Genomic DNA, 72,089 nt, shown 5'->3' on the forward strand with positions numbered 1-72,089 from the left:
TGGATACAGTACTGTACCCAGTATGCAATGTACAACAGAAAATTGCTGAATAGGAGACGTGTAGATAGAAAGCGAACGTTGATGTACCGAGTCGGGCTGAGGTGAACAGCAGTTCATGACATAAATTGACTAAGAGGAGAAGGGATCGGTTAACTGGAGACATCTTCAGGCATCAAGGATACGTCATTCGTCAGTTTGGTAATTGAGAGAAGTGGCAAATTGAGGGGGGGGGGGGGAGGAGAAGAGTGAAAATTTTGGAGGTAGACCAAGGATTGACTATAGTGTGTTGGTTGCACATTCTCTTGGTTAAGCGACTATAGTTTTCATGCGACGTTTTGGTAATACATGACGTGCGGTAGTGGCTTGTAGGCTAAATTTAAAGGTTAGAGAGTCGATTCTAACTGTCCTTCGTAATTATCATGAATGTCACCTTATGCTAAGTATGTATGAAAAATAAATTTAAAAAGAAAACCTAGCTTGTTTGGGATTTCACATTAAGCTCTAGGCCCATTTGTAGCTGACTCTATCACAAAATTTTTCTGGTTAGGGGATGGCATTATCGTACCACCCCGTCTGGGGTGATATCATAGACCTACTACTGCGGTGTTCACAGAGAAGTTCATGTTCAATATTTCTTTCCCTAGATGAGCCGTTTCTCGCAAAGGTTTTCTCACCCATGCTATTTGTCTCAGAGAACAGCCAATACAATTGTTGCTGCTTAATTCGAAAGTTTATAAAACGAAATTGAACCCCCCCCCCCCCCCCCACACACACACACACCCCTCGCTCACTCACTCACTCACTCACTCACTCACTCTCTTTTCATACTCTGCTCCCAGGGTTAGAACTTACTGTTTTCGATCCAGTCCCTTATAGACTCGCGGTTCTTTTCGGCTAATTACGGCAGAGGGGTTCTCTGTTGCCGACAATTGGCAATCGACTATAAGTTCCGGCATTTCCCTTACAATCGAGGAAAATCTGCCAATAACGTTGGCTAGGACTGGGTGATAGGAGTTATTGTGAATTTATTTTTGTAACAGTGCTGCACATCTGGGCGGGGGGGGGGGGGGGAGGGAGGAGAGTGGGGAGTGGCGAATCTGAGACAGCCTGCTCTGCTGCTTGGGACAGAGAGTGAAAAGCGACAAACGACTGTCATACACCATTGAATCTGCTATTTTCAAATTTGTGTATTTCTATTATTTTTCGTCTAGGTTTACTTTCGATTTGTGTCACCGATGGAAAACTGAATTCACCTATGTACGTCAGACGTAAATTCTCCCGTCCATGGTGTACAAATGGACGGAAACAAAGTGGTCTCGAAATGGAATAATTTTCTCCGGCTGACGTAATGGCGGAGATTCTGACGTTGTTGAAACTTCCCTACTCACATAAATGCTTTGTCATCCAAGAAATCTAAACGAGATCTCCTACGTACGAAGCCAGTACCGTAACAGATTGAACAATACAGGGACTTCTCATGTTGTTTGTTTTTAGGGGTTCTGGATTCTTGCTGTGCATGAAGGCTCCTGGGCTTGGGTGAAAATTAATTAAAGTTTCACCTCTCGTCTCGCTGTCGTTGATCTCTTGTTGACGGGAAACATCCGGTCGGGCTCTGCTCTTTGCTGACTCCAAAACTTTAGTAGTGCAGAATTTATTTTGGGTCGTGCTCCGTCGTATTTATACTTAATAAATAAAACCTTTTGTGTCTGTCCACAGGACTTCGTTTATTTGAAGGACGGTATGTGTGTCCTGCTGGTTTTAACGTACGGGTATGAAACTTGGACTTCAAATGAATTTTTCAAAAGGAAACTTAGAACTACCCAGAGAGCTATGGAAGGTCAATTTTAGGTCCCACTAAGAAAAATCGCCAGAAAAGTGAAGACATACGAGCAATAACAGGAGTAAAAGGTAGAATGGGTTAAGACTCTAAAATGGCAGTGGGCAGCACATATTGCAAGTACGAAGGATGGAAGATGGACAAAATCAGTTTTAGAGTGGGGTCTCAGAGAAAAACGGAGAACACCAGGGAGACCACCTGATCGCTGGTATAGGGAACTCAGGAAAGTTGCGGGCTTCAACTGGCAGAAGACAGCAGCGGACGGAGATGCATGGAAACACTTCTCAAAAATGTATTTAATAACTTAAAGAGGCTGCATCTTGTATAGATTGAATTAGCTGAGCAATAAAATAAAATAAAAAAAAATAAAGTGCGTCTTCACAGTAACAACGTGTCCCCTACCGTTAGAACGTACGGGGTCGGAAAAAGAGGCTACCCATTGTAACCTGACACCTTTACAAGAGGTTAAAATAAACAACGAATTGTGTCAGAGATGTCTGATTTAATAGCAGTACACTCTGGTGTCGGTAGCCATGATTATCACAAACAAGATTGGCCCAATGTTTTTAATGGACTACTATTCGCAGTGACTTTTGGCCCACACCTACTACCACAAACGGAATGCCAGAGAGCGATAAGCCTATATTAAGCTATGCTGATAAGCCGAAACATTGACACTGAAGCCTCACGGCGACGTTGCGGCCACGTTACGCTGTAAGAATGGAATGTAAGCCGATCTGCGACGGATGGGGCATCACCCTAGCGCCAGACTGCAAGTGAGGAAATCCATTCAGAAACGCGACTCTGACGAAGGTCAAATTGTTATTACGCAAAGTCTGTGAACGAGTATCTCGAAAACGGGAAAGTTGGTCGAATGTTCACGCGCTACTGCCGTGAGCATCTACGAAAAGAAGCAGAACAACCGTGAAACTACCACTAGGCGCTAAACTGTTGGACGTCCACGGCTCTTCACAGAGGTTTGTCTGCTCTGTAAAGTAAGACAGATGGCGACCTGTGGAAAAGGCGAAAGAACCCAATGCTGATGCACACACAAGCGTTACGAAGCACACCGTTCATAGTGCAGTGTTAGACACAGAGCTCTGCAGGAGATCACACCCGACGTTTTCACATGTTGACCAACGGCACTGTCAGTTACTATAGCAGTGGTCACAGGATCGTCGAGATTGGACAGTGGATCACTGGAAATGTGCCGGATCGTCGGATGAATCACATTTTTACTACACTAGATCGATGGTCCTCTTCACAAACATCGTCGTCGGGATGAAAGGCGGCTCGAAACGTGCAGCGCACCATGGATGCGGGCTGGTGGGAGCAGTATTAAGCTGTGGGAGACATTCTCCTGCGTTTGCACGGGACCTATGGTAGCAATCACAGACAAGGTGACAGCTGCGAACTATCTACATCACTTCATGCTTCATGTCTTTCTGATGACTATGTCATATTTCAGCGTTATAACTGTCCAGGTCTCGAAACCAGAACCGTGCTACAGTGATTTGAGGAGCACTCACGTTGATGTTTCGGCGACCTATAGAGCCCATCTAGGTAGATACAGAGCGCCATAACCACGGACGCAAATCAACGACCCGTTATTTTATGAAATAACACGACCTGTGCGTAGCCATCCAATGCTGCATAGCTGTCCGCCCCATTAGCTGAATGATCAGCGCGTTGGATTTCCACGCACGGGGACCCGGGTATAGATCCCGGCTGGGGAGCGAGATTTTCTCCCCTCAGAGATTGGGTGTTGTGCTGTCCTCATCATCATTTCATTCCCAGTGTCAACGCGGAAGTCACCCAATGCGGCGTCGCACTCAATAAACCTGCACCTGGCGGCCGAACTTGCCGACTGGGAACTCCCGGCCACTGACGCTATACGATCATTTCCATTTTGCTGCACAGCTCCACAAGCATACCAAACTAACTTTCGTATCCCTAATACACAGAATCAGTGACGTATTTCGTTCTAAAGACGGAAAACAAGCTGCTAAGCAGGTGGTCGTAATGTTTTTTCTCGTCTGCGTTAATATTCATTTGTATGTTAAACAAAGAGACGTGGAGAGAAATTTCTAAACACAACGGGTGAAACCTAGGTACATTTCAATGCAAAATTTGTATTACACTTCTTCATGTCGTAATTCAGTACTATAATTTGTTAAATTATTAATTAATAAATTTCGTTAAAGATGCTTCATGTCTTTAGCTGCGAGGTATTTGGGTTTTCATGTAATGGTTATAAAGTTTCCAGACACACAGGAAGCGAGGCTCCGCGTTCACACGGTCACATCGGTACCGACCGTCCACCATGTCATCCTCTGCGAATGGCGTCATTCGGATGCCGGTATGGATGATCGTGTGGTCAGTGCACCGCTCTCCCGTCAGTTGTTGGTTTTCATGACCCCGGAACAGCTACTGATCCGTCAAGTAGCTCCTCATTTGACATTACGAGGATAAGTGCACCATGTCCCAGTCCTCCTAACAAGGAAAATTCCCTGGCAGTACCGGGAATCGAACCAGATAAGCGTCGTTGCAACAAGTCACTGTAGCCCAACGTAAGATTCGTCTTTACGACGTGTATGATTTCGTTAAACTCCTGCTGATGTTATAGACCCACAGCTTATACCTTTCGTCTTGTGTCACTTACGGGTGACTTGATAGGTGGCAAGGAAGGAAGCAGTGTCGGGATTTAACGTCCTGTCACAACGTTATCGCTAGTCGGAAAAAAAATTGCTGTGATGAAAGCATGGAGGAATAAAATCAAGCATAAAACTTTTTCCAACTCGTGGTAGGAATGGTACAGCTACCTGTTATATAGGACGAAGAAACAATCTCGGTTGCAGGAATGTAATTATTATTTGCGAATGACGCGTTTCGCGTGACTCAACCATCTTCAGTTTGGCCACGCAAAAAATAAATATCTCGTCAGAAGTTGCGTGATCCCATTTTGCAAAATTGGAGTTAACAACAACTAATTGTAACAGGCCTTAGTGAATATTATATGGTGTGAGGTACGTGGTATATCAAGCATACAGAATGTCCCAGCAAGTAATTGCCCTCGTCAAATTTTCAGAAACGTTGCGCAGTGTCCTATAAATAAAAAGAACGGAATGTAGCCGAAAAGGGTACACCCGGTGACCGGCTTTGTCACAAAAATGTATATTACACAATATGAAATATCTGTGTAGACCTGATCCTGTTTGCATGCCTCAACGAGGTAATCTGCGGTTTTCCTTTTTTCTTCTTCTCCCATTTCACATTCTGTGTTGTATATTTTTATGACAAAGCCAGGCATTGGGTGTGACTTCATAGGCTATATTCCGTTCTTTTTACGTATGAGATACGGTACAGTGTTTCCGAATGTTTGGCGAGTGCAATTATTTGCTGGGACGTTCTGTACTCGGTATCCCCCGCATCGAACACCACTTAATATTAAGTACGTCACGTTACTGTTATTTGCTAGTCATTCCAAGTTCTAAATAATGGGTCATACCACCTCTAACCAAATGTATAGTTTCTGTGTACGCACGCTTGACTAGTAAATAAATAATGAATACATAGCTGCAGCTAAGATGTTCGTTTCTTCAAAGTCAAACGTCTCCATTTTGAACGAACCACGACTACTTCTGTTTTAATGTTGTTAGGGAACTCAAGATAAACAGAAATTTCCGTCGCTATACTGATATTTAAATACCGACCACCGAGCGAGGTGGCGCAGTGGTTAGACACTGGACTCGCATTCGGAAGGACGACGGTTCAATCCAGCGTCCGGCCATCCTGATTTAGGCTTTCCGTGATTTCCCTAAATCACTCCAGGCAAATGCCGGGATGGTTCCTCTGAAAGGGCACGGCCGACTTCCTTCCCCATCCTTCCCTAATCCGATGAGACCGATGACCACGCTGTCTGGTCTCCTTCCCCAAACCAACCAACCAACCAAATACCGACCCAGTTAAATGGACGCTGCCTACATAGATGAGTGGTCAGCGCGTCTGACTGCCGTTTGGAAGATCAGGGTTCGATGCTCGGTACTGGCGGAGATATCACCTTGGTTGGAGTACTGTTAAGAGGTGCTCGCAGCCTCGTGATGTCAATTTAGGAGCTGCTCAACCGAGTAGTAGCTGATACTGGGTCGAAAAGCCCGACAAGGTCAGGGAGAGTGCTGTGATCAGCACGTGTCCCTCCATACCGCATCCAGTGGCGAGATTTGCAGATCATCACACGGCGGGGGATCGAGGAAGGTTGTCGCGTCCAGGGTCAGAAAGCAGAAGTTATTTCTTTCACCTGTGCGATGTAAGTCCAGTCTCCCACGATTGCTGATTTGTCATACAAATGTGTGTACCAGCACACCAAACGCGTAGAACATGCTGCTACTGAAATGGCTTTTCGCGCCGTAGTACATTTGACTGTATGTGAATTTTCAGTTGTTGAAATAAAAACGGATGTTCTTCACAATCCAGTAAACCCTTCGTACAAGAAACGACTAAATCCTCAGACCCATCTAATCTCAGCACACGACCCTGTTCCACAATCTATAGCGTTAAACGTCTTGTTGCGTACTACAGTAGAAGATTTGAATGAGTAATAAGGTCTGTATCACTGAAAACTACATATTTTAATGAAGAATATAATCTTCATAGCAGTACCAATTTTTTACACGAACCAGTACACTAATTTCGGCCCTAGAACGTGGTGTGTCAAACCTCAGCTCACGTTTAATGCCTCTGCATCTGTCTGGTACTTCGAACGCAAGCCAGCACTGACTGCTAAGTATTGTACGAGTCTGAGACTGAAGTGAGTGTAGTGTGTGCCTGGATTCCAAGAGAAGGGAAACCAATCGCGTCTTACCACGGCACCCTAAAAGTATTACTCAGCTGTGCCCAAAACAAATGCTATAAGTTATGTGTGAAGACAATTAAATGAGTATAAAAGTTCAAAACTCTAAACGAGTATTAACGTTTCAATAAAATAATTTGCACTTGATTATAGAGTCGATTTGTCTACTTCCATGTGTCTTAAATATCCTTTGTACTATTCTACAAATTTAATAGAATCGTTGTATGTATATATGCACACGTTTATGTGACATACCCTGTAAACCAATCGGTCTATTTCAACCAAACTCGGGCGGGCGGGTGCGTGGGCGAACATGTGTGGCATATGCTTTTCTTGGCGAAGTGGGGGGAAAAAAGCTGGTATCCCATAAAATACGCCAATGATCAAACAGTGTGCTTCGCGACCTAAGTTCCTATTTCATTTTCTAAGAACGTTTCTTACGTGAACAGCGTAATGTGAGGCCTGAAACAGCAAGTATAGTAGAGAGACAAGTTAAATGAATATAGGAAAGAGCTCTTAGGAGCTACCAAAACTCAGCTCCAGTAGACATAGCAATCTTACCTCTATTCAGTGAGACACGGTGGGTACCGCCCGACTGACGTTTTACCTGAGGTAAATAGTAAGATGATAAACAATGGCTTCCGGTATCACTCGTAAGATAATAACCATCGGTTTTTGGTGTTACTGCAGCAGTTGGTAAACAGAGATTTCACTATGTTCCGTCTGGGAAATACTCACTTCTCCGAGAGATTGCCAAACTATTTCACTTACCTGTTATCTGCTCTTCGCATCTGCTAACCTCAAACAATTAACTGTAAATGGAAAAATTTTGGTGTGCCAGGGTGAAGCAGGGTAGCCGTCGCGCGTGATTAGCCGAGCGGTCTGAGGCTCTGCAGTCATGGACTGCGCGGCTGGTCCCGGCGGAGGTTCGAGTCCTCCTTCGGGCATGGGTGTTTGTCCTTTGGATAATTTAGGTTAAGTAGTGTGTAAGCTTAGGGACTGATAACCTTAGCAGTTAAGTCCCATAAGATTTCACACACATTCGAACATATGAAGCATGGTCGTGTCTTAAAGGTGTGGATTCGGACGTCAGAGACACACTCCGTTTCCGTGTGTCATTCTATACAAACAAATATGTCTCTGCGTGTGCGCATGTAACTCTTCTATTATGGGTTCTGTCTGAATACAAGCTCTGTACATCTAAATGCGTATTTTTGCTATTGTTTGATTGATAGTTTGTTAGGGTGATTGCTGGTAAAACTGCGTAGAGGATCCCCCACTACAGGTTTGTCAATCTGTCCGTAAAATGAGGATGAAGTATTTCAAAATTTGTGATCAGCGGCGTATCACAGGAAACGTTTTTCACCCACAGCAGCTGTGTTGCTTCTTAATTATGTTTGCCTCCTGTCTTGTTGCTGCAGCAGGGCTGAGACGCTGATGAGTAGAGAGGCAAGCGAAAACGGATGAAACTGCAGACCTTCTGAAGAGGAAGAGGTAGTAGGCACTGCCATCAAGAAAATTTACCTTAAAGTAAACCTTAAACGTGCGCTACATTTCTAAATTACGTGAAGATTTGGTTAACTTTCTCAGCTCTTCGTTTAAGTTTTCGCTGATTTTAATGCATGCGTGTAAAACATGGTACGTGGTGTGCTTTGTTCATAAACCGAGATTTTCAGATTCTCAATAATGGAAACATTGTTAGGATGTGAGCATCTAAACAGTGGTAAGTGCCAAAAACGTGGCTTCTAGTAGTAGTAGTAGTAGTAGTAGTAGTAGTAGTAAAGTGTACGGTGTTCGTACCATAAAATGCTTTTCAGGAACGATTTGCAAATATCCCAGGATGCAGTGGTTAACTATGACTCACCCAAGTATAAAGATCCCGAATACGTTAATCAACGCAAATGCACTTAAAAAGTTGTTGATCTCAGATAAATATGAATAACTGTTTAAGCGGATAAACAATGTCGTATCTCTTAGCGTAGTTTACGTGAATTTACGTGACAGTGTGATGGCAGAAATGTTACGGGCCATCCTTCATTTTCTTTACGTGTTTTAGTAAGGTTACAACAACACTAATTTCACGTTGTGCTGAATGATCCTTAATTTTTGAGTTTTTTGTACCTTATTTCTCAAAAAATAGGTAATGCAGATCTTCGGGTCAAAGACTTTTACATTTGCATGCTGAAGAGGTTTCACTGTAATGTTTAGTTAATTCGCCCTGTGGTAAGGCAGTGCTGAGTTGTGGTAAGTGCTCTCAGTTTGCAAGTAAACAGTGTTATGCACCCACAAACGACGTTTTCAAGGACCAAATTTTGGATAGCATTCATGGTTTTAAAAACATGTTGTTACTTTCGAAATATTGGAAAACAGTAACTTACCTGAGTGAATAAATCACGATCGACGTACTTGAAATACGTAATTTATGAGATTTTATTGAAACTTTACTGCACAGTTATTCAAAACAACGAACTTGTACCATTGTTTACAGCTGAAGTCTTCAGTTCCGTTACTCAAGTTACTATTATTTGCTGGCATGTAATGAGTCTATGTTCCTTCTAGCTCTGTCGCTTTGAAAGCCTGCCACTGCTCTTTTCATTTACCTGTGAGTCCATAGCAGACTATGCTCCCAGTTTCTATGCCCTGAAACATTGCTCATTAACGCAGTATGACTAACATTATTTTAGATTTACTAATGACACTAACTTTAGCAAAACCTTAGCGCAGCGGAATAGTTACAGGGTGAGAGGTAGGGTTAACAAGAGTTAACGGAAACAAAACTGAAACTATAATCCATGTCACAGACCTCATGCAGCTATTAGGTGTGCTTGTGTAAGTATTGTATCTAAGAGAGACAGTGTGCGCAGAGCAAATGCTTTTGCTCCCTCTCTGTCTTGCAGAAGGCAATAAAGCTAGTATCATGGAAGGAGTCATCTCGATGTCTCCTACACCTTCGCTGGCTCGTTTCTCGAAGCTCAAAAGAGTTATAAACTTACCTGTACAGCTGAAAACGTTATTTAGTAAATGTCTTAAGACAGATTTTCCCCCACTGTTCTCAATTGTAGCTGAAATGAGTGTAGTACGCTTCGAGAACGTAGTTCTTGAGTGAATCTTTCTCGAGGTATAGAACACTTGCAAGGTTAGCTTCATTATGGGTGACTAAAATAAAATTCCATATTGATCAAATGTGTACTGAAAATCTGAATGTGTGAACAACAAGCTTACATTTCCCCTCGCTAAACTATGCTCCAAAGTGTATCATGGAAAGAAATGTAATCCTCTACAGTGCAGAAAACCACGTGACGAATAGTCACGAAAATGCAGCTTAAACGTGCAAACCAATAACCATTTCGCCACTATCCAGAATGAAGTCAGATAAATGTCCACAGTTCACTATCACAAGACAACGCGTCTATACAACGAGGTAGATTCGGCACATCGACATCACGGTGGCACGTGGCAGGCGAGTGTGTTTGTCTGCCGGCTTACGAACGAATTCTGCCACCAGTCTTTGTTATTGGTTGGTTAGTTAGTTAGTTACATGTTCCACTGGCAGAGTTCCAGCAAAGATAGCACGATATGCTAAGACGTAACTTCCAGCTTCCACAGAACTGTACTATCCCAGCAGACGGATAAGACAAATGCATATCGACGCACACGCCAATACCCGGCGCGAATGGCACTTAACAGCAGATGCTTTTCAACTTGTTGCTGAATATCTTCTCTGATGTTCTTAAAACATGGAAGGTGAAGTGTAAGGGTGTCTCGTATGATGCAAGCAGCGTCTTGCCTCGTTGCGCGGGAAATAAATTCCACCGCAGGCAAGCTGCGATAATCGCATGGCGCCATGCTCCGTCGCTGAGGCATTGTGGCAGGTGGAACTACCCTACTTATTAATACTGACATAAACACAGTGGAGTTGTTTATTCTCGTACTGTACAGCTTAAAAGAACGTAGTACTTTCGTTAGTTGCGTTAGTTGTTAATTATCTGAAGACGGCTGCTGTGTATTTATTTATACACTATCTGTTGATATACGCTATGCAAACACAGCCATGTAATGCGCAATTGACCATCTGCTATCACGAGAGGAGGACCCACGGACATAAAATCAGGCTGGGAGTATTGTGTTGTCGGTACAGAAACAGTAACAGCAGAATGGTTTGGCCTGGGAAGCTCATAACATTGAAAGTGGACTAATTACTGTACGTCACCTGAGAAACTGATCCATCAGGAATACTTCAACCTTTATAGACCTAATCATGCAGACTGATGATGTGATTGCGAAGTGGAAACGCGAAAGAATCATTACCATTAAACCAAGACCAGGCAGTACTCATGTACTGACGGATTCGGAGCGTCGATCATTGCGGAGGGATGTTAAAAAAAATCGCGTGAAATCAGTGAAAACGATTTCTGTGGTCAATGCTAACTGATGCTTGAGGTGTTACAAAGAGCGATGTCACTGATGAATGCATGAATACGAAGGAGTGATTTGGAACGATGAATCACGCCTTACCCTATGGAAATCCGATGGAAGGTTTGGGTTTGGTGAGTACCTCGAGAACGTTGCCTGCCAACAGTCAAATACGGAGGAGATTTAGTTACAGTATTGCTGTGATTTTCATTGTTAGTGTGGTCCCGTTATAGTTCTCATGAAAATGATGAATGCGGAACGATATGAACACAGCGTTGCGAACTGCGTACGTGGGAGTAGTAGTTCCGAGAAGATGATTTATCAGAAAGGCAATGCACCTTTTCATAATGCAGAATCTGTGAGGGACAGGTTAGTGGACAGTAACGTTTCTGCCCAGAGTCCCTACCCGAACCCAATGGCACTGCTTTGGGATGAGTCAGATGGTCGACATCGCTCCAGGCTCTAGCATCCAGAATCGGTACCTACGCTGATTTCGGCTTCTGATGAAGATTGGGCTGGCATTCCGCCACAGACATTTAGACACGTCATTGAACGTGTCTTCATCAGAGTTCAAGACGTATTAATGTTCACTAATAAGGGTGAGCTTCTTTTGATGAGGTAATATACCTATCAGAACTTGCGGTTTTATGAAGGAATATCGGTCTAATAAACCATTTCGTACTAATCGCACACCAAATGCCTATTTTCGTGTGCCCTAAGAAAGAGCTAAAGATCTTCATCATATTAATCAACGATGTACCAGATAAAATGGACTTCACTAAAAGGTTTCTCGCTGACAATACTGTCTGCATGCAGCGGAGTATCGTCACTGGTCGTTGGTAAGGATATGCGGAATTGTTTGGATAATCTTTAACTGCCGCAATGAGCAGTAACTGTGTTTAAATGTGCGTAAGTGCTAGAAAATGTGCATAACAAAGAGAAAAAAATCCATAGTACCCAGCTATGATATCAGCATTCAACATCTTGAGCACATCACATGGTATACTTTAATACTAAGAAAGGATCTGGAATGAGACAGTCACACTACTAGGGCTTAGTAAATGGGAGATGTAAACTTGCTGGAATGGTTCTGGGAAAATGCTGAGCGTTTCTGAAGGAGCTGTCACGGTCCTAGCGGCGTCTCTGTCTACTAGATCGATGCCTGCCGTCACGATCATCTGATGAGGACTCTCGACTGCGAAACTACATTTTCTTTGTAAACTAATCCGCCACGGTTGTAAAATAGTTTTATTGACCGATGTCTTACAGGACAGAAGTCGCTATCCACTACCACCGTTTCGAGCTTTTAGCCTAATCATCAGGTGTATCTGAAATCTAAAGCAAATCTAAAAATATATTTTTAATTGCTTGATTTTTAATAATTTAAATTGACGGGCTTATATCCTGCCATTGTTATGTTTGAGCTTCCCTGCTACTAGATGCTGAATTTGGTATTCTTTTATTCATTTCGCTCTTCGGCTTATGCTATTATTTTGCATTCCGTGTCATATGACTTGGTTTCTTGCACTTTTTCTGTTATCAGTCATGCTGCCCTTTTCCTGGCTCCTTATTAAGGCCAGCATGTTTCGTATTGGATTGCCATTACTTTCGGTTATTACCTATGTTTCTTCTGTATTCTGTGTTCCACGCCCCCCTTTACGGCGCCCACCACGAATACAGCCCGGAGCATCACTGCTCAACCCTGCAGCCGTGGAAGTACGAGTCACAAAGGCGCCCTATATGAGCGTTCGTAAGTGTCGGCGTTTAATATTAACGCTTATTTGTCGTAGTTCTCCATATCTGGTATAAAGCTGATTCGATTTTGACAGCGCAGGGTCGATATTTTGTTCAGTATAGTGTGTGACTTCAACCTAATGTCCTATGGTGGCTTTATTTATATAAACTTCATACTTCATGCATCCCCGAATGCAGTTTTTGGACAACAGGGATTTTCCCAGGTCGCACTTGAAAACCGTTTTTTTTTTTTCAGTCAGAATTTGCGATGGTATTATGACGGCCCAGTTATGTTACATGTTTGCTTACTAGTTGTTCGCGCGTGGACGTGACGTGCAACTACTGGTAGGTTGGCCATTTTTTAATCGTTTCATCTGACTTTTTAGCTTCTAACTTTCAATTTCTTTAATATTATACAGGAGTGCGTTCTGATTTCACATACACCTGATGATGGAGTTAAGAACCCGATACCGTAGTAGTGTAAAGCGACCTCCGTCGTGTAAATTCCACAAATACAAGTTTGTACTAGAACGGGTACTCTAGAACTGCTTGCACTGCCATGTCGCATGCGATTTCCGTAACAGATGCATTACATTTTGTTAGAACTTTTCCAACAATCATAGTCTCCTAATTGCGTTCCCTAATACTGATTCTTTCATTGTCACATTTTATACCGCTCCTTCGCATATTCGCATTACCCTCAGACACTTACACATTGTGCTGACCACAGTTTGTTGACAACTAATCTTATAATCAAACAGTATCTGCTTCTTTCTCTTTGCTACAGGCATTATCTTATATTCCTCCATATTTAAAAAGAGCAAATATTCATTACACCTAGTGGGAATATTGTGCAGGTCTTTCAACAATTCCTTACGATCGTCCAACGACGCTACTTTCTCATGGACAACTGCATTATGTGTGCTACCTTAATGTGCGCGCACATCAATGTTTTTCTCTGTGTCGAACAGACTTCCCACAATCGTGTCACACAATTTACTGCCTGTTGTTTTCTGTACAGTCATAACTGTACCACAAAGTGGTCTACGTCTGTCACTATAGTGTGTTTTGCGTCCATGCCTCCACATTGCAACGCGTAACTTGCTTCCCAGGGCAAAATAAGCATCATTGCCTTGCTCTTGCCACATGTACTTGCCGATTCTAAGCAACCTAAAAACGGACAACTTTTAATACCTTTAATTACTAGCCTGTAAATGAAGAATATCCTTCTGTAATGTTGTTCAGTACACTGTTCTCAGTAACAAATAAAAATATCTGCCTTTACACGCGTTACGCCCTATATGGGGGCCACACTTGATGTTGTTTTCTTTTCTTTGGAACATTCGACGTCGAATTGTACGTACTGGATACTGTTAGTCAACTATTCCTGCAGATAATCACATGCTTTGCGAAGATACTCCATATGCTTGCATCTCCGTTAGTTACTGTATGCGTCTCGGAAATCTGGGAAGACGCACGAACCGTCACGTGAATTTTCTTTTTGCAAGCTTTTGTGTACGAATGATCAAATTGTGTTCCAATGTTCGGAGTTCTTAGCAAGTGAATTCAGACACGCACTGTTAGGTTCATAAGAGGCCAGTATAGCCCATATGAAAGTGGAAAAGCAATGCTCGGAAAACTCTGGAGATCCTTGGATGGAATACGATACAATTCTCGTGAAGCCCTGTTGAAAAATTTACAGAACGTGTGTTTAAAGAGTCCGCCCCCGTAGCTGAGTGATCATTGTGTCTGGCTGCTGTATTCAGGACCCTGGTTAGATTGCTGGTACTGCCAGAGATTGTTCCATGGTGAGAGGGGCATGAGCTGCACTCAGCCAATTGATCCCAGGTGACGAGCTGCTTCAGTCGGAAGTAGCGCCTCCAGATCACGAAAAGTGACACCAGCCGGGAGAGTGGGGTGTTGACCACATGGTCTCCACACCGCATCCGAATTATGCTATTGGTAGAGGATGACACGGCGGTCGGTCGGTCCCAGTTGGCCCATCTGAGCCTGAATGCGGAGCTTTACTTTGCTTTACTTCTGTTCGATAATATGCCACCGCCGTGGTGATCATGAAAATGAGTGAAGAGCGATTAGGGCGCTTACCGAGGAAGACTGCGATCTTTCCCTCACTTCCACCAAGCGGGTAACCAGCTCTTTAGGAATCTCTGCCGGTATTCGCTCAAGTATGCGAATGGTAGAGTGCAGAAATCGAAAATACTGGTATGAAGTAAGCTCCGCCATGCATTTTACAGTGGCCTGCGGAGTTTGTGTATAGGTGTAGGTAGCGTATCTCGCTTTACAGCAGGGCACCGTCCGCCAGGCGGGTGGATACATTCTAGACTGGGAGATTTTTACATGGGATGACTTTGGGTCACTGATGCTTCTGGACGTCGTCTCTCGCAAACGAACTACATAGCACAGCGTACAGCCGCTTGTTCGCCCTCAGCAGGCTACGCGAGATGTGTACTTCCACCGAGTGAATGCACCGCCACGCAGCTACCGAACTGAGGCAAAGTGGCCGGAATAACAACGTGCCCCCGTGGTTACTCCACGGGCAACTGGTCAAAGGACGCATGCAGCCAGAAGCTAGAAGGAGAGGAGAGCTTACACCCGTCCTCCAACTCATCCTCACGAAGCCCATAGAGAAAAAAAAAAATCACAAACTGCCTACCTCTGCCAAACAAACAGACCTATTAGTGTAATGTAAGAATTTGGAAAAGACCTGTCCCAGAAAAATACAGGGCTATTACAAATGATTGAAGCGATTTCATAAATTCACTGTAGCTCCATTCATTGACATATGGTCACGACACACTACAGATACGTAGAAAAACTCATTAAGTTTTGTTCGGCTGAAGCCGCACTTCAGGTTTCTGCCGCCAGAGCGTTCGAGAGACAAAATGGCGACAGGAGCCGAGAAAGCGTATGTCGTGCTTGAAATGCACTCACATCAGTCAGTCATAACAGTGCAACGACACTTCAGGACGAAGTTCAACAAAGATCCACCAACTGCTAACTCCATTCGGCGATGGTATGCGCAGTTTAAAGCTTCTGGATGCCTCTGTAAGGGGAAATCAACGGGTCGGCCTGCAGTGAGCGAAGAAACGGTTGAACGCGTGCGGGCAAGTTTCACGCGTAGCCCGCGGAAGTCTACGAATAAAGCAAGCAGGGAGCTAAACGTACCACAGCCGACGGTTTGGAAAATCTTACGGAAAAGGCTAAAGCAGAAGCCTTACCGTTTACAATTGCTACAAGCCCTGACACCCGATGACAAAGTCAAACGCTTTGAATTTTCGGCGGGGTTGCAACAGCTCACGGAAGAGGATGTGTTCAGTGCGAAACTTGTTTTCAGTGATGAAGCAACATTTTTTCTTAATGGTGAAGTGGACACAATGTGCGAATCTGGGCGGTAGAGAATCCTCACGCATTCGTGCAGCAAATTCGCAATTCACCAAAAGTTAACAAGTTTTGTGCAATCTCACGGTTTACAGTTTACGGCCCCTTTTTCTTCTGCGAAAAAAAGGTTACAGGACACGTGTATCTGGACATGCTGGAAAATTGGCTCATGCCACAACTGGAGACCGACAGCGCCGACTTCATCTTTCAACAGGATGGTGCTCCACCGCACTTCCATCATGATGTTCGGCATTTCTTAAACAGGAGATCGGAAAACCGATGGATCGGTCGTGGTGGAGATCATGATCAGCAGTTCATGTCATGGCCTGCACGCTCTCCCGACTTAACCCCATGCGATTTCTTTCTATGGGGTTATGTGAAAGATTCAATGTTTAAACCTCCTCTACCAAGAAACGTGCCAGAACTGTGAGCTCGCATCAACGATGCTTTAGAACTCATTGATGGGGACATGCTGCGCCGAGTGTGGGAGGAACTTGTTTATCGGCTTGATGTCAGCCGAATCACTAAAGGGGCACATATCGAACATTTGTGAATGCCTAAAAAAGCTTTTTGAGTTTTTTTATGTGTGTGCAAAGCATTGTGAAAATATCTCAAATAATAAGGTTATTGTAGAGCTGTGAAATCGCTTCAATCATTTGTAATAACCCTGTATTTCATTCCCCTTGAGATAGGCATCCCACCTTACATGATATCCACTGATAACGAATGATGGAAGTTGGTTGCCTACCTAAAGCTGAATCAGATATTTTCTAGGGCAGGTTTTCTTCCACTCCTGTATATCAACTAGAAAGAAAATGTATCCAGATGCTTTCGCTGTGAAATCTCGAAACTGTTTCGCCATTCACCGCCAAAATCGTTTGAACTGTGTTTCTTCTTCACAGTAGGTACCACAGCGATAAATTCAAACAAATTCAGTCCAAGCGGAGATATGCCACACTCATTTAACAAACTTGTGTGTTCAATTGTATTTAACCTAGTTGCGGCTTTGTAAGCCATTATCCAGTGTTCAGCTGTATAAAAGCAGCGCACTAGTTTACCACCGCAAAATGGAAACACATTCCATGAAAACAAGTTAAATGAAAGATACTTACCTAGACAAAGGTGGCATACTTACAAAAATGGCAGCCTATTTGCAGTACATGCTTCTGTTCGTTTTGGTTCGTAAATTTCTTGTAGATGGTTTGACAGCAAAATGAGAAAATATCCATCGGTGAGCAAAGAATATAGAAGTGAGGGCAGTTTATTAGATTCACAGATCTGTTCACGCATATGCAGGGTGTAAAAAAACTACGTATACAAAGTTGTAGAGTTTGTAGGATATAAAAAGAAACACTTTTTTTACGTGACAAAAATGTGAGAGGAGCCACCACTAGGGTCCATGAACGGTGAAACACTAGCTATGTTCACAAACAAAGTATTCGGACTGCGACGAGATGAATATAGCTTCAGACATGTTGGTGAAAACCATGAAAATGGATTTACCATAAAATAGCGGCCCATCTCTGCTTCACCCGGGTGTCAAGGTAACCATGGTCGGACGACTTCTCTACCCTAGAGACTACTCCGTAGACTTAAGATTAAAATTCACCGAATTACGTAAGGTAACTGAAGAATAACTGCAAATCACTAGTATAGCTCAAACGGTTTAAACAGAGAGCGCCAGGAAGGTTCTCAGAAACCACCACAAAGTCAATAAACATCGTCATAATTAAACCATTTTGGAGGATATATTTATAAATTTTATATACCAGCCTTCCTTGTGAATCGGTATATCAGTTAGTGAAAACAGTATCAAAATCTCTAGAGTAGCTCGCTTAGCATTCATACACAGAAAACCGCGGCGGCGTTCATTAATTACTCATCGTTCAGCCAGTTTGTATGAAATATTTGTTAACTATATACACTAATATTCTTAGTAAATCAGTCTACGTGTTAGTGAAAACCGAATCAAAATTCCTACCGAAGTTCCTGAGGTTAGCCTTCACACGCAGATATTACTGAACTACGGGGGCTTTTGACTGTACGTACAGATGTTTTCGCTAGTACTGATTGAACCGTATCTTCAGGCTAACAAGTTTGGTGAAGGAAATCATCACGTCTTTCTCTTAGAAGACCTCTCGAGAATATTGGAGAATGTTCCACTAGCATTCAGGAAGCGATTACGAGTCCCGCATGTCGAAACTCCACCGCACTTTGTCCTTGATGGAAGACAACATTTAGACAGAGTTTTCCCATTTGTTGGTTTGGGAGCGGCGAGCCAGTCGTCACCACTTTCTCCCGACTTCACTCCTGTGGACGTCTTCTTGTTGGGGGAGATGAAGCGTTTGATGTACGACACACTGGCAGACATTCCTGAAGAGCTGGTTACCCGTTTGGTGGAAGCTGCAGCCATTATGCGTGAAACACTTGGTTGCTTCGAACGTGTTCCAAAGTAATTCGCACCCAGGCGTCAGTTGTGAAATTGATGTAAACGGACGACATTTTCAGCAACAACTCTAAAACATAGAACTTGTACGCAGACACTGAACATCAGTAGCGTCAAAACCTTAGTGGACCCCAGCGGGGAAATGGTGCGCCTCGACATATTGTCGCATAAAAAATGTCTTCCCTTTCATCACCTCTAAATGCTTTAATATTTTATACAGCTACTTTTTTTATACACCCTGTACATACATAGACCCAAAGAAAAGGAAGAAATAAATGATTTGGTATAGTTTATGATACCATCATGTGGCTGTACGACACATCTACCAGCATGCGAGTTCTGCGGTCCGCAGCTCGTGGTCGTGCGGTAGCGTTCTCGCTTCCCGCGCCTGGGTTCCCGGGTTCGATTCCCGGCGGGGTCAGGGATTTTCTCTGCCTTGTGATGACTGGGTGTTGTGTGATGTCCTTAGGTTAGTTAGGTTTAAGTCCTAGGGGACTGACGGCTATAGATGTTAAGTCCCATAGCGCTCAGAGCCATATGAACCATTTTTTGAACGAGTTTCACGACTACAAACCAGGGGATGACGTAATGATGGCAGCTAGTAAAGTAACCGTTGCTCATTAGACAAAATAAATGTGCGACCATAGACTAAAGCAAATACGTTTTTCTGACTGTATTGGTCACAGTTCCAATGGGCAGTGTGTAGGGAATGTGTAAAGAAAAAGAAGCTAACGAAAATAAAAATAACCGTAAATTTCCTCTATTAGGGCATGTTTTTTAGATCAAACAACCTAGCTTGTTGGTTATCAGTCCTTATTTTTCACGACTTTCCGGCTGCTGTCAGTCATCAGATCAAAATTGAACTTGCAAAACAAGATCAAGAGTCAGTATCAATAAACTTATGACTAATCAGGGCATCAACCCTATGAAATAAGTAAAATTTGAAAGTATTAAACAGTTAAAATACTGAAAAACTTGTGGTGTAGCAAAATAGTCAATTCCAAAATTTAACATTTCCTTTTTTAAATACGCAATATAAATTACCTACATGTCTCTAGGCGCTCAGTCCGGAACAGCGCGACTGCTACGGTCGCAGGTTCGAATCCTGCCTCGGGCATGGATGTGTGTGATGTCCTTAGGTTAGTTAGGTTTAAGTAGTTTTAAGTTCTAGGGGACTGATGACCACAGATGTTAAGTCCCATAGTGCTCAGAGCCATTTTTTGAACCTACCTGTCAAAATAGAAACTGCGAGTGGAACTCCTATTTTGGTTACGATCAGTCGTAAGCAGAATGTGAGTAAAATTATGCACGTGCCCTCCGTTTTGTAGTTCAAATTGTTCGTCGATAAGTATACGTGGTTGATTCTTGAAATGGCTAAGATTTTAGACGTTTCCTACACCTATAAGTTTTTTTCTGCACTATGAAGGTTTCTGAGCTTATCGCTAATGTTGTGTAAGTGCGTTTGTTGCTTATAAGAAGCACTGAGAAGTCATTTGGATTATTTTCGTTAGATTTCGTTTATTCATCCAATCAGATAATGAAATTCCTTCGTTTTGTCCAGTGTATATCACGTCACTATCATCACATCCAACTGTATATATTACTAAACAGGGCTTCTAACAGTATTTCTTTGGTTTGAAAAATTCTGTAGCTTATATTTGTCACCGGTGCAAGTAAGCACATGGAAATTTCGTGTAAACGATAACGCGAAACTAAACGAGAAATCGGCGGTTTTTGTTAAGTGTCGTGAAATATGGCATATTTCCATGTAAAAATGACCTAAATATGAGAGAATCAATTTTCTAATGTTGATAATCGGTAGATATTTAAGATTGAAATTAGATTTTGACTTATATCTGGAGGATGAGCATTCTAACTCGTTAGTTGATTCCCCGCGTAAAGAACTATGGCTATAGATGTGGTGTGAAACAAAAATACCTTCTTCCAACGAACTCCAAGCCGGTAACAGTTGTAATCGTATCAAAAATTACTTTTTGAGAGATCTTTAACTTACGTTTTTCCATAGTACGCAAGTGTTGATGTGAAAACATTCAGTTTTAGTAGCCCTCAAATCAACACGGCATCAATGTGGTTTACTTTCGTCAGCAAATCACAGTACGGAATATATATTACATCACACAGACATCAATAATAAAATGCATACTGCATTTTTTCTGTATGCATTTTATTATTGACACTCGCAAATGATGCAATAGGTATAGCCTTCCGAAGAAGAGCAGTAAGTGCCCGAAACCGGTAAGGGAATTAAATTTCTTTTGTGCATCTGGTTGCTTATTATTTCATTATAGATACATACAGCTATATTTTCCGATAACTGGAAAAACAGACGCATTTTAATGCAACTGTTATATCAGCGCACGGTGTGATTCTTGCTTCATTGTTGATTACCCTCGCTGGAAATGTATAAGTGGACTAAGTTAAGAAAAAGATGCCAGAATATTATCCTGTACTTAATCTCTTCTCGTGATCTGTACATGTTTGAAAGAAATGGGGTTTGTCGTCTGTGTCTGATACAAAATATTTCATCTTACATAAACCAGAGTGAATAATATTTTTATTCTGAAAAGTCACGAATTGCAGAAAGGTATGCAGTGAAAACTTTTCTTTTCCTACGTTGTTTGTTTTTAATTGTATGACCAGGTAATCCAATATATATTTTCCTTTTTTCTCAATTCAGTAAACTCACACACGACGTGTTTCACCATACATATTGCACATATCATGTTTTACAACGAAATATATAATGTAGGAGTTCGGTGATATGAAAGAAAACACTCAATAATTATAAGTGTATATTGTAGGTCCGTTCGACAGTCGGGACAAGGATACTAATTAATTTCTTCTCGTGTTTGGGAATGTTCCCTAATCAGACTCCAGTGCTGTAATGAGGACTCGAAATACTTAGAACAATAAAAGAATGGAAAAATTTGGAAATCCCTTTTTCAGGTTATGTATTTCGTTCCTTTCATATTGTGTAAAACTTGTTTGGCATATCCTGTGAAACAATATTGCAATAAGCTCTTACTTGCGCATTCGTAGAGACAATAGGAAGATCACGATGTGCCCGTGAATTGATTCCGAGAGGCAACAGTTACACTATAGCTATTCACCTATTAAGAAAATAATTGAAGCAAATACATGGAAGGTGAATGTTTAGAAAAATGGTGGAATACATACTATAGACGGCTAGAAAACGAGAAGTGATGAGAAGATACGCAAAATACAAAAGAAATATCACAGGCTGTGGCAAAGCGAGGGCAAATCTTCAGTGGATATCTCTAAAGACTTAATTAGCAGGCTAACGAACAAATATTTCTGAAAGAATAAGTTGACAATAGTGTGGATTACAGTATCGGAATAGCTGTAAGATATTTTTTGAGAGTAAAGTACTCGATTTATGAAGATTAAAAGGCAGAAAAAAAGAAATCGGAACCAACATGGACACAAGAAAGGGAAAGACAACATAATGATGGAGTTCTACTGTAAAAGCCGAAAATTGGAAAGTAAGCAGAGGGAATAGAGTTGTTAGGTGAAACTAGCTGGTCAAAGCATCGTCGTTGTACATGAACATCGCTTACATAAGATGATGTCATGCCCTTTAAGGTCCAGCTAATCTGATCTAACTACGGCAATCGAACGGCTAGATACGTATCTTTTCATAAAATACTGTTTGCATGCTTAAAAAACATTTAGCCAGCAAGTTTGCTGACATGAAATCTTATACAGACAGACCCTGTGCCTGGATTCGACTTCTTGGAATAACCTTTCGAGGCAGACATAATACGTTGCTGGGTTTATTCTGGCGGTACGTTCGTGTATCCTGGTCATACACTGTTGCTTTACGAAGCGAGGTCTTGGCCGCCAGCCCGAGCGGCCTGTATGACAAGGAACGAGAACAAAAGTCCGTACGTGGTGGGGATAGCATTGCGCGTGCGCTTAGAACCTCTCCCCCTCCCCCTTCCCCCCTCCCCTCCTTATCTCTCTCTCTCTCTCTCTCTCTCTCTCTCTCTCTCTCTTCTATACCACAAGCCATCACCAAGCGGATTTTAGAAGTAAATATTCCAGCACGGGAAACAGTTATATAAGTGCAGTATCTGGTGAAACCTGTATAGACATAGAGCAAAAATATTTTATATTGAGTCAATTTGTGATTTCAATATACTGTACAGAAGTGAAGCTATAATTTTCGTTCATGCACTTGAGAGTACGTTTATGCATATAACAAACACAAACACAAAAATATGTTTGCATCTGTATCCCCACTTATCGATCTACTATAAAAACAGGCAAATTGCCTTTTCACTCATATTTATATTTACCTAGCTTGTACTGTTGGACCGAGTATGGAAAATATTTAATTCTAAACATGTTCTCCGCAATGCACTGTACGATGCACAGCTTCGTACCAATGTTTCTACTACCCGAGGAAATGGATATAATGAAGAAAAATTCTTTATGTCTCCCTAGGCGCCCAAATCTGCCGCTCGCGTTCTGATGTTCGCAGTGTGTTTGGTACGATGGATGTAGCAAAATTTTTGGTCGATCTATCACAAACATAGTTCTCGTGTTTTACACTACATAAATATTTCTTTTGTTAATGTTCATTTTATAATCTCTTTTCAAGACACTATCCATTCCTTTCCATTCAGCTTTGTCGTCTCTGACTGAATAAAAATGTCATCGGAAATACGACTAGCTTATTTTATTTATTTCCTTTGCACTTTAATTCTCATTTCGAATTTGTCGTTGGCTTCCTTCAAAGATTGTCAAATGTACATACTGAATAACGTGTGTGACAGATTACAACCCTGTCTCACTCCATTCTCAGCCACGCCTTCTCTTTCATGTCCGCCCCCTCACTCTTAACAACTGGTTTCTGTACAAGCTGTAAATAACTTTTTCATCCCTGTATTTTATCCCTACTACGTTCAAACTTTGAAACAGGGTAGTGCAGACAACACAGCTAAACTTGTTTTTTTATATCTACAAATACTATAAACATAAGTTTACCTTAATTGAACGTCTGTTGCAGAATAAGTTGAAGGGTCATATCACCTGCCATGTTCCTACATTTATCTCGAACCCGATCTAATCTTCCCCTCTGTCGGCATTTACCAGTTTTTCTGTTCTTCTGTAAGAAATTCGTGTCCGTCTTACAGCCTTGGATTACTAAACTGATGATTACCAAACTGACGATGGAATGCGAGCTACTACGGCCTTCTTAAAGTCTGAGTATGTTTCGCCAACGTCATACCTCTTGCACGCCAGTTGAAATAGTTTTGTCTTAACTGGGTCTCCCAACACTCTGGACAATCGTGAGAGAATGTCGTCCCCTCCAGCAGCCACAATTCCATTATAAAGAAGGTCGATCACTGTTCCAGCGGCCTTGTTTCCTCCTACAAAAGTTAACAAGGCGATCTCTGTGGAAAAAAGACGCACGTGTCACGAAATCGTCTTGGATATATTGGGGGAAATTAACCTAGCGTGAACACTGTGCGACTACTATAGTTACATAGGTATACAGACGGCAACAGTACGCAAATGTAATGGGATAGAAAATAGAAAGTAGCGCAGGCAGGGACAAAGATGCACACGCGGAAAAGATACGAATCTAGTGTGTTTTCTAATTGTAAGTGTAATGTGGCAACCCCCCACATTCAGTTCTGAGATTTAATGGTGGAAGACTCAGCTGTATTGTTAGCGATTTGTGCTTTTAAGCTTCCGAGATTAAAGGTGAGTTAATTTTTCGTAAGTTTGGATCTAAGTATTTACCATGTAATTGATGGCTATCTGTTTGTTATAAGAAAATCCCAAAGATTCACCGGTACCTCGAATGTAAGTACATAAACTAACTCGTATTTCAGCCATACTTAGCGACTGATAGGGTACGCTGCAGACCAAAGCCCTGTCCGTCGAAAGCCAGCCCGCCTCTGTTGAGGCTAACGCACAGACTTCAGGGCCAGAACTAGAAAACGCGAGTGGGTATTGCAGGCTACTCAACCCCGAAAGATTTACCAGTGCCTTGCGTGTATATACATGAACTAACTCACGCTTCAAAGTTCTGTTGTTAAATAAGTTGCTCTGTATGGCAGCTCAAACCAGAATTTCAGACATCAGCGACACGGGGCAAAGATCCTACGGTCTAGCTGGGGCAAACGTCTGCATGCGTACCTTTGCGCCACAATTGTTGTCTTTCTTTTCTCCGGTTTTAATAATGAATGTGTAAGTTTGTTTAACATATTAAATGGAACTTTAAATTATAGTTTACTATTTCAGATTTACTTATTCTTTATTATTGAGAATAATTCAACATCACGTTACAGAAACGACGAAAGACGTCCTCGTCATTGTGTTCTGAAACGTTGTAGGATGCTAAGAAGCTAATAGAAAACGGATATTCCATGAGAAATGCTGCTAACAGGCTTGGATGTGATGAAAGTACATAAGGTAAAAGACGTAAAGCAGCTTGTGGAAATAGCATCATTGGGGCGTTTCGAGAGGTTAATTTCTGAGACAGGGAAAACTGAATCGGCGGAACGCTGCATCAACTTGCATTCATGTTCTATGGCCTTACGTTTAAACACATCCGACATTTAGCGTGTCGGTTTGTCGAAAGTAGGGGAGTAAACCACCCGCTTCGTAAAAAAATTGTTCAAATGTGTGAAATCTTATGGGACTCAACTGCTAAGGTTATCAGTCCCTGAGCTTACATACTTAACCTAAATTACCCTAAGGACAAACACACAAACCCATGCCCGAGGGAGGACTCGAACCTCCGCCGGGACCAGCCGCACAGTCCATGACTGCAGCGCCCTAAACCGCTCGGCTAATCCCGCTCGGCCCTTTCATAAAAAAACCCATGTGGCAGGGGAAGACAGGGCTCGCCCATTCATCGTTGGTCATAGTTTCAGGTTGAGGCAGCGGGAGATAATCAGTGCCGGGAAGATGATGGGGTTTAATAATGCACAAATGGAACTGTTGTTCAGCAACTTGGAACTTTAGCAGCCTACATATAATTTGTTATGTGAACGGGTGATGTCCGAAAGAACATACACAACACATTCGCATGACTGATTCGCCTCGGTAGACAGTGAATGAACCACCGTCAGTGTGGATGCAGAATTCGGCCTCGTGCGGGAATGGAGGACATGGACGGGGACTGCCGATAGGTGGCGGTAGGTGCGAGTGCGGATCGGCTGGTGAGCATGCCGAGACAGTCCACGTATTTGAGGTAAACACTGTGGCCGTGTGGCACAGTGGTGAACGCAAGTGCCTAGCACACAGAAGATTCCGCGTTCGAAGCCGTCCTGCACACATTTTCTCTCGTCGCCGGTGATTATGAATAAAGTCCCGATGGAGCTCCCACCAAAAGTTCTTTCCATTCCATTCCATTCCCTTCATTTCCCTTTCCCTTTCCCTTCCCCTTTCCCTTCGATCCTCAAATTATATTGAGTCTGTAATGAAGACGAAACATGAATGCACACTGTACCGGGAAAACTGCAGTAAAGGTCAAATAATAGTAGTACAATGTATATTGTATTTAAATTACTGACTTATTAGTGTCATGTTTTGACATTTAATGCTATCGCGCTGTGGAGACGACGAAGACGACGACGGTGGTGATGGTGATGATGGTTGGTTGAGTGATTTGGGGGAGGGAACCAAACAGCGAGCTGCGCCAGGTAGCCGCGTGGTCTCAGGCTCCTTGCCATGGTTCGCACGGCTCCACTCGTCTGAGGTTCGAGTCCTCCCTCGGGCATCGGTGTGTGTGTTGTCCTTAGCGTAAGTTAGTTTAAGTTATATTAAGTACTGTGTAACCCTAGAGACCGATGACCTCATAGGGAAAGGTGTGCAAGGAAGTCGGCCGTACTCTTTCAAAGCAACCATCTAGGCATTTGCCTGAAGCGATTTAGGGAAACTACGGGAAACCTAAATGAGGATGGCCGTACGCGGGTTTGAATCGTCGTCCTCCCGAATGCGAGTCCAGAGTGCTAACCACTACGCCACCTCGCTCGGTGTGATGATGATTGTAGTTACGGTGATGACTTTTATATAGTAAAACATTATACAAGTTAATAATGGTCCTACCTCACAAATACTGTAACTCTTCTTTACTCAGTTTTAGTAATTTCTTTTTATATGGAAATTTGCCCATTAACAATACGCTTTTTACCCCTGGCCTGGACAAAGAACCATTTTTCATTTCTAATACTTTTTTAAATCTAAGTCTAATACATTATACAAGCAAGCTTGAACATACGTATGGTATCGTGTAAACTATGATCCTTGGTGTATTGTGTACCAGAAAAGCAAAAGGTAAAAAGAGAAAACTGTTAATGGCGCACATGGCCCTCTATCCTATGCTACATCATGCAACGACACAGACCTGCGAATATATGCGAAATTTGAACCACGTGCGTTCGCTACTATTGAATCCAGCGGCAATCTCCGGCAGATGGTTCGTCACAAAAATGTGCGTTGTCTTACGCTGGAGGCTTAGAATTTACATCAGCCCTCGAAATGTGCTCACTTTACTTTCTTAGCCCATTTATGCTAATCGAGGCGACGTTCATTTGACTATGGTTTACCTGCCCGATGAGTGAATGTACGCTAAACGACTTACTGAATACGGACGAAGCCGGGTGGGCGCGCAATGCGTGTCTATTTTTGATTCGCCGACACTCGGCTCGTGGACGTCAGATCCGCAAGCGCAGACGACTTCGTGGTATCTTTTGCCGTCTGGGCGGGCAACAGAGTATACTTTGTCGCGGCCGTGAGCAATCGTGGCTCTACCCACACACGCTGGCAAATCAGACGGCTCGTTACCCAGCAACGAGTGGGGACACACATCACTCGCGTTCATTAGCGTTTTCCAGCGAGCTGCCGCCTCTATCCGGAGTCAGTTCCTAGCAGGTGTTTATGGGACAGCCTGCCCGACCGCGAGACGCGAACACGCAGTCAGCCGCGGTTGGGAATTAATTACGTCGCTGTCCGCTGAAAAAAAACGTAAAGAAAAGAAAGAAATCGTGGAATGAGCTCTGCGGAATCGGGGATGGAAAGTATTTAAGCGGATTCTAGCCATACTATGGTCGTACCATGTCAAGTCTATTGGACGGAAGGCTTGCTTAAATAAAAGAGCTCAGTGGGCATGCGCAAGCCCTTACGGGAAACATCACCCGCCTCATTGCAAACCTCCATATAGACGGAGCGAATGGAAGTTAACTAAAGAGAACGCTCATTCGCAGATAATTCGCCAGTGTTATCTACCACTTGATCTGTGTGTGGACAGGCGTTTACTCTACAGGGAATAGAAGAGAAGGTAACGAACATAGCCTGTGAACGCTGTGTTATGGTTTTTCGGCGCTGATACAGTCGCCACCCAGAATTCAACACGATGAAAAATTTCAAAGTAAACTTTTTGAAGGGCATCATCTTTACGCCAGTGACTGTTACAAGTTTTTAATACATTGTTGCAATTTCGGCCTTACGCCATTATCAAGTGCTGCTGAAAAAATACAGAATGCTTAAGAACATTATTTTACAGATTCATTATGTATCTCGACGTAATGCCGTTTATACAAAACATTTTAGCTATGTAGCCATGTTACTCACATATCATGGCTTTAAGCCATGTAAACGTAATGTAAGCTGACACATTCGTGTGTCGTTGTCAGTCCTGTTAAATACATTCGTGTCGTTGTTACACAGTGCGAGCACACACATTCAAACATCGTAAAACAACATAATCTGTAAATGCACATGTTCATTAACCCATCACTAGTCGTACACGCATTACACCACAGCTGCAGACTACTGTTCGCAGGCTACTAATCGTTTTGGCGCGTAAACGGATTACAGATATTGTTTTACTATGTGTGGAACGCCACTGCAGTCCAACGACTGTTCTAGGAAGCAAAGAGTATACCCTCGTTGCACAATTATGAAGTCTGTTATAAAATCTTACGTGACTTATTCTTAAACCATCATGGATAAACGTGAGGACTATACATCAAATTACATACATACGGGTTACACATCATTATACATAAAATCTTACGTGACTTATTTTTGAAACACCATGAATAAACGTGAGGATTATAGTCGAATTACACAAATAATGGTAGAACATCGTTATACAAAACTGTAGGTATTCTTTTGCCCACTCTTGCTGTAAAATCTGTACAGGACGAAAGTAATACGAAAATACAATACTGTACATTTTCACATGTCGTGTAACTAGGTCCTCCCGTCGGGTAGATTGTCCGACGGGTCCAAGTCTTTAGATTTGACAAACGATTATTTTTGTGTTATTTTATCTACGTTGGATCTGGTGAACACAGCGACGGTTGATAATAGTTGGTGAATGACGCAACCAGCCACAAATACCTCTTAATTGTTTTATTTTAGTGCTATAACCGGTTTCGGGCTACAATGCCCATCTTCAGATTGCTAGTATTTTCTAGTTACATTGATGTTTTGATCACCAGCATGTCGTCTGATCCTACGCTGCACAAGAATATTTGAAGGAAGCAGCTTACGGTATACAGTGAGAAGTACCCTCTGCCACCTACTTCAGTGTGTTGCAGAGTATGTATGCAGCTGCATATGCAGACTCTTATCTGCACATATAGCTCAGTGTCTCCTCTCAAGAAGAGCTCCTATCCCAACACTGAACTGTCAGAAGATAACGCAGTATCTGCATATTGTCATCTTCGCTTAATAGAACCCATCATATAACCAAAAAATAATGTTGAAACTGCTCTTCTGAAAAAAAAATTGAGTATTCGTGCTGTTCTCTATCATCTTTACTCGATAACCTAAAAGAATTGTGTGTGTTTACTGTTACCATGACGCCTTGTTGAAGTATGTTACCTGCTGTCTCTCCTCTATATGGCTGCACAAATTTGTTTTAATCGTCAGATACATCAACTGCGTAATTCGGTGCTTGATGCATTTCATAGCTAACCAGTGGCGATAACCTCTTTACTTTTATTTTAGATCTATTGTCAAACGGCACATGTAAACATCGCTATAGCTAAGAACGTGAAAGTTATATGGCTAGAAACTGGTGTCGGCAGCCAGTGCGAATGACAGATGACCAAAATGATCAAAGTAGTTCTTGATGTAGCATCTTCGTGGAAGAAGGACAAGAGGAAGACCGAGGGATTCCTGGATAGATGGGATAAGGGAGGCCATGAAAGAAACAGTGATATAAGAAAAGGAAGCAAGGGAAAATAGAAACCTTTGACGACAGATATATGGGAAGTGGCGATACCTGTAGAAAATCCACAGGAGGGGGGGAGGGGGAGAGAGAGAGAGAGAGAGAGAGAGAGAGAGAGAGAGAGAGAGAGAGAGAGAGAGAGATATTGTGCTGAATCCACGACCTACGTTAAGGTACAAGCAAGTCAAGTCCTCTGGTATGGCTGTGAATGTGATACTGTTAATATGATTAGAAACACTGACGCATATGCGTAAATTGTCCCAGTTCATGCTATCATTATGCGACACCAACAATCAAACGCAGACACTTCTGCTTTTAATAGATAATATCTTTATCAGGATCACGAACACTCACTTTCAAGTGGTATTTGTTCAGTATCTATTAACTTTCATGCAGTTAGGAGAGGGCTAATACGGAATGTTATGATTTGAATTAAATATTCCCTCTGATTTGAGCAGAAACAAATAAATATACAGGATGGTTCAAAAGTCTTGGCCCAAGGGCAAAGTCGTATTCAGGGATATGACAGGAACGACCATTCGAAGCAAAAATGTCTATTAAACATGGACTCTGAAATGTATACCTTAAGCGCTGTTAACACTTCACCTTAGATAGTGTGGAAGAAGTCTCATTCACTGAAGTCTCTCTGCTTTCCATGTTTTGAGAAGTGGTAGTATGGACCAAAAAGTAAAAGAGTAAACATGCACTTCTTCATATTCGCTACTGAATATGACTTCATGCCATCGGCCAAGACTACTAAACCACCAGTGTACCATTTGTCCTACGGAACATGACTATTGAATCGTCCTGTAAAGCATATGGCTTGCATTTATTGTCAGTAATTTGACTAGACTCTCAGGCTATCAGATGGTACAATGTTTAGATCTCGTAATCAATAATGTGTGAGGTGGTAAATGCAGGTCTTGTAAAACGCAATACCAGTTACTGTTGAAGCTAGTAGAAACCGACGCAGATAGAGGGTTCTGTTCCCAGTGAATGTTCTTGTTAGAAGCATCTGGAGCAAGTGAAAAATGAAAGATGATTGTATAATGTACAAGGTTTGGTATTACAATTAGGATGTGGTAGACATCACTGACTTGGTTTCAGTGCAGTGTGTAAATTTCCCCTCCCAGATCTAGACATGAATTATCCCTTTGCCATATAGTACTTACCATTCCAACTGGTTCCAAGTGATGAAATGAGAGATAGATCCTTGTATTCGTCTCACAAGGGAAATAACATGATCATTTTCTGATAACGCAATCTGCAATCATATTCGTAAACTGAAATTGTTAACATTTTTGTTGTAGTTTCCTGAGCATTAAATATTGCGCTATTGATGCTCATAGATTTTTGAGAACACTAACTGCAATAGTAGCTGTAATACAACTTTGGAGCATTATTTCACATTCACTGAAATTAACAACCAAATAAATAAAGGAATAAATCAGAGCGAAATTAACTTGGTTGATTGAAACGCCTTATCTAGCGTTCCTTTGTCTTGGCTTTGTTCAATTAAGTAAAAGACCAATCTCTGGATAATTTATTTGTAACAAATGCCGATGTTACAAAAAGTAACATAACAATATATAATGTAATTCATTTTCATTCTCGTCGAATTGCAGTGATACAGGATGAGTATAAAAGGAGACCGTTGTTCAGTTTGAAGGACATATGGATTATTTCATACCGTTCTAATAATGCAGCGTGGGAGTTTATGTTGCTAATGGAGCCGAGGACTCAAATTAATAGGGCAGGGCATTTTTTTCGGCATTCTTCACATAATCAAATCGACAAACGTATCTGATTACCACCATAGATGTACCAGTATGCCGGAGACGCGATGTTTGAGGCGCTCTGAGGCCGTTGTCACGAATATTGACTCCAAGCGGACTTCAGCACGTACATCGGCGATCTGAAACATAAAAAAACCAAACATAACGTAAATATTTCTTACATGTATGTGGAAGGGTAATCACTTCTCTATTGTGACAAACGAATGGAACAGATTATATGTCGCGATTAACTACTAAAGATGTGAATTATGAAATTCATGTGTTTGAGGTGTACATTTCTAGCTCAGGCAGCCGGCGACATCGGAGGGTTAGAATGGAGAAGGCGGATAACAGCGAATAAGACTGTGAAATGGATATGCTGCAATGGCATTTCTAAATAAAAAAAATGTCTTGTTTCAAAGATATCTTGGGAAAGACGTCTGCATTGCTGGCCAGTGATTATTTTCACACGCCGAATGAGGGGACAATGGCGGGACAATCTAAAATATATGACTATATCGCTCTTTAAAGCGCGTTCATCAGAGATAAAGATATCACCCTGAGTGCCCCAGGGAGGCGTGATAGGGCCCGTCTTACTCTCTATGTACACAAACGATTTCACACACAGGATGGGTAGCAATCTGCGACTGGTTGCTAATGATGCTGTAGTGTTGTCGTTGAGAGAGTGTTGTAGGATACAGGATGACCAGAACAGAATTTCTAATTGGTATGAAGGATCGCACCTTGCTGTGAATTTGGAAAATTGTAGGTTAATGCAGATGCTCAGGAAAAACAATTCTCTAACAAGGGAAACTCCTCACACATCCCCCTCAGATTTACTGGTAAGATGATCCACTGAATAGCCCGTCAAAAACTGAACGTAGATCAAGCATGGAAACAAGAAGATGTACTGAACTGTGAAAAAGAAAAACCAAATTAGAAACAATGACCGGTCCAAGGAAAAGAAGTGCAAAGTGGAGCGTAGTGGAACGATGTTGGACTGCGAAGCGAACGAGCTTTGTTCAAAACATTCTCGTGCCATTTATTTTTATTCCATAACATTGTGAACTGTCCGTCCAGTCATTGTAACGTTTGTTCTCTTTCTGTAGACTCGTCAGTTGTCGTAGTATACATTGGTTATAGAATAAGTCATGTAGTAAGAACACGTTACCGTCGCACGTAAACTTGATGAATAGTGGGAGCAGGTGATGTGCCACATAGACATCTCACACATATGAAAACAACAAATAAACGGGTGAGAACTATACCACAATAAAGAAATTCGAGTCAAGACATCCAAAACGGAACGCAACTTCAAAAACGTTAAAAACACGTTTAGACTGAGAACTGAGTAACGCTGTGAATGTAAAACTGTTGCACTCATTTGTTGCAGCTTATGTGACAAAACATTTTTTCATCATTTTCTTTGGGGTGGTCACATTCACATTCATACGAACACGTTAGTTGGGCAAGGAGGCTATTTCACTCACCTGGCGTACAAATTAGGTGCGTCGGTAAAAGAACCATCTCAGCTATGCATTTGCTTAGTTGGAATAACAGCTGTCCGTGTATGTACATTGCTCCATCACTGATAGTAGCTGTAAATATGTAACGTGGGTGAGGTTAAATGAACCTGATGTGTGAGAAAAGTAATGAGACTGAAATACTGCGAGCCATCCGGGTGCGCTGTATCGTTCTACTTGTGTAAACTGGTGTGTTCATCTCTTCCAAATGACCAGTCCAGGTTTGAGCTCCGTACAGCCACAACGTGATTTTTTGGTTGTTCGGTTGATTTGGGGGAGGGGAACAAACAACAAGGTTATCGATCTCGTCGGATTATGGAAGGATGGGGAAGGAAGTCGGCCATGCCCTTCCACAGGAACCATCCCGGTATTTACCTGAAGCGATTTTGGGAAATCAAGGAAAACCGAAGTCAGCATGGCCGGACGAGAATTTTAACCGTTATCCTCCCGAATGCGAATGCAGTATGCTAAGCACTGCGCCAACTCACTAAATACGTCACTTTTGCGAGTGCCATTAGTGAAGATGTGTTACTGTTGTGCGTTACGAAAATGGAACAGCAGAATTTAGAGCAGCGTTATGCCGTCGAATTTGGAGTTAAACTTGGGAAGTCAGTAGTTCAAGATGCGTATGGGAAACATTCATTATGAAGAGTTCAAGTTTTTCATTGGCGCAAATCATTTTTGGAGGGTGGAGAATACGTTGTAGACGAACCTCGCTTGGGGCGACCTTCAAAGACCGATGAAACGTTGAACTTGTGCGAGTGTTGTGAGATCGGACCAAAGTTGATCTATAAGGATTAAGGGTGACCCATAAATCTTAAACGTATTCACCGTACGTCAAATTTTAATCGACGGTCTCCACGTGTGGAAGATTTGTGCCAAATAGCGTCGAAAAACCTCACAACTGAGCAGAATTACAATCGGAGAATCGCCAATGACCACGAATGGTTCAGTTGTGAGGCCACAGGTGGTGATCCATGGATTTCCGTGTGCAGTCCTGAAACAAAGTGGGAAAGTGAGGAGTGTCTACAACGGGACACTCCTCGACTGAAAGAAGCTAGAGTGAGCAAATCGAAGATCAAAGCAACGCTGACTGCTTTTTTTGACAGTACGTGTATCGTGCATAAAGAATTTGTTCCTCCAGGACAAATTGTCAACAAGCGTTCTACGATGTCCTTGAAATGCTCAGGAAAAGGGTGAATCGAGAGAGGCTGGACAGAGCAGCCAAGTGGTTGCTTCACCATGACAACGCCCCGACGTCCCATGCCACTTACATCACGGAATTTTTGACCTCGAAAGACATACCTGTTGTTCCACAGCCCCCCCCCCCCCTCTCCTCACCCTATTGGCATAATCTCACTCATTGTGACGTTTTCTTTGCCCGAAATAGAGGATGATGTCATTTTGGGACTCTGGAGAACATACACATGACTGTGACGGACAACCAGTTGAAGCGTTACAGCGCTGGCACACCAAGACAGGGAACGAAGACCCCGCAGGTATATAGCTGCCGAAAGGAACTACTTCGAAGGGCACAGAATTGTTGTTTGAAAAAATAAAAAAATTGTTAGATAAAAAATCAGTGTCATTACTTTTCTCAAATACACAGCTACTAACATTAACGGACATCGGAAAATTGTCATTCCAGTTATTCAGACGCATAGCTGAGATGGTTTTTGGACCCGAGGATGACTGATGGTAGATCGAAATCAATTGCCTCTAATAAAATAAACAGTTAAAAACTGTGAATTGCATTATGTAATCCTTAACATTCATTAAAGCTGTACACCACCAACTCCATAACAATCTACGAAGGACGTTTAGAGAAACGGCACTTGTGGCATACTTAAGGACGATTTTGCTGCCATGAGGGTAATCTCGAGAAAGACCTGGGGTACGAATCAGAGAAATATGGAGTCACACGGAAGCATCTAGTCATTTTTCCTTCGCACCATTTTCGATTGGGAGAGGTCAGGGGATGATAAGCCATGGTAGTACGTACCATCTGCTATGCACCGTGTTGCGGCAGAGGAATCTGTATGTCTTGTATGTATGTATGTATGTATATACTAACGATTATGTTACGTTCAAGAACGCATTTTTTTGTTTTTTAATAAAACGCGATCAACATAGATAATATCGGTGGAAAAAGGAAACTGAAAGAAACATAGCAGAAACAGAATGGGCAGTATTATAGGTGTATTCATTTCCTGTTGAGAAATATTAGAAAAGCCAGGCGTTCCACCTCCACTTGTACATCTACATCCACTGCGGGTAGGTACATTGGATAACATTATCTTTTCCTGTTTCCCTGTTACAACTCGAGGTTTCAGGAAACGAAGGTTACGCTTTAACGTCCCGTCGACGAGGCGGTCATTAGGGACTTAGCCCAAGCTCTCCTTGGGGATGGATAGAGTAGCAACAGGATGTGTCCTCTCCAAAAGAACCATTTCCGCATAAAAAAAATTACGGGGGACTTGGGTACCTGGGTCCGCAGCTCGTGGTCGTGCGGTAGCTTTCTGGCTTCCCGCGCCCGGGTTCCCGGGTTCGATTCCAGGCGGGGTCAGGGATTTTCTCTGCCTCGTGATGACTGGGTGTTGTGTGCTGTCCTTAGCTTAGTTAGGTTTAAGTAGTTCTAAGTTCTAGGGGACTGATGGCCATAGATGTTAAGTCCCATAGTGCTCAGAGTCATTTGAACCATTTTCAGTACCTGAATGAGAAAATTAACCGGCGACTTTCCTACTATGAGACCCGCTGTGTCGCAACTACGACGCCTCTCTGGATCGAGACTTTCGGTTAGCCTCCGAATGAGTTTTTACATTAGCTGCAAAAGAAGTTAAGCACCCAGAAGACATGACCGGATGTCAATATAAGTTGGTACACGTACACACTAAAGATGTGATCAGGGCTCCAGTCCTCTGTCAGTGATTGAACAGTCAGCAGTGGGCGGTAGTATTGTTCATGTTTATTGCTACCAGGTTGGTGCGGTGTTCACCGAGGCGACGAAAGTCACTGGATAGTCATGTGCACATAAACAAATGGCCGTAGTATCGCTTATACAAGGTATAAAAGCGCGAAGTTGTCATTTGTACCTAGGTAACTGATGTGAAAATGTTTCAGACGTGACCACGGCCGCACGACTGAAGCTAACACGCTTTGAATGCGGAGCGGTAGTTCGAGCTAGACCCATGGGGCACTACATTTCGGAAATCGTTAGGAAATTCAGTATGCTGAGATCCACAATATCAAGAGAGTGCCGAGAATAGCAGATTTCAGGCATTAACTGTCACCGCGGACAGTGCCGTGGCCGACGGCCTTCACTTACAGACCGAAAGCAGCGGCGTCTGCATAGGTTTGTCAGTGCTAACAGACAAGCTGCAGTGGGTGAAATAACCACAGAAATCAGTGTACGGCGTTTGAAGAATGTATCTGTTAGGTTAGTGTGACGAAGTTTGTTGTTAATAGGTAACGGCAGCAGACGACCGATGCGAGTGCCTTTGCTAACAGCACGGCATCGCCTTTAACGCCTCTACTGGGTTGTTGACCATGTCAGTTGGACCCTTGACGACTGCAAAACAGTGGCTTGGTTAGATGAGTCCCGATTTCAGGTGGTATGCGCTGATAGTAAGGTTCGACTGTAGCGCAGACACTACGAAGCAGTGGACCCAAGTTGTCAAGAATGCACTGGGCAATTTGGTGGTGACTCCATAATAGCGTGGGCTTTTTTTTTTTTTTTTTTCATGGAATGGACTCAGTCTTGCGGAACAATTGGGCCGATCATTGACTGGATACTGTTACGTTCGGCTGGCTGGAGATAATTTGCAACCATTGATGGACTTAATGTTTCCAAACAACGATGCCTCATTGACAGGGCCACAATCGTTAGTAACTCGTTTGAAAATCATTCTGGACGACTCCAGTCAATGGTTTGGCCATCCAGCTCGCCTGACATGAATCTCAACGAATATCTTTGGGATATAATTGAGAGGTCAGTTCGTGGACAAAATCCTGAAACGGCAACACTTACGCGATTTTGGATGGCTGTAGAGGCGGCATGGCTCAATATTTCTCCAGGGGACTTGCATCGACTAGTTGAGTCCATGCCAAGTCGAGTTTCTGCGCTACGCTAGGCGAAGGAAGTCCACCACAGTATTTTGAGGTATGCCATGACTTTTGTTGTCTCTGTGTATAAGTGACGTGAACAGCATCTGTGGTGTCACCGCCAGACACCACACTTGCTAGGTGGTAGCCTTTAAATCGGCCGCGGTCCATTAGTATACGTCGGACCCGCGTGTCGCAACTGTCAGTGATTGCAGACCGAGCGCCGCCACACGGCAGGTCTAGAGAGACTGACTAGCACTCGCCCCAGTTGTACAGCCGACTTTGCTAGCGATGGTTCACTGACAAATTACGCTCTCATTTGCCGAGACGATAGTTAGCATAGCCTTCAGCTACGTCATTTGCTACGACCTAGCAAGGCGCCATTACCAGTTTATATTGAGATTATTATTGATGTATCAACAAGAGCGATGTTCTCCAATTATGGATTTAAGTTAAGTATTACATCAACTACGTACTTTATTTGCTACTATTAATTCCCGTAACTGTTCCAGACCTCACGCCAGTCTGCGTGAGCTAAACGCGTGCCTTTCGGCTACCTCCGAGTGGCTTGGCTGTCTTGCCAAGTCACTACAGCATCAGATGTTGAGTGATCAGCTCTATGACCGACACAGATCTGCAGCGTATTCCCGTGAAGTACTGGTATCAGCAACTGACAAGGGTTTGGGAGGGGCGTTATTCTAGGTCTCCATATGGCCAACTGGTCAAATCGCGCAATATCCAAATTTGTGGAGTGTTACGCTGTATAACAGTGGCCCGATGTTGGACTGCTTCGGATGTTGGAGGCAGGCTCAGTCATAGTTAACGTTTCGGTCGACCGTATCTAACCAACACAAGAGAACAACGCCGTATTACTGCACCAAGCGCATCGTAAGCTCTTCATATGGGAACCTTCCATCTGAAAAGATATAGTGACATTCTATGTCTCCCCGCAACACTGATCGGAGACTAATAGCAATCAGTCTTGAGAATTACCGTCCTACGTCTAGGCTGCCGGTAACGCCGATCACGACTGCGATCGGAACGTTGTCGCGACAGGGAAACTCGAACTCTGAGTGCTGATGGCTGGCGTCGCAACGTGTTCACTGTTGAGTCGCTGTTTCGCACTCCCCCTGACGATCACAGTCGGGTGTGTGTTGGAGACGTGCTAGGAGTTCCCATCGTTCCAGTTTTTTTTTTGGAGACCCACAGCGGTGTCAGGATGTGGGGAGCCATCGGTTATGACTTCAGGTCAGGGCTGGTAGTGATTGAGGGAATTCTGACGGCACAACGGTACATCAAGGACATCCTGCGTCTTCATACTCTATTTTTCAAGCGTCACTACTGTGGTGCTAGTTCTCAACAAGACGGTGCTCGTCCAGAGATGGCACGTGTCTCTATAGACTGTCTGTGTGATCTTATAATTAAATTTTCCTCGAGACATTTGAGTGTTCTCTTCATCCACAATAATGATGGAAGCGGAAGAAATGAATTAAAATTTGTGTCCTGGTCAGGACCCAAACCCAGGTCTCCTTGATTACTAGACAGGAATGCTGACCATTATACCACCGCAAAACTATGGCTGATATTGCTGAACGGACTACCTAAGAGGACATTGGACTTGGGTAGTCCGTGCAGCAATATCAGCCATAGTGTTTCGGTGGTATAATGGTTAGCATTCGTATCTAGTAATCAAGGAGCCCCGGGTTAAACTCCCAACTGTGACACAAATTTTAATTTATTTCTTCAGCTTCTATCGTTGTCAATGTGATCTTGAGGAACTCACATGGTCAGTACGTCTCCAGATTTGCCCCGGTAGAAGACGCCTGGGACCAGTTGGAACAGCAGCTCTGTCACCGTGGCAGGACACTGGATATCACGTACAGGTCAGAACAGCTGTGGGCCTGCTTGTCTCGTGAGAAGATATATGATACCCTTCCCAATTCAATTTGTCCGTGAGTCCAGACCAGAGGAGTGCAATCTCGTACGTAAGTGGGCACATACCGCCAAGTTCTGCATAAATTTGACTTGAGTTTGTAATCACCGAACAGCCGTACGTACCCTCTCAACCTGTGAAGTCCAGTTTTGTTTCCTCTTACACTTCTGAAGTTTTCACTTCTTTTGTCAAGCAGTGTATTTCTCCTTGTTATAGAGAGCATTTCGAGATCAGTGTGTGTGCGGGGGTGGGGTGGGGGGGGAGCAAACGGGTTTCTAATATAATGACTGATCATTCTTTCAACGAGTGCTCCTGGAATTTCTACAGTGCTGCTTTCTGAGACGCACTTTCCTTCTTCCGGAGTGATTGCTGCTCTGGGTTTGGACGAGTACCTCGGTTTCACGCTCGTGCGTGTTAAGTGAAACCGTTGGGTCACTTCTGTCTCCTTCACTGATACAACCTCGTAAATGTTCCTTGAATGACTATCTCTGCTCGAGGAGCAGTCGAATGAGTCTTCCGCAGACAACCTCCTCCTTGGGTGCATTACATTCGTCTGGACTCCTGCAACCAGTCACAACCAAACGTCTCCTACAGCTAACCTCACGTCGTCGTTACTTATTAAATCACCCCCGGATCATACTCCCAAATAGTTAACGGTTATCACAGAATCCAGTTACTTTTCACCGATCGCGTAATCAAACATAGCCTGCTAGCATTTGTTCTGCCACTCATTTTTATAGACATAGTACTGCAAATGCGACAGCAGAATGTAAATATAGAGTTTTCAGCAAAATCGTTTGAATTCATGTGTTCTCCATGTAGTCTAAATTGACAACGCAGATACATGTATAAGGTGACAAATGTCGGCAACAGTGCCGCAAATGTCACTTCCCTACAGGATGCGAAAAGTAACGGTACAAAACACTCAAAATATTTCTGGAGGAGTAAACTTTTTGTCACCTTTTGCAGGAGAAACAAAATCACGGGAGGGATTGTAAACTTCTTTGCGTGAGTTACGGAAGGCTTTATTTTGGTCATGTACGCCTCTTGTAATAAAGTATTGCTGTTTCCTGTTGGTGTCAGATTTTGCTGCTTCAGTTGCTGTTAAGGTCCATGATAAAAGGTTCATATTCGAAAGTGAGTAAGTTATCACTGAACTCAACGTAACCGATTCAAACTGTCTGCCCATCTACAGACAAGTACAGTGCTGTAATTGAAAGACACGAGGAACTTGTATGCTGAGCAACGGAAGTTCTACACAACTGTAGAGGCACTACAGAGATTGCTGGCGCCAGCTGACATGGCAGCTGCTGCGAAATGTCCTGGCGAGGGCAACGACAGCTGGTGGACAAAAATACGGGGAAACGAAACACACAACACAAAATCATGACTAATACGGTGTAGGAAGCTCTTCGGCATTCAAAGCAGTTTCCAATCGTCTCGGAATGGATAAGTACAGATTTCTTGTGCTTTTCAGTGGAAACGTAAACCATTCTTCCTGCAATATGACGGCAAGTTCACTCGACGATAATGGGGATGGGTAGCTGTCATTACGCACCCTTCTCTCCAAACGTAGACCACAAAGGCCCAATGATACTGATATTTGGCGACTGTGGCGGCCAGTGGTGTGGGGGCAATTCATCCTCATGATCTCCAAATGAGTCTTGGACGATGCGAGCTTTCGGTGGCCCTTTCATGTTTAATAGCATCACAACTATGAAACAAACTCTGTAACATGGGATGGATCTGATCATGCAGTATATTCGCATAATCCTTGAAACTGAACTCATCCAACCAAATGGCCCTTTCCCTTGCTCTGTAGTCAAGGTTTCATGGCTTCGACAGCACTTTTTGCTGTTACAGGCATTTGCATCAATGACGAGTAGTTTTGCGATTACAACTTGCCCTGCAATCCACAGATTAAGGAGCTCCCTTTGTGTTGTCTTGGTGTGACAGGGTTCGCGAGTCCGACATACAATCCTGGAGTGACTCTTGCAGCTGACGTCATAATCGTCTTTAGGGACCGTCTGTCACGATCACTCAACACACATTTTTGCCCGCGATGTGACTTAAAGGATGATGCGGCATAAACCTTCGACAGGGTGACTCTTGAAACACCAAACACTGCGCCTACCTCGGTTACGAGCATCGACAGTTTGCTCACGTTCGAATCCCCTTAGCTCCGCCATAATTCACTCATGACTACACTGAGTACACTTGTGACCACGACTGGCATTTTAAAGCTTCGAGGACATTCCACAGGTGCCGTTCGTGGTGAAATGCAGTAGGGTAAGCTGCGGGCCAGGCAGTCGTCTGAGTCTATGTTCGAGCTCGAACTCGTTGAGGTGTTTCCATGTTTTCGTCCATCCCCTAAAAGGCTAAAACTGTCACTTGCTCGTATTTACAGGTTGCGTATCTAATGAATTCGGGAGGGGAAAAACTGATTTTGAGTATTTCATAGTCATTGACAGAGTTTAAAAATTTAGCACTATATACTCATCAATAGGTATATTATCACGTTAAAAGTTTAATATAATAAGACATGTATTAGAGATAGAAACTGGATGTATGTCTTGAGGCAGCATAAATCACAGCACGGAAATTACATAAAATACACTCAACCAGTATTTGAGACGATTATGAATAAGCCTTAGACAAAGTTTCAAACCTTTACGAAACTTTTTCTCGATTTGTCGAGTAAGTTGACATCTGAGGTTGTTTTATAAGCCTACAAGGGAGTTCAACTCTTCAAGGAGTCAGGGCTTGGCGAAGGGGGAGGAGAGATGTTAATGATAGTGAGTAAAGTGAGGGAAAAACTGTGCATTAACCGCCTGTGAATGGTGTAGAATTTGTTGCTTGTGTTATCGTACTTTAACTGTACGCGTATCGTATTTTCTGAGGTGGAGATTCGGAACCATCCCAGCATTTGCCTAAACGAACGTGGAAAACCTCCTAAAAGCCCCTCTCGCAACGGCCAATGTACCAAAACGGTTTTCATTAGACCATGGATTCTGTTCAGGTCTCCATCTTGGCGTTAAGCTCTACCAGCAGCTATGCAAAACAATTTCATTTTTATATCTTCCTATACCTGGAATGAAATAACAAAGTGACTGACAGCTACTATAGCAACAACCAATCAGAGGACGGGGCTTGGCCACACTCGCTCACCTGCACACAGTTTACATGTCGCTATGCTACTGCAACACAACAATTGTGGTTTGTAGCGTAATTGTTGTGATTTCTTCTTAGACCCTTTGTTTCTCAGTGCAGTATGTTTCTTTTAGAGAATATGTAGAGCCAGTTGTACGATTACTTATGAGAGCGGTAAAGTCTATTGTGATCCTGCAAAGCGAACTCAGTAATGGGCGATAACTGGCAACATTGGAACGTAATCAGCACGGAACCGCATGAGTGGGCAGTCTTCACGTATGCCGGACCAGCAATAGCCCACCACCAATTTCCCAGCTCAGCTGTCGATCACTTTGTTATTCTGATTTACGTATAGTATCGGGCGTCCAAGACGAAAAAGACGTACAACATTGACATATTAGTACCAACCCATAACTGTTTAGACTACATATCTAATTTATGCAACCTTTGTTCTATTTAAACACATGATTTAGAAGCAGTGCTACCAAACTAAGCAGATTTAAAAAGACAGATTCTCTAAAATGTTTGCCGCACTACACAGCTATTGTTGTACCTCGGCCAGGTGCGCCTGTTTCGTCACCTTGCGTCCCCACTCCACAGAGCTGACTCGGATGCTGCAGAAACCGCCGAAGAGCCAAACAAGGAGACGCTTGAGGTCCGCCGAGTCCGGTAAATCTCCATTCGCAGACCCGGGACACCACCCCCTGTTACGTATACTGAAGGTATACCGGAAAGGATATCAAGCACTCAGGATACATTCAGTATACGTACAGACGGTTCCCATCGTGGTGAACGCCGCCACCAGTAGCCGACAGCGTTTCTGTTCTCCTCTTCCGGTCCAGCGACGATAAACTGTGGCGTACTGAACTTATAGGTGCTGACACACAGAACTGTTCCGCTGAGCTTAAGGCAGTAGTGCACAGTTGACCCTGCTACTACAGCCGAAACTTCAAAACAGTGGTGGCTGTTGGTTACAACACCCATTCCTCCCATCATCTTCGTAATGGGGAAAAAAATTATCACTGCGACTGAGAAAACTATGCATTCTTGCCTTAAGCTTTACAAATCTGGGTCCTTTTCTGGACTTTATTGGCAACGGTATTCATCATTTCCATTTGTCCATAAAAATAGAAAGCATATTTATACTTGGGAGACAAAGAGTTACACATATTTTAGAAATGTTTCAATTGTGAGGGAAGCGATTGCAAATATATTACAATGTGGTACTGTGATCTCACAAATAAAGAAAAATTGATACAACAACCGAGTGTGTGTGTGTATGCGTGTGTGTGTGTGTGTGTGTGTGTGTGTAGGGGCGCGCGCTTAATAGCCTAAATCTTCTAAGTCCTTCCATTTTCGGAGAGAGTAGTAACAAATCGAAAATTTCAGTTCTTCGACCTCACTTACTCTACCCCAAACTCACCGAATCACAACAAAAACGTCCACTTACTTTTATACCGCGACACAGTGCGATCATCGTCTAAAATTGTCAAATATCCTATCATATGAATCTTATTTACACTATGTCTCATTTTATTGCTCAACTGGGCCTCGTGAAGGAATCACTGCGCTCGAGCACTGTTACTTCTGCTTTATTGTTATTTGCAGAAATAAAAGTTGACGTACGCCTCTTCTCTTGAATCATAAAGTTGTTCACCTTACAGTGAAGCATCACCGAATGCTATTATGTATGAACTGTGAAGCAACAAATATATTTTCTCGGAACGTTTCGACCACTAGAATGTCAATCTCGTCCGTGAAATGGAAATAGGTAACGGTGTATCGTGCTGCTTTTCGTGGAATGATTATGATGTGATGCTGATGACGAAACAAACGTACTCGATAATCTTTGCATCTAAACGGTTTCAACCTTTAACGTTCCATTACTTTTTCTCATGTAAGCCAACATTCCTGTGTAGCTGCAGAATCTACAAGCTGCGCAGGCCGAAACGGTAAACGCGATTTTGTTAACGTGAAACGTAATGTCACCGTCTGATATTCACATATCGTATTCCTCAGTGATTTCTGCCCATGACTGTAGTTCCGTCCTTTCGTAATCTCGGAATTAGTAGCTTTGTTTATGTCAAGTTGATGATATTTCTAGGAACACAAAATTGTATAAAACACGCATACGCCAGTTCAGAGAAACACCGTTGCAAACAGCGTAAAGCTATTGTGTGTTCTCAGCCACCTGAGACTAATGCGGAGAATAAAGGCTAAGTATGCTGACGTACAAATATACATTTTATAGTTTTGGTTCTATAAACGAATGGGGCAGGAAATACCGTTAATAATTTTTGTGAGAAGAACCTTCACCATACGTTTTACAGCTGCTTGCGAAATGTGCATTGCTTTCTCGAGTTAATTTGATTGTACTGGATGGTTCTACAATCGTCAAATAAAGTAACAAGTTCTAAGAAATGACACTATATCTGTAGGCAGATTTACGTTAGTATCGACGAGATGAGGTGTGAAGGAAATATTGGTGATAAAAAAAAGGACAATGTTAAAGACTTCAGGGGCGCTTGTTATGACATTGTAAATGTGATACGGCGACAGTAGAACACTGTAAACATGTGCAATACGCTTCAAGGAAGCTCTTCAGTGCATTCCTCAACGAAAGCAATAGATCTAGGCTACATTACTACTTTGGTATAAGACGGTTTTAGGACCAATGATGACTACGAAGGTTTCGAAAATTTATTATACTCCGGCCTACTAAATCACTGCACAATACACATTCTTCTAAAATTGTCAGGTGACACATTCATCTGAAAATTGCTTCTACTATATCTCATTTTATTGACCGCAAGAGAAAAGAAGAGACCTACATGTGAACAAATTCTCCATTATGGAACCAAGAGATCATGAGCCAGAGGCCACAGATGTGACTGAAACTGGTCTCTTACAGTCTTCAAGAAAGGCCCTTGTTGCATTTTCCAGAAATTTCCATATGACTTTTGTGTTGAATCGATGTTACAAAGTTGTCGATTTTCTCCTCTCTCACTCTGAAACGTTACCTTCATGGTTATCTATTTGAACTACACAACAGTGGTCGCTTTGAACTCATTTCCATGAAAGACATCATCATTTTACTTTTCCCGGGAAAGTATTCGTTGCCTATTTCTCTCTCAGTTGCAATTTTAAACGGGAAAGAGAACACTGGAGAAACGTCATTTGTTTTTATTTTTCGTCTTTAGTCCAAAGCGTCGTAGCAGTACTTCCCTGAACGACTCGCATCGAAGGTTACGGGCGTATCTCGACCCCACACCAATAAAAAGCCGCCATTACTTCCTCTATCTCATTCATTACCTGCGGTGGGTTGCATCGTAAATCAGTCTCGAGATCCGGAATGCCCGGACACTGCTATCGGCCTCGAACGGTCGTTAGAGGGAACTTAATTAAAAATACTTTCCGCCATGATTTACGGTCGCTCTCAAGGATTTATAATTACCTCCGCAGAATGTGTCTTTCTTTGTTTCGCGTCCTTATAATTACTCCTTGCTCGTTGTTGATCGTTCGGAGAGCCGCCCAGCCATCTTTATGGTAATCGATAAAGGCCTTCGCAGCGCACATTTGCAACCAATTACTCCGGATTGCTAAGTGACTGGAAATCTTTTCGTGTGGCTACGCGTTCGGGGGATAGCCGCACTGTGTCGGATTAGTTAAGCAAGCAGGTCTCTTCGTTGTGGAATTATCACGTTCTGTTTCAATATCGTTTTATTTTATCAGCAGGGGATCTGGTTCGAAAAGAAAAACTCTTAGCAGACATACTAAAAAAATATTTGCAGTGAAATTTGATTCTCTGGCTGGTTGGGAAATGATTTGTAGTTTCCCGGAAAACGAATGAGGGGTTACAGCTGACAAATCACTTTTTATAATGGCAAAAGGAACTTTGTTGTTACTCGATGTTTTTTTTCCTTTAAGAAATGAGTTTTTGTTGTTGCTATAACTGTTGGCACAGTACCCGAGTGAATACAGTGACTGTATAGCAACGGCGACGAAATGGCTGTGCAAATGAGAAATTGAATAGCTCATGTTATGGTCACTTGCAGTTGTGGCATATTTGTCCATACAGGTGGTTATTTGGAGGTATAAGTCTCCCGTGGCTATATGTAACAGTAGCAGAAACTAGAAAAAGAAACATGCCCGAAAAATCAGGTGTCTTGAATCTACAATACAGCCGTCTGTCGTTGTTCAATAAGTTAGCGGTCGCGCTAGTACCAGTGTAACAGGATTACACAGTGTTACGAAATCTTCGATGTGTATGTCGTATTTAAGAAAAAATGATCTCTAATTTTCCTGCAACAGAAGCAAGCAATTAATACAGTGTATGTCGATGTTCGCCATCAAATTGTTCGTCTTCGTAACACATATTGCTTTCTACAGGATGCGTTGCGAGGCCTTGGAGTAAAATGAGGAACTGTCTTCAGACACATACATATTTTTGGCGTGGAGGCCCTGAAAACAAAGTTCGTTGAGTAGCAACTTGTATTCGAGCATGAATGAATCAACTTCATGGGAATTATAATCGCAGAGTGAATGTTGATAGTTGGAGATGTTCTCATATTATCGGCTGACTCGAGGCGTCGTTGTGCAGCGACATTTTGACTAATTTCGTACTCGTCATCTTCGGGCGTAGTCTGAAGGTGACATGTAGGAAAAGCGTCAAAACGGCACTGCACGACGACACCACGTCTCAGCTGATACCCCGAGAATACATCATCAATGAAATCGTCTCGCATTTTCATGTAGGCATACACACCAATTTCAGTAGAACTGGCAAAGAGAAGAAATCTATTAAGGAAAGCAAACTGCCAAATAAACAAATCCACTAATATCCGACTGCAGCATCGCTGACGAATTTCTCAAACTTGGTAAATAACTTGAATATTTGGTAAACAACTTGAAGATCTAGGCTTAATAAAACGAAGGTGTGTGGAATGGAGTTCGAATGTGAGATCTGTGGCTGTAAACACTGATGGAAAGGTGGATTTGGATGGAGGATTCCGGGAAAGTGGCAAAGCATACAGCGTTTGAGGTGACATAACTACGGACAGCGGACGCCGAAGATATTCGGAGACACAGTTCGGTAAAGCTGTTACCAAGAAATATGGATGGAAAGAGTTTGGCCACCCGCCGAGGACGATAAAGATAGAGGAGAAACAGAATCTAGGAACGGAAAAAGGGTGACGAAAGAAGTAAGGCATGTTCATTTCAAAGACCCCCTCACGGCATTCTTCCGAATTGTTTTTGGAAAGTTGTGGACAATCTAAAACTGATTGATTCGATGGGGATTTTAATCTTGCTTCTTCCGTTGATTTCATGATTCTAAAAGTTCGCTCGGCTGAGTTCATTCGAACGGGAAAGAAGGCTTCCACGAGAAATCCAGTGAGAGAAAACGAAGCTTTGGTCTCCCGAAACTCTGCTAGATTTTACAGTACCCCTGCCCGAGGTTGGTTGCTCAACTGTCCTGTTTCTGGTGCTGTATATGTTGCTTAGGCAACAAGTGGAAATGGGACAGGTGATAAAAGAACGAGTGAATTTTGTTCTTTTTGTGACTCAAAGAGTTTGGAGTAGCTACATTTCCATGTGAAGCCCTTATCTGAAAACCGCTGTGAAGCGCATGTCTCTGTTAGGGCCTATTCCTGTTCCATACACGTACGAAGCACGGGACGAATGATTATTTACACACCTCTGGCCGCCGTCTTAGTATTCTTATCTTTTCTTCCCAATGTATGTAGCCTGGCTTTTGAAACTTTGTAAGTTTTCCCGGGACAGTTTGCATCCACCTTCTAGCATCTGCCAGTTCAGTTTTTCACTGTCTCTGTGACGCCCTTGCGTAGGTCAAGCGAACCTGTAAACATTCGTGCTACCCTTTCCCTAGAAGTTCTGTATCCTATGTTAGTCTCAGACTTCAGCACAAGTGTTTTTTAAACAATCTACTTCGAAGATTGATCGCATTTTCGCATTTCCTCAGTATTCTACCAACGAACCTAAACCGACACCTACTTCATCTACGACTGAGCGTATCAGTTCGTTCCATTTCATGTTCTTACAAAACTTTACCGCATTTTGGATGTGGAGAAAACGGAAGAAAGGAAACCAAATCGTTTGAAATGTAGGTGCTAGAAAAGGATGTAGAAAATTAGGTGGACTGCGAAGAAATGTCATTTTCCTTAGTGTCGGAGAGGAAAGGAATAATTGCAAACTACTGCCTAGAGGACGGAATAAGATGACAGACCATCTGTTGAGAAACTGCCGAACAGCTTCCACGATACTAGAGGTAGCTGTTAGGGAGAAGAGAGAGACTGAAATCCACTGAGGTGACGAAAGTCATGGGACAGCGACATGCACATACGCAGATGGCAGCAGTATCGCGTACACAAGGTATAAAATCGCGGTGCTTTGGTGGAGCTCTCATTTGTCCTCAGCTGGCTCATGTGAAAAGGTCTCCGACGTGATTATGGCCGCACGACGGGATTAAAACAGTCTGAACGCCGAATGGTAGTCGAGTTAAGCGCATGGGACATTCAATTTTTTAAATCTTTAAGGAATTTTAGGCGTTACCTCTCCCCGCAAACAACGCAGTGGACGACGGCCTTCACTTAACGACCGAGAGCAGCGGCCTTTTTATAGAGCTGTCAGTGCTAACAGACAAGCGACACTGAGTGAAATAACCGTATAAGTCAATGCAGAACGTACGACGAACGTAGCCGTTAGGACAGCGCAGCGAAATTCGGCGTTAATGGGCTGTGGCATCAGACGACAGGCATGAGTGCCTTTGTTGATAGCCTGGGTTCGTCACCATATCGGTTGGACCCTAGACGACTGCAAAACTGTGGCCTCCCTAGGTGAGTCCCGATTCTGTTTGGTAATAGCCGATGGTAGGGTTCGAGTGTGGTGCAAGCACCACGAAGCCATCAATCCAAAGCACTATGCAAACTGGTGGTGACTCCATAGAGGTACGGCCTTTGTTTACATGGATTGGACTTGGTCCCCTGGTCCAGATGAATAGAACTTTCATTGTAAATTGTTATTGTCGGCTACTTGCAGACCATTTGCAGCCATTCGTGGACTTCATGTTACGAAACACAGAACAGACGACGATGTGCCATATCACAGGACCATAACTGGTTTGAAAAACATTCTGGACAGTTCGAGCGAAAGACTTCACCACCTAGATCGCCCAACATGAATCCCATCTAATATTTATGGATCATAGTCGAGAGGTCACTTCATGAACAAAATCCTGCACTGGAAATACTTCACTATGGACGGCTGAAGATGCAGCTTGTCTCAATATTTCTGAAGGGGACTACCAACGATTTGTTGAGTCCATGTCACGTACAGCCGCTGCACCACTCTGGAAAAAGGAAAGTCCGATACGATATTAGGAGGTATCCTATGACCTGCGTTAGTATATGTAACTGATAGCAGTGGAACTCGGGTGTAAGTGCTAGTCCGGTATGAAGAGGAAGTATTGGCAGATTACCTCGAATCAGAGGAAAAACAGAATCTGTTTGTATAGTTCCCTTCTCTCATTTTGTAGTACTGTACAGTGGTTTGAAGATTACGTGGCCCGTTAACTATTTACCCGGGAAAAGTACCGTATTGGCCCGTCGCAACTGTCGGAATCAAAGCAGTTTTCGTGTCTGTAAAAGTTGGTGTGCGCGTGTGCCCTTGTGTGTGTGTGTGTGTGTGTGTGTGTGTGTGTGTGTGTTCGCACGTGAGTTTCAGAGACAGAAAGTAACTTCTGCAGCAACGCCGGCGATGAACAGAGCGAATGGCCGGAGTCTGGACACCCCCTGGGACAACCGCCCCTTTTCGACGAATCAGATAAAGCACACTCGGGCGGCCATTTTGGTAGGTGGCGAGCAGCAGGGGATGCTGGGAACCGGCGCCATGATGCAGCCGCAGCGTTAGCGGGTGGAGGGGGGTGGGTGAGCACGGGTGGGTTGGGGTGGAGTGGGGGGTTGATTTACAGCAGGCTGTTAGGGGCTGCCTTTTGTTGCTCTGTTCCGGGGGTGGCCGGCGCGCCTATTGTCCGCCGGGCTTTTGCGCCTGCCTGGGGCGTCTCTATAGCGCCGACTGTGTGCCCGCGCCCCCGTGTACAGCCAGCGCCGCTAATTCTAGAGCGTCACAGAACTCTCCAGAGTTCACTCTGTTTCCCATATTCCCTGTGCTACTCTCTGCATGGAGTACTGCCTCCTCCTGGTCGAAAGGCGGGGTTTCAGGATTGCTGAGTCCTGCTGTTTAATACTAATAGTACCACTTGCAAAGCACGTAATGTCACAAAGGAAGCCAGACCATTCCGTACGAATACCAATCGGAGCTTTAGAGTTGCGTTTCCTAGTCGGAGGATCATACAGGCTCAGTCTTAGGGTACTTCAAATGACAGATTCGCAGTAGTTACAACATTTATTTGAGGGTCTCTGTCGTGTAGGCGTAACGTCTTGAACTCCGAACGTCCTGAGTCTCGGGTTCAATACCAGCCACTCCTTATATTTTGAATAATGGGACTGGGTACGTTAAGAAGTGATATTTTTTGCAACATGCTGCTCGACAGCGGTGATGGGTCAACTGGATATTTATGCCCACAATCAGCTGATGCGTTCAATGACCTTCTTTGGGAACACGATAAAAGGTCGTTTCAGTGGCACTGATATTGGTCTAAACCGGTTGTTCCAAAATTCCCCTTACAAGCTTCTAGGACTAGGAGAGGGGACTGAATAGACAATATTTTGAATTGGAACCCATTTCCAAACATGTTTGCTAGGTAGCTATGTAATAGGGTAGTCATAGTGGGGGCTGGGGTGATTACGTCGGGTTGTCTTACGTCATTTGACGTCTGTCATACCTCTCCGACGTGGCTCGAGACTCATTCACGCGTCTGTGAGTGGCTGAGTACATGTTTGCAGAACACACAGACGTGGTCCTTCTGAATAGCGAAGCCGACGGTAAAGAAAGACCTGCTCGTTGCCTTTATCAAGAGAGTTCTCCACGATGTCTGACTCCATAGCATACCCTTTTCGCTACAATTACGCAACGGCTTCGAGAAATGGTACCTCCACCGTCAGCAGCGGTGTCTGTGGTTCTGCAAGGAGAGGATTTTAACTGTGAACAGCAGTGTTTGTGAAAACTGATTGCGTTCCTTTTTGTTTCTTCCGTTATTATACGTAGAATTCTAAAACAAGTGGTTTACTGGTTCAAGCCTAGTAAATTACTAGGTGCCGTTACCACCATCTTTTCAAATGGTTGTCCCACGGTAATGGTACGTTTCTGGACATGGATTCCAATTCAAAATATTATTTACTCAGTCCTTTCTAGAAATCGTAGAAGTTCGTAAGGAGAATCTTACAGCTTCCGGTACAAATACTGATTTTTGCCTATTTAAGTTATTATCGAGTCATTTATGTTTGCTACGTCATAATGCAAGATGTTAAAACAATTTTTGTCCACTGTAGTACATGGCCCATGTGGACTGCGAAAAGTAGCAAATTTCAACAAAGTTCATAGAGCAGCTGACGGGGTATAGAAGAATGTCTTTTTCTTAAGTATAAGGAGTGAGTCTTCTTCTGCGAATGGCCTTGGCGAAGGCGTCGGACGAGCGGACATGGCTGAGATGGAAGACTACCCTCTAAGACAGAAGAAGCACCTTTGATCATTGGCATCAGTGTGCCGAATCAAATGAAGATACCTGTATTAACGACATATAATTTGTATCTGTAAGGAATTGCCTTCAGAGCTTTCTGAGTATGTGTGTCTAGGGCAAAGAATTGCGGATATGAAACACGAGCCGTGGGAAAACACAGAGAGAAGAGGACCGGAGAGTGTGAGATGTGCTGGTGCTGAAAGACACCGAAAATGAAGACAGCAGATCAGTTAATAACTGAGAACGTTGTGCGCGGGAAAGGACTGACGAGAACAAAGGTCTCAATGATGGGGTGTATGTTATGACATCATGAAGTAATTTCGATGTTACTAGAGGGTGTCGTAGATGGAAAAAAAACTACAGGGAAAGACATAAACAGGAATTCAGTACGTGCTACCTCGAGGTTGGAACAGGAGAGGAATTTATGGCGGACCGCTTCAGATCAGTCAGAAAACCGATGAGGTAAGTAGTTTGCTAACGAGATTAGGCCTACGTGCGAAGTAACAGTGGTCCGCCGTGTATTTCAGTATTACTGAACTTTGCGAGCGGCCCAGATCATACTGCACTCATTGGATAAATCGAGCGCGAATGGTCGAATCGATGCGCTGATTAACGTGTTGCATTGGGGAGGAAGTGGGATCAGATCCTCGTTCCACCACGGAGGTTAATGTTGTACCCTTCTTTCCTCTAAACTGCTTAAGGCGCAACAAAGGTTTCCTTGGGAAACGACACGGGTCGATCTCTTGTCCCACTCTTGGTGAATCCCAATCTGTGACGACCACACGTTCGAGAGGACTTAAAATTTTCTTTGAATCTGGTTCGATGATTCTTTTGCCTCGTTCTCTATTGTCAACTCTTTGTCACTTTCTGTACTGTCACATAGTTTCGGACCGCAGAGATACCATTCAAAAACAGTAACTAAATCCGAAGCGTTCGTTTCTCCTTCAGTATCTCGACGCAGAATTTAATACGCGTTGCGTGTACGTTACAGTCAGACAGTTTACGATGTTTTTACTTTTCTGTTAGTCACCTTCAGTAATTCTATACAATAGAAATGCCGTTACTTTCAGTAGCACTATAATCCCAGTGACTTCATCCACACCTCGTGCAGTGGAAAAATTTCCTTTAAATACCCCACATCTAGTGATGAGCCTGCAGTCACTCGATAGCTGGCTAACGGGACAGTGAAAATTTTAACAAGCGTTATACAGCTACTGGTAGTATTTTTCACATAGACGATTGTTACTTTCTTCTTAATGATTTTGTTGACTGTCCCTTTTGAGCTCGAAGAAAGGAGGGAAAACGGTGACACGTCTTCTCTAACAGCCACGGTACAACATCTAGATTCGGAGACACTTGGAAAAAGACATTTCAATCTTGCGGAATCATATTTCGAAACTTCTAAGCGTTCATTTTCAAGTCAGAAGGCACTGAATATAGCTCACTGATGAATTGCGAATGTAGCACAAGATTGAAAACGCGCCTGCAAGTATATTAACAGTCCTTCGTTTTCCGCAGCTTCCAAGACCTGGCATTAAGTAAATCATTATCTCATAAAGTGGAAAGTAATTTACAGCTGTTTGAACAGTGCTAAAGATAAGTGTCGGTTTGTGAAAGTAGTATTAACGGAAAACACCTTGGAAGCCGTTTTGTGAACAGTAGTTACGTGACCGGATACAAAATGAGTCACTAACAAATTATGGACTGATTCGTCAGCCGATGCCAGGATTTTAAATTAACCTGCCAACTACAGTTACCTGCAACCTATAGCATGAGGTTCAGTTTCTCTAAGAGAAATGAGTGATAAGTGGAGAGTGAGTAATTCGCCGTAAGAAGTCTCCCTTCAGGCATTTCATTGGTAATACCAAGGAAGACGCTCCACGTAAAATTATCAGAACTTCTGACTAAAGAAATTTCTGACTAAAGACGCAGCGCTGAAGAGCAAATCTTATGGAGCGAAACCCAATGTATACATTTCATTAATTTTGACCAAAGTTAGTTAGTTCCCAGTGAAAACTACACATCGCCTCCCATACCTCTCCTAAGAAAGAGCGTGTGAAATATGACTCGGAAAAATGTAACAAAGCATTTCATTACGCCGTTTTCCGTTATTTGTGTGGCTATATTTCAAAACGATTAACTTTATTCTTCTTTGTATATGAAAAATAGTTTGAAATGCTGAACTTCACTGGAACCAAGCAGGTTAACGTTTGACTGGAATGCAGATTCCACATAATTCTTAGCTATATACGAGCGATTAGAACCGTCAGCGATGAGGCCATGCCGGCACTGTGTAAACAGAAAACAAATGCCGAAGCGATGTTTAAGAGAAACTATGATATATGTGTGATGGTAGATCTCCTTCCTGTATAATCGTTTGAATACACAGAATACGGGAACAATGAACTAGGTGCTTACATTGAAGGTGTACTAACGTTGTTATTAAACTCAACTAGCCTAGAATTGTGGGTTGTGATATGTAAAGTATACTACAAATGTGGAGAAATCAAAGGAAAGAATGAATTTACGGAAAAATGTATGTTAAAAGTCCTGATACGGTATGTTAATGAAGTTACTGTACTCAAGTGTCAATGAAAATTTGCCGTCATGACATCGGCAAGTTTTAACATAGTCCCTGGAGTAACGGAGTACTTATTTGCAAAACTAAACTTACAGTTTTCGCTATAATGTTATACTACAAATGATTGTATTGTTATCAGTGGCCACACATAAGAAATTCAGTATTGACACTGTACTAAAATTGTAAGTCCGCAGAGCATTTCAGTAGATTATTTATGATACAGTTACGTTTATCGTTTTTCGCATTTGTGTAGACCAGTTTAAATTGTAATTTTTTTAATCGACTAGGAGAAATGCTGTACTTCATTCCAGATGGAGAGAGTAACATCGGACAATTTGCACAAAAGCACATCTGATGCTAACTCGTTCTTCACAGCATCATATCGCCAACTCCCTTCTGTTTTCTCGCTTAAGAACCTCTATCGTTTACCAGTTACTGCAGACAGTATCTGAGTTATCTGTTCACAGGTGACTACTTCATATTTTCACAGTTACACAAAATTGTCTGGATTACTCACAAGTGTATGCAAGATAAGCGTTAATTACATTTCGAAAATAAAGTGCATTCTACAGACTATCGCAGTTTTGAAGGAAAATGATGGAAAAAAATCATCTTGAGATGACTATAAAAAGACAATACCTTATCTGAATAGATATTCACATATTTACACAAAGAGAGACTCAAATTTCTTATTCCTGCAGTAATTGCAATTTTTAAATGTTGCGCACGATTAGTTCACTGGGTTCAAATGAATCTTAGAGGTTGTTTACAAGCTAAGTACCTCAAAAGCCAATTCAAAGATAAAAATATGTCCTCGTATCTACTGTTATTTATAAACTCAGGAATACTTGAAACTCTAACTTTCAAAACATACATTGTACATCATAGATGACCTCTGAAGCAGTTACAATGGAAAATGCATATGTTCTTCTTACACGTAAAAAGCCCCTTAAATAATACAATACATATAATTTACAGGAAAACTGTTCTGTATATATTTACATTGTCTCACTCAAGTTAAGGCAATCTTTGTCACTGAGACATTAAAATAAACTGCAGTCACTCAGAATATGTTAATTTTATTTGTATACTTTAGAGATTCTTGAATCCATTCTTCAGGTAATTTTAACATTTCTTTTCCTGCAGATGTGCATTACTTATGTTCACTGTTTATTTTGGCTATAGAAACATTATCAGAGAGGACTAAGATTATCTCTTAGATATTCCTTTACCATGTGCGAGAAAAGCACCTATTGCTAAACTTTTTCCATGCTTACATTGCACCTCTGGAAGTACTCTTGCCTCGCCAAATAGTAAACTTTACTAGCAAACTTCTTTTTAGACAATATTTACAAATAATAGCTACTGCAGACTTTTTGTAATATTAATAACACTTTGATAACATATTCTTAGTGACTGATCGCTTGAATAACTTTTACCAGCATTGCACAGTCATGATGGTTGTCTAGTTTCTCTAGCACTGCAAAGTTGTAACTTCTCACTTCTAGGAGATATCCTGTTTGCAAATGAATTTTTCTTACATTTCACACACATTAATCTAAAACAATTCTGTAACTGTACTCAGACATTAAAACTTAACTTAGGCGCATCGAAAGCCTTGGAGGCCATCTCAGTTTTTGATACCTTATGTTTAATTTTGCAGCTTTTATACTCTGTATGTAGGAATTGAAAACAGCAGTGGAAGAAAGTGTTAACCCTATAATTAGTAAGGATTAGATTGACCACTTTATCTATTGCGTGTTCCAAAACAGCACATGCTGACAAGTAATAATTCTCTCTGCATTGCTAGAAAGCAACATCTAGTATATAGAGTGCTTTGTCGTATTGAATTTATATTCTTGTCTTGAATTTAACCAAACACATAACATGCAATAGCTTAAAATACGCTCTTGTGGGCTAGCACTTTTTTTCGTTGACCCCTTCACTTTGTCTTCCTGCTTAGCCAGATCACAACCACCGTCATACACAGGGAGGGAGGTAGAAAAATAAGCTAAAATTCATTTAATTTGACTTTCGATTAATTACTTCAGCTGGAAGTTCAACAAAGAGAGCAAATAGAAATCTTACTACTTACTCGCTTTTCCAAACTTATCACAACCGTTGCCGTACAGAAGAAATCGGTGTATCGGCAGCACTTGCTATCCATATGGCCAATTCTGAAAAAGAAACAATAAACTGCAGCTTGCGGAAGAACGCACAAAGTCACAGGTGCGAATTTGTCTGCTCAGCATTACTGTAATTAATTGCTGTCAACTTAAGAAATTGTTTCGTCGCGTGTATAACAGTTTTGGATCAGGCATATTGCAAGGCGTTATGGCTTCACTCACATCATTGTCACGCATGTAGTCATATACCAAATCTGATGCAATAGTACAAGCTATACCTTGTGCTGTGAAACAAAACAGTGTAAGATATACGTTGTCAGTATCACCTAGACAAACGCGAACAAATATCATTTTCCACCAATATTTACGGGTAACAGAAGTTAATTCTTCTTTCCCCCTGTACGACAAACATCATATCCTTAGACTATGCATACTGTAGTCCGATCACTCATTCATAACTGTTTTCGTTTTGTGCGATCCACTGGGAAATGTTTCCGAGTAAACGGAATAATTGTAATGTAGGCGACTGGTCTACGGAATCCTGATTTTGTAGAGAAAGACTCTTAACCAAGTTTGCAAAACAATATTTGCATGAGGGCATATTAAACAAAATCTTGAAACAGTATGCTAGAGAAAGGCGAGATGTATCGGAATAAGGACTTCACTCAGATTCAAAGCTGGCTTCGTGGTTACAAAAATGGGTTCACGTATTTTTATATACTTATATACCGTCTACGTCAACAAAAGTACAGGTAATGATTTTCATTCACAATTCATTCTACTGTCAGTGGTAACTTAGCAGAGACAGAAATCTTGCACTGAATGTAATACATTGTACCCCACACGACAGTTACAAATTGTACGCGTATCCTAAACGTTTGGGTATCGCTGTTGAGACACTGGGTGACCATAGCTTGTGGTCCATCCTCCAGAGATGTGGAAGTGGCACCTGGAGGGTGCAACCCCAGTGATAATCAGAATTATCTCCCAGCTGTGACTGGAACAAATAAGCAACTTATCTCACTTAGCTAGGTCGTTCCGTTCTGTTCCTTCTATCAGTCTCCCCACACCACCTAACCACATGTAATTGTTCTGTCAACTCCATGGCCTGATACTCTCGCACGTACCTCACCAGGGAGCACCTATTTTTATATTAAAGGTTCCCCATCCTCCGGATACTACCTTCCCAGGCACTGATTTTGAATTCGTTGGGACACGGGTTCAAATCCCCGTTTGTCGATATGTATTTTTAGTCTTCCGTGAGTCCCTGACTCGATTAAAAAGTGTCAGAGATAGGTGCAGTTACTGCTCCTTACGAAATGTAAGATTGTTTTTCTGTCTCTAACAGTCCAACTATGGATAGGATGTCAGGGCCCTAATCTGCAATCTGATCGTTTCGTAGAAGTAGAATTAATGGAAAAAGTAGGAGGTGGTATGATGTTTTCGGTAAAACATAAATGCTCAGATAGTCACAATGAGGGACAACTGTTCCGGATCACAGACGCAACACAAGAGGAAAGCGCGCAGCGCAGAACGTACCTGCTCGCGATCAGCTGTTCACGTGAGCCGACGCGCCGAACGGGGACAGCTGTCAGCGGCTAGTGACGTAGCTCCTGACGTCACCGGGCTGTCCTTCGCTCAGTTTACAGCGCACTCCAGGCGGCCGCCGGCCAAGACGATGTGTGTGTGTGGGCTCGGGTTGCGTCGGCGACGCGGGAAGAGAAAACAGGTAGGCAGAGGAGTCGGGAAGCGAGGCGGTTCCGGAGCGGGCGTTCTGGAGAAGGGGACAGATGGGTGTGGGCTAGAGGCCGCCTGGCTGGAGGCCAGCGGCGGCGCGTGCGGCGCGCCTGGAGTCTGGAGTCGGTGTGCGCCGAGGCCCGGGCGGACGGCGGCGTCGCGCTGCCGACGGCCACCCCCTCCACGCACCCCCCAGCAACCCCTAGCGGCTGCGCGCGGGGCGGGGAGGGGGCGCGGAGGGGAGCGAAATTTTAAAACCGCGGCCCTGCGGCTGCAGCGGCAGGGGTTGCTGCGGCGCTGCGACAGCCCCTCCGCCCTCCCGCTTTTCATCGAAGTCCTTACCCGCGCCCTTTATTCCGCCTTCTCTGCACCCCGCTCTCACCCCTCTCTTCGTCTCTCTCTCTCTCTCTCTCTCTCTCCCTCTCCCTCTCCCTCTCCCTCCCTTCCCTCCTTTTTCTTTCTGCAGAGCCAGTGGCGTCCGCGCCGAAATGCCGGTGGCGGCGCGCGGTCACTACCGCCACAAATTCGCCAGCCTCCGAACAAAAGTGGCGAGCTACTGTGCGACCAGGAGGGGAACCGACGGAAAAGGAACAGCGCACAGAGAAGAGGGACAAAGAGAGGGAGGGGTATAGGGCAGAACGCAGGCGCGGAGAGCAATAAGCGCGCATTGGCATGCACGTCCGAGATCAGGGGGTGGGAAATGATTCTCTCTCGCCAAAACCCTGGTGTCTGATAGGACAAGGGAGAGGCCCCGCGTTTTCCATTCCGCCTTCCTCCCCTGGTTCCCCCGCTAACCACCCCGCTTTCGCCCTGGACCTGCAGGGGAATTTTCCATCCCCTCCCCCGATTTCCCTCCAACATCCCTCACCCTCTCTCTCTCTCCAGCATCCATTGTTGCAGCCAATCCCAACCGTGCCTATCCCCTTTGCCGCAGACAAGTACGTCCTCTTTTTATCAGGACTGCAGGTGCGCTGAGGGAAATTGGGGTGCACACGCCCTGTGTGTGTGTGTGTGTGTGTGTGTGTGTGTGTGTGTGTCTGGGGCTTGGATTAGGGCGGTTGACTTCCACTCTGCATAGATGGCAGGGCGGAACGCCGTAATGACGGTGGAAGGGTTGCCGCAGCTAATGACCTTGATAGCGGCGCAGCTCATAAAGGCGCTGTCCGTAAGCCTGATTGCAGAGCGCACCGCCCAACGGCCCTGCATGGTCGCGGCTGGATCATCGGTTTGAATAATAAAACTCGTCAGCCGCTGCTGGCGCGAAACTGGACTCCGAGCGGCTGACGTCCCCGTCCTCGCTGATAACGGCTCTAGTCAGAACATTCAAAAGATTTACACTCGAAATTCCTAGCTTAAATCTTTGTTTTTTTTTCTTGCTTTTGTTTTTACTTTTGGATCATACTGCATATATCGTATTACCTTACATCTACGAGGGTCATTCTAAAAGTAAAAAAATTATAAAAAAAATAAAAAAATAACAAACAAAAAAAACATTCGTTTCGGCAGACTGTTATATTTCATGTAATGAAATGAAACACGTTTTCGAACATTTGTTGATATCTTAATTACTCTGCTACGTAATTTCCGTTGAAATATACTCACTTCCTGCAGCGCTCCACAAGCCTTCCTATGCCTTGTGCATAATCCGTTCCTGCTAAGTTGTTAAACCAATCACTAAGGTTCTCTTCCAATTCGTGTCACTTCCACAGTGCTCTAGGGGTGCGAAAAACCGACCGGTTATAATCGATACAAGTATTTTAGTTCTGAATAACCGGTATTTTTCGATATTTGTTTGGTCTTGGTTACAACAGGCGTTTTTTTAACAAAACATGGTTGCTAAATTTTTACTTTTTAAATAGACCTTTTTAAAGAAAAGGGATGGAAATGAGCGTTAAGAGCCGGCCGGTGTGGCCGAGGGGTTCTAGGCGCTACAGTCTGGAACCGCGGGACCGCTACGATCGCAGGTTCGAATCCTGCCTCCGGCATGGATGTGTGTCATGTCCTTAGGTTAGTTAGGTTTAATTAGTTCTAAGTTCTAGGGGACTGATGACCTCAGATGTTAAGTCCCATAGAGTCATTTGAACCATTTGAGCGTTAAGATACAAATGTGTGGATAGGGAACATTTGTTGTGAACGAGCCTTAATTTTTTGTTTGTTTGTTTGGTATTACATCTGTCAAAGATATTTAGTATGCATCAAGTCATGGAACAATCATCATTATATGTTTTCATCGTGTGAACATTGTGTTAACATTGTCGAATTTTGTACCAGAAAGTGATGATTTGCGGAAAGCATTAATTTGTTGTTTTCATTTGAAAAAACGTGCTGCAGAGTCGCATCGATTGCTTGTTGAGGCATATGGTGATCATGCTCTATCAGAAGCAACATGCAAAAGATGGTTTCAACGGTTGTGAAGTAATGATTTTGATGTAAGAAATGAAGAACGTGGAACACCACCAAAAAAGTTCGAAGACGCCGAATTGCAAGGAATATTGGATGAAATGGCAGCAATGTTAAATGTTAAATGTTGCACAACAAACAATTTCTGACCGTTTGAAAGCTGTGGGATGGAACCAAAAGTATGGAAAATGGGTTCCACATGAATTGAATGAAACACAGATGGAAAACCGCAAAACCACTTGTCAAATTTTGCTTCAGAGACATAAAAAAATCAATTTTGCATCGAGTTGTTACTGGCGGTGAAAAATGGATTTTTTTTAATAATCCTAAACGGGAAAAATCATGAGTTAATCCGGGACAACCACCAACATCGACCTCAAAACCAGACCGTTTCGGCAAGAAGACAATGCTCTGTGTTTGGTGGGATCAGAAAGGTGTGGTTTATCATGAGCTACTAAAACCCGGTGAAACTGTGAATACTAATCGCTACAGGCAACAAATGATCAATTTGAACTATGCATTGATCGAAAAAAAGACCAGAATGCGCCAGAAGACATGGCAAAGTATTTTTTTTTTACACCACAAGGCACCTACACACTAAGCAAAACTGGTTCGGAATACAATCGAAACACTTGGCTGGGAGCTGCTACCCCACCCGCCGTATTCACCAGACTTGGCCCCTTCCGAGTAGCATTTGTTTTCATCAATGGGACACGTATTGGCTAAGGAACACTTCGATTCCCACGAAGAAGTCGAAAATTGGGTGTCTGATTGGTTTGCTTCAAAAGATGAACATTTCTATTGGCGTGGTGTCCACAAATTACCATAAATGTGGTCAAAATGTGTAGAAAACAATGGTCAGTACCTTGAATAACATGTTTTTACTTTACAATACAAAATTAGTGTTTCATTTTCACAAAAAACGCTCATTTCTTACCGGTACACCTGGTATTCGTAAAATTTCTATTGCATTAGCAATGCCTGAAAGCAATGGAAATTTTACGAATAATAATTACTCCCTTTTCTTTAAAAAGAAAATGGGTAAAGGGATCAGTTCCATTTTAACAACAGTGTCGACAGGAAGGAGCGTAAGGATTCGTGCAGCGTTGCTGAACTATGACGTCCCTCCTGCCGTGTGTCGTGGCCCAAGTTACGCCTGTAGGTTTAGTGCGCGAGACTGGCCACCAACCTGGTGTATAAGGCAGTTCGTCGCTGCCGTCGAAGGACATCCGTTGTAATGCAGAGTGGCACCAACCGTAGCGCGGAAACATTTTTACGATCTGACGTAGCAGTGAAGCACAGTACTTCATATGCTTCAAAATATTAAAGATTTCTCTGCCTATGCTATGAAGTAGTAAAACAGGAAGAAAATTGTGGTAACACTAAATGATTAAAAACATAGCAACTATTCATTCATAGCTGACAATAAAAACAGAAAGTGCGTGATTTGCTGTCTGTGTTTGCATAATATGTTTGCAACGTTTCAAAACTTACAAATAAACGCGGAAAATAGACTACTTCAATGTCAGTGATCGACTTTGAGCACTGTTTATTCGTAATGGCTAAATAGAGGATCTTCGAGCAGAGTTTCAAAATCATTGGAATCAATAGGAGAATATTGATGATTTTTGTAGTATTTAACCACTCATCAGATTTCGATAAAAGCAGGGAACTGTGAATGGACCAAGTTTTACTTAATTTGATATTTTGATTCTATGTATCTTGAAAGTGAGTGAGTCGAAATTTTTCGATCTTTGTTCGATTTCTGCGTTTATTACGAGAAATAACAGGAATTTTAAAAAAAAATCTGTTTCTTCAGAAACCGCTCACGTTGTGCAGTTTTAACAGTCAGGTTAAATTGGCGTGGAGAAAAAGCAGAGTAACAGTAAACAGATTGTTTCACCGATAACCGCCATCCCTACATTGCTCTGAGAGCTGAAAATTCTTTACTTTTCAGAAAAGATGACAGATGATACCACACAGAGCCAATAATATAAGGCACATGTGCAAAAATTTCGCACTTAACAACCGCAACAAATCATTAGTTGGCGCAGCTGATTGCGGACAAGGCTCATCTTGAAGGATGTCGTTTGCTTTGAGCGGCGTGGAAAGAGTCCGATAGTAGAACGGTGCATACACAGTCACTCCTCAAGGGATAAATGAATGAGAAGCACGTCCTTTAGATGCCAGAACATTGTTATTCAGAATTTGTTTTGCTTTTTTTTATTTAGTCTGTGATAACGAATGCTGTCATTCCTGGCAAGGAACACATTTCTCTCAACGGAAGACAAGAATGTTTGTCTTTGATGGACCCAGAGGCTCACCTCCGCTTGCACAACTCCATTACTATTAAACTGAAGTCCTCAAAGATCTTTAAGATTTGCAAACACATTCGGGTGGGGCCAAGTCAGGACTGTATGGGGGACGATCGATGACAGTGAAACCAAAGCGTCGGATTGTTGCAGATGTCGCAGCTGTCGTGTGTGATGTGTGGCACAATCATGCCGAATGACAGGGTGCTCCATATGTTTACGAACGCTTCGAATTAGAATTATCAGAAACGCGATTACAGTCGCTGTTCATCGCACACCGACATAGTTGCGTTGCCACGCTACACGCCACTATTCGGAGGCCTCTTTCGGCAGAGGGTTGCGTCTTGTGACACCAAGCAGAAACATCGACAGAGTAATATGCGTCACATGTAATACCGTTACAGAGTGGCCGAGCGGTTAAAGGCGCTACAGTCTGGAACCGCACGACCACTACGGTCGCACGTTCGAATCCTGCCTCGGGCATGGATGTGTGTGATGTCCTTAGGTTAGTTAGGTTTAAGTAGTTCTAAGTTCTAGGGGACTTATGACCACAGCAGTTGAGTCCCATAGTGCTCAGAGCCATTTGAACCATTTTGTAATACCGTTACCAATACTGAGAACAAAATAAAAAAAAACGTTCGGAGGCATTGGGCCTACTTTTCAGCATCCTCGTACATTTATCCACAATAAAGGACAACTACAAGTTACCATACATACAAATTTTGTCAGTGACATTCAGGAGCCAGCTACAGTCAATGCACCACGAAACTTATCCGTGCTCATTGGCGTAATCAGCAAACTATCTCAGGGAACTGCCTATTCTACTCTATAGATCGTTTATTCACTTGGGGAACACTGGTGGTTCTGTCACACACGTCTTTGACAAATGCTGCACACCAGCATTCGTTCTATCTTCCCCTACGTGTACGCTACCAACAGAAAACAGAGCCACACGGAATTATTGACTGAGATATTGTGAGTGGTAGATTCAACTACCGAAACGCAAAGGATTTTCTTTCTCGACCCGTAGGGTACCTCTCCACTTAATGTGGTGGTGGTGGTGGTGGTGGTGGTGGTGGTGGTAGTGGTAGTGGTGGTGGTAAGAAGTTCCTTTGGGACTAAACCGCTGATGTCATCGGTTCCTAGCTTACACACTACTTAATCTAACCTTAACTTACTCTAAGGACATCGCCGGCCGAAGTGGCCGTGCGGTTAAAGGCGCTGCAGTCTGGAACCGCAGGACCGCTACGGTCGCAGGTTCGAATCCTGCCTCGGGCATGGATGTTTGTGCTGTCCTTAGGTTAGTTAGGTTTAACTAGTTCTAAGTTCTAGGGGACTAATAACCTCAGCAGTTGAGTCCCATAGTGCTCAGAGCCATTTGAACCATCAAAGGACATCACACGCACACACACACACACACACACACACACACACACACACACTCACTCATGCCCGAGAGAGGACTCGAACCTCAGACGGGGGGAGATCTGAGCTACCGAAGCACGACTCATGCACGGCACTCACAGCTTTACTTCTGCCAGTTCTCGTCTCCTACCTTCCAGACTTTACAGAAGCTCTACTGCGAACCTCGCAGAACTAGCACTCCTGAAAGAAAGGATACTGCAGAGACATGGCTTAGCCACAGCCTGGGGGATGTTTCCAGAGCACTTTCCCGCGAAAGGCAAAGGTCCCGAGTTCGAGTCTCGGTCGCGCACACAGTTTTAATCTGCCAGGAAGTTTCTTACTCCTGACAGACTAAGAGAGGTAACACGTATATCAATAAAACGAGATGTTTATTAAAATTAATTCCTTCTCCAAACTGTGGTTCCCACCGAAATAGGGAGAGCATTGTAAATGGGCAGTGAGTGTTAATTTTTTCAAAAGTAATCGCCATAAATGTTAATAGATTTATCTGGAGACGATCAATGCCTTCATGGAAAAAATATTTGCGACTGCCTACGGAACTGTGGTTGTACCTAGGGGTGCATCTCTTCATCCCCAGAAAATCGACAGCCCCGAATGTTTTCCTTTAGCGCTCCAAAAAAATGGAAATTGCTTGGGGAGAGGTATTGACTGTGTGGAGGATGTGTAAGGGCTCCCCAGAGTAACTAGGGCAGCTTCTTCAAAACAAGCGTTGCCAACATGTTAGCAGACATCTTGCAGGCAGGTTCTTTCGACAACGCTGCAGAAGTTTCGCTACGAAACAAGTGTTGGCAACATGTTTTCGGGCTTCTTGTAGGCAGGTTGTTTCAACTACAATGCAGAAGCTCCGTTAGGAAATAAGCGTTGGCAACATGATATCGGGTATCTTGTTGGTAGGTTGTTTCGACTACGGTGCAGGAGTTTCGTTAAGAAGCCCTTACAAGGTTTCCATGCAGTCAGGCAAGAACTACACGAACAGTATGAAACCGACACCGTCACCTGTCCCTTTGCGCACGAGGAAGTTGCGGTAGCGATAAGAGAGTTAAAAAATATGAAAGCACCTGGACCCGACAGGATCTATGCTGAAGTGCTTAAGAGGCTAGCACCACAGATCACCCCATACTTAACAGAATTACTAAATGACGCCTTAAGGCTAGGCCGTGTACCGACAGTCTGGAAGACCTCAAATGCAGTCATTATACGAAAATCAGCAGACAGAGACCAATCAGATCCGAAATCCTACAGACCTATATGCCTCATAAACACCATGGCACAAATCCAAGAGAGGCTACTGTGTGACCGCTTGCAGGCTCACAGAACCCTACTTGGAAGGAATCCTCACCAGTTTGGATTTCGGAAAGGAAAAAGCATTGATGACGCAATAAACAGAGCTCTAGAAATTACACATAACACAGATAAAACATACTCTTTGGCAATCATGATCGACATCGCAGGAGCATTTGACAACCTGTGGTGGCCAGCACTGTTTCTGAGGTTACGCCAGATGGGATACCCGCAGCCCTATACAACAGTCTATTAGACTACTGCAGAGATAGAATAGTGGAATGGCGTGTGGGCAACCGGAAGGTAATAAGGAAAATTACCAAAGGATGTCCGCAGGGATCGATCTGTGGACCCATCTTCTGGGACATAATTTTTGAACCTCTCCTGCAACTGCTGGATGAGGATATGAGGACAGACGGTGCTGTCGCCTGTGCAGATGACCTACTGGTGGTTATCTCGGCAAATACTAGAGCCCAGCTAGAGGAGAAGGCGAGTGGCACACTGCAAACAATAACACAATGGTGCAACACAAACAAGCTCAAGATAGCGGGCAACAAAACAACATACACACTGCTCAAAGGGCAACTCAGAGGCAATCCATCAATTAAAATAGAGAACAACAACACAAAGAGAATGACAGTAACCCGCAACTTGGGCGTATACATAGATGAGAAACTGAACTTCCATGAACACATCAGAATAACAACAGACAAGGCAGAAAAATTACTACATGAACTGGCAAGGATTAATTCAGGACAATACAGACTTCCTCTGTCAGTCACACGAACCTACCACTGCGCACTCTTCGAATCAGTGCTAAGCTTTGCGGCCAGTACATGGGCGCACAGACTCAACCTCGCCACAAACAGAACAGCGGTTAGGCGAGGGCAGAGAAGCGTCCTTCTGCGACTATCGGGAGCTTTCGGCACTACATCAGTCGAAGCACTGTGTGTCGTGCTAGGAATCTTCCCGATAGATATTACAATCAAATATCGGGCCGCTCTGTACTGGTTAAAGATGGGTAGACTAGACCAGGTCAACATAATGACTGGTTCCCCGCTGAACAATAAGCGGGACCTCAAAAAATGGAAAATCGACACATGGCAACAGGAATGGGGTACAAGCGATAAGGGACGGAGAGTGTATACATTTTTTCCGAACATAACGGAAAGGTTAAGAATGAATCATGCCGATCCTAGCCGCGGCATGGTGCATTTCTTGACTGGCCACGGACCTTATCCCACGCACTTAAATCGCGTGAGTCTGAGAGACACGTCAACATGTACATGTGGAGGTATGGGAACCCCCGAACACACGATCCTATTCTGCGGGAAATACAGACAGCACAGGAACACACCTGGGATACAACACCTAAAGACAGAAGAACACATATACGACGCGATCAGAACACCTGAACTTTGGGACATATTGAACGCACTAACAGACAAAATTTCTGATGAATGCCACAAAGATTACAGGAACGGAAGACCACACAGACAATAAACCCATATGCAGCACCCAGACAGACACCATAGTGTGGAAGAGGTAAACTAAGACTCATTATAAAACAACTGACATGCAATAGACTTACATAAGTAGTCCTGCAATGGACAATAGATTAATGTATGAAATTAGGCATAAACAGTGTCGGCGCACCGTTGCAATTGCCATCAGCTACCATGGCACTTTAAACCTGTATATAAATAACCTGCTAGAAATAAATAGAGATATCAATTGTTATAAACAGAATAGAAGAACTTCCTAGGTTAAGGTTAGGAGACTGAGGATCAGAGGCTTGAAGATAAATCCCAAGGCCCTCATCCTCAGTACCCTAAGGTGGAGGGACTATCATCTCTTCCTTTTCTATCGTCTTTTCTCCTCTTCAGTCTAAACTATTCCTTGTATTTCCTTCTTCATATTCAAATTTAATTTTGTAAAAATTTTTGTTAAAACGGTTTTGGGAAAGCAGCCAAAGTAAAAAAAAAAAGAAAAAAAAAAGTAAAGACTCGCCTCCACGTGGCGTGACACGGGCAACGGTACGGCCGGATGCGGGAATTGGTGTGAGTTTCATCAACTACATCAGAACCCGTACACCGGTCGTAGCGGCCAAGTGGTCAAAATAGACCCACCTTAAGCACTTACGTGGTGGGTCGTAAAATCAGGGCGGCAAGTGAAAAAAAAAAAGTCCCGATCTCTCCCCATGCGATTCCCATGTTTTTGGAGCCCTGATGAAAGACATTTGTGGCCGTCGATTTGGTTCGGAGGAAGAGATGCACGTCTCTGCATAGTCACGATCAAACGTTTTTCCATGAGGGTATTGACAGTCTAGTCTCACAGTGAGATAAATGTAGTAACAGTTATGGCAACTACTTTAAGAAAAACTGTTTCTTTCTAAACATTCGTCTCATTTTCATTTGACTGGTCAGTACACATACACAAATAGAAAGTCATGATAACATTCAACCAACAACAAATTCACTGTTAAATATTTTTAAAATTGAGGTTTTTTTTGCTCCTAGAAGAGCTCTAAGTTCAATTGGTCCGATGCCAACTACTTTTTCCATGTCATCCGCCTTCGTACAAGGGAACTTCTCTTGTGATTCATCATATGCGTAGATAACACGATTTTATTTTAAAATTTTGTGGCTTTTATGGTAATTCTGTAGTGAGACTGATGTACTTCCTTGACTACTTATCTAGTTAAATTATGTTTCATGCTTTGTAATGTATTCAGACCACCGTCCTATTTCTATCATTTAGTGAAATAATAGTGTGGTGTCACCGCCAGACACCACACTTGCTAGGTGGTAGCTTTAAATCGGCCGCGGTCCATTAGTACATGTCGGACCCGCGTGTCGCCACTGTGTGATCGCAGACCGAGCGCCACCACAAGGCAGGTCTCGAGATACGGACTAGCACTCGACCCAGTTGTGCGGACGACGTAGCTAGCGATGCACACTGACGAAGCTTCGCTCATTTGCAGAGCAGATAGTTAGAATAGCCTTCAGCTAAGTCAATGGCTACGACCTAGCAAGGCGCCATTAGTAACATTGCATGTATCTAAAGAGTCTCACTTGTATCGCCACAATCTCCAGATGTACCAAAAGGATGGATTGAAGTTAAGTATTCCAGAAGCTACGTACTTTTCTTTATACCATTCATTACGTATCCTGTTTCAGACCTCACGCCATCCTGCTTTAGCTTGGCGCGTGCCTTTCGGTTTCCTCTCATTGTGTCTAGGCTGTCTTGTCTAGACACAACAAATAGTATCTTGTGGAATGGACTCTGTCTGTAAACAATAAAAGAAAATTTTAAACAAAGAAACAGCAAGACAATTACAGAACTTAACGTGCCCATCCAACGGATGGATGATAAGCAACAGTGTCACATACCCTCACTCCATAAAAAACTGAGGAGTGGTTTGGGATTTATTTCAGGAAATTGCAGTATAGCCGAGAACTGTACGTCACGACTTCTCCTCCCCTTACGAACCAAGCAATGGCAGTGAAAATTTTTTCGGCCACCAAGATCTGATCTGGCTGCCTCCTATTCTGGCTGCACAGGCGTGCGTTAGCGAGCCCGCCTACAGAAGCAGGCTACGTTATGAAAACAATGTCGTTAGATCCACAGTGTCAGGAGTGTGCCGAGAATACGTAATTTCGGACATAACCTCTCACCACGGACAATGCTGTGGCCTAGGGCCTTCACTTAACGGCCGAGACCAGCAGCGTTCACATAGAGTTGTGGGAGCTAACAGATTAGGAACACTGCGTCAAATAACCGCAGAAATATCCGTTAGGACAGTGCTGCGAAATATGCCGTTAATGGACTATGGCAGCAGACGACCGACGATAGTGCCTTTGTAAACAGCACAACATGGCCTGCAGCTCCTTTCCTGGTCTCGTACCACATCGGTTGGACCCTAGACGACTGGAAAATCGCGGCCTGTTCAAATGAGTCCGGATTTCATTTGATAAGAGGTAATGGTAAGATTGGAGTGTGGCGCAGACTCCACGAAGCCATGAACTCAGACTGTCAACAAGGCACATGCTTGCAACTGAACCGATTATTGATTGGAAATGGTGGTGTTCGGCTACTGGAGACCATCTCCACCAATCATGGACTTCACGTTCCCAAACAACGATGTCACCGGCCACAGTTGTTTGCTATTGGTTTGAAAAACGTCCTGGTCAATCCGGGCGAATGATTTGGGCACCCAGATCTCCGAACATGAATCCCATCGAACATTTATGGAATATTTCGGAGAGGTCAGATCGGACACAGAATTCTGCACCAGCAACACTTCACGCAAGTATGGAGGGCTGTAACAGCAACATGGCCCAATATTTCTGCAGGGATCTTCCACGTCGGATTGCTGCAGCAAAATAAGGTTCGATACGACACGCGGGGCGTCCCATGACTTTTCTAACCTTAGATCGTAGTGATTGACTCATAGTCGCAAAGTACACGTTGGTTAAAATAAAACTGGCCGGAAAATATTTAGTGCACCTTAGGGCAAGCAACCTACCGTAAGTCTTGTGCACCTGGGCCGTACATGATGTAAACTGGGGTGCCTGTCTTAAGGGGAACAATGTATTTTCCGAGCCGTTTTATTCTGATCACTCTGTTCAAGTAAAAAAGTTCCCTTCTGACGTAATACTCCTACCTGTACAGCAATTCCTCGCAGCTGTTGTGAACTTCTCTCTATAATGTGTTATTTATTCCTGTACAATCACACTTACTCTCTTCGGTTTTTTATTAATTCTTCATTTTCCTAATAAACTTTGTAACATTTTGTTCATTATGTACAGACTCGTTCTATGGGCAAGTAGCTTAAGCTTGCTCGGTCCCAGGTACCTGCAGAATAAATAAATACACGCCATGCACTCGATTCGTGGGCCATCGTCCAGCACAGTCTCTGACGAGATTCAAGTCACGTGACGTTCTGATTTAATCCATTCAGTATGGCGACAGTAGCTCAAAGCAGTTACTCGTAATCAACAGCGCAACGGGATATTTCAGTACCCATCTTAGCTGTTCGATAACGTTAACGACAAAGAGTGCCCCAACGCAGTGTGATAGGATTGTGCTTCTTACTTACATACATAAACGAGCTGGCGGTTAGTAAACCTGCGACTGGTTGCCAACTAAGCTGCAGTCTACTGGAAAGTATCGTCGTTGAGTGACTGTTGAACGATACGGAATGACTTGGGAAAAATTTCTATTTGGTCTGTTGAATGTCAGTTTCCTCTAAAAGTGAGATAATTTACGTCGGTGCAGATGAGTAAAAAAACGATAATATTATGTTCGCGTAGAATATTAGTGTTTCGTTGCTTGACATAAACAGGTCGATTAAGTATCTAAAATGGACGTTGCAAAGCGATGTGCAATTAAACGAGCACGCAAGGTCAGTAGTACGGATGGTGAATGGTCGTCTTCGGTTTAATGGGAGAATTCTAGTAAAACGTAGCTCATATGTAAAGGAGAACGCGTATAGAACGTGGGAACGACCTATTCTTGAGTACTGTTACAGTGTTTGGAACCCTGACAGGTCGGATTAAACGAAAAAACGCCGACGAGACTCCGTGGCGTGCCGCGCCGCGAGATTTGTTACCGGTAGGTTCGTTCCTCACGCGAATTACAGAGATGGTTCCAGAACTTAAACGGGAATCCCTGGAGTGAAGGCGACATTTTCGGGAAACACTATTGAAAAAATTTAGAAGAAGACATTTACTACTGACTGCAGAAATATCCTACTGCTACCAATGTACATTTGTCGTAGTGAGAAATCAGGACTTGTTAGGAAGCATAAAGACAGCCGTTTTTCCCTCGCTTGGAGTGGTACAAGGTACTCTCCACCATGCACCATATCGTGGCTTGCGGAGTATGAATGTAGGTATAGACCAAAGGGATGATAGCAATGATATTTTAACAAACCAAAAAAGGAACTGAACTCGCTGCTCAAGTAAATAAAACTACTTGTGGATATTACAATAATAAAGCATACTGTAATAAAAATTTATCCTGTAGTGACTAACTCGTAGATGAGATATTTCATGATGTGATTTTCTGAATTAGCCCCGTAAGGGAACTGAAAAGTACTATTTTCACCCAAGGACGTTATGAGAAATGGAAGCGAGTTACTGCAGTTGGACGGTTAGTATATAGGG

At 43.2% G+C, this 72,089-nt stretch overlaps 1 long non-coding RNA gene across 1 annotated transcript; it reads right to left on the reverse strand.

Annotated features, from left to right (window-relative positions):
• Positions 1-31,561: 31,561 nt before the first annotated feature.
• On the reverse strand, positions 31,562-58,606 carry LOC124719113. Its single transcript, XR_007005989.1, has 3 exons — positions 58,304-58,606; positions 56,734-56,815; positions 31,562-31,835 (listed from the first exon to the last, which is right to left on the reverse strand). It is a non-coding gene; the product is annotated as an uncharacterized LOC124719113 (long non-coding RNA).
• Positions 58,607-72,089: the final 13,483 nt, after the last annotated feature.

This window comes from Schistocerca piceifrons, chromosome 10, assembly GCF_021461385.2.
Source record: "Schistocerca piceifrons isolate TAMUIC-IGC-003096 chromosome 10, iqSchPice1.1, whole genome shotgun sequence".
Lineage (NCBI taxonomy): Eukaryota > Metazoa > Arthropoda > Insecta > Orthoptera > Acrididae > Schistocerca > Schistocerca piceifrons.